Consider the following 72,089-nt stretch of genomic DNA (forward strand, 5'->3'; position numbering starts at 1 on the left):
TGTGCTAAGGAACCTATGGAAAAGATGCTAGAATGGGTTAGCAAAATCACAAGGATACAAGGTCAAAATACAAAAATCGATTGTATTTCTAAAGACTATCAACAAATGACCATTTACAATAAAATTCAAAAACATGAAGTACTTAGCGGTACGTTTAATAATACGTGCAAGATCTTTAACACTGAAAATTACAAAATATTCCTGAGAAAAACTAAAGACCTCTCAATAAGTGGAAAGTTATATCATGTTCATGGAAAAACTCAGTATGGGTAAGATCGCAGGTCTCTCCAAATCTTTTGTTACAACGGTCCTAATCGAAAGCCAAATTGACTTTTTTTTCTAGAAATTAACAAGGTGATCCCCAAATTTATATGAAAATGCAAAAGGTTTAGAAGAGCCAAAAGTAATTTTTAAAAAGAATAAAGGTAGAGGATTTATACTATCATTCTCAGACTTAATCAAGACATTGTTACTGATGCAAAGATAAGCCATACAGATCAACGGAACAGAACAGAGTCCAAAGTAGGTTTATGCCTACAGGATCCAATTTATTCTGCAAAGATACCACGGTAATCCACTGAGGAAAGTACACTCTTTTCAACAAATAGTGCTGAGCAACTAGATGTCCATATGCAAAAAGTGAACTTCTAACTTTACCTTACACCATACGCAAACATTAACTTGAAATGGATCATTGACCTAAATATAAATTTATATAAACATAAAAGCTAAGACTATACAACTTCTAGGATAAAACATAGGAGAAAGTCTTGGTGATATAAGGGTATGAAAAGATTTTTTAGCTAGGGCACAAGAAACATAAAAGAAAAAATTAATAAACTGAACTTCACCAAAAATGTAAACTTTTATTCTTTGAAAGATACTGTTAAGAAAACAGAAATGCAAGCCACAAAATGGAAGAAAATATCTGAAATCTGTATCTCACAAAGACTTGTTTCCAGAATACATAAAGAAATCTTATAGCTCAGTAAGAAAGCCCAATTTTTAAAATGGACAAAAGATTTGAACATACACTTAACAAAAGACACATAAAACACCAATAAGCACATGAAAAGATGCTCAATTTCATTAGCCATCAGAGAAACGTGCATTTTAAAACCACAATGAAATACTACTATGCACCTATTAGAATGGCTGAAATTTAAAGGATCAACAATACCAAGCGTTGGTGAGCACGTGGAGCCACTAGAGAGCTCTTGCGCATTGCTAGCTGGAATGCAAAATGGTACGACCAATTGGAAAACAGTTTGGTAGTTTCTTAAAAGTTAAATATACACTTACCATACAACCCCGAAATTCCACTCTTAGGTATGTTACCACAAGCAGTGAAAATACGTGTCCACACAAAGACTTGCACACAAACGTTCATAGCAACTTTATTTATAATAATGAAAAACTGGAAACAATCTAAGTATCCATCCATAGATGAATGGATAAACAAATTATAATACATCCATATGAAATACTACTCAGAAATAAAGCATGATGAATCTCAAAACCTTTTTGCTAAGCAGGAGCCACATACATCAGAGTAATGTTATATGAAAATCTAGAAAACAGTAATCTATAGTCACAGCAGACCAGTAGTTGGGGGGACTTCATGGGAAGGGGCAATGGAACCTTTTGGGGTAGTGGAAATGTTTTATATCATGATTGTGTTGGGAGTTACACAGGTACATATATTGTCAAAATTCATCGAACTGTACACTGCTCGCTCAGGTATCTTTTATTGTATATAAATTATCCTCGATAAAGTTCAGTTTTTTAAAAAGTAGATACCCATGATAAGAATGAGTTCAAAATGTATGAATTGCTATTGAAAGAGCACTAAGCCCAGGTATTAAGTGAAAAGGAAGCCACAAATCAGTATGTATAGTATATACACAGGATGAGCTTTTTTCTTTATATTAAGTATTCATGTATGCTTGGTGTAAAAAGCGGTATAATATTTATCAACAAATGAGGTTAGTGTTTGAATTTTTACAGGTATTATTTTATAAGCGCCTCCCCCTCAAAAAATAGATAAAGATGCTCAACAAAATCAGGTGATTTATTAAAAAAACAAACTATGAGGTAACTTTACTCACTGAACTCAGCAGAAGGGAGCCTAGCACCTGAGGCCTCCCGGATGTGTGTGTTTCTTCCTGACACCATTTCTCAGTGACTGAAGAGGAAAGACAGACCCCTAGAGTCCAGGAGAACATCCTTACCTAACCAATACACCTGCAGCTGTGTTTCTAAACCCCCACAGAAGACACCTCTGGGACAAGCAAACCTCTGGGCCTAGCTGAGAAGCAAGTTTGGGGCCATTGTTGAAATAAGTGCCTTTCAGACAAACAGCCTCCAGGGCACTTGTGTGGCTGCTGCACAGTCCCACCTGCTGCCCAGATGTGGGAAGCAGGCAGGGAGGGATCTGCCACTTTGGCCTGCAAGGCACTCACTGGAAACGCAGCCTCCCAGGCCCAGCCCAAACACACTGAGTCAGAAAAGTCTGATGAGCCACCCAGATTCCTGCTCAGATTCGGGTGGGCCTAAACCCTGGCTTGTTCATAGCCCTGAGGAATGCCTCCTGCACACTCTGGAGACAGTGCCGTGAGTGCCAGTGACCCCGGCACCTCTATACTCCCAGGAAGTCACTTCAAGGAGGCTGACCCACAGGATGTCCCCTGAAGCATGTCCCACTCACCTTGGCCCAGGCCAGTTTCTCCTGAATGGCAGTGTTGCTGGGCTCCACATGGCGAGCAAACTTGAGGTTGTTGATAGTATATTCATGGCCACAGTACACTCTCTGAGGAAAAAGCCACACCTGTGAGCCCTGAAGAGACTCATTAATCCCACCTCAAACCCTTCAGAGATGGGCCTGAAGGGCCCTAGGCTGGGCCAGTGACACCCAGGGAGACATCCCTTAGGACAAGATGTTTCTTGTATGTAAGTGAAACAATAAAAAGTACATTAAGAGAAAATCCAGTTTTGGAGAAAATGCCCCCGCCCTCCCACTCCTCCCCCCACACAGGGGTGGCCACAGTGGGGGGCCAGGACAGGAAGTGAGGGAACAGGTGGGAGAGCAGGCCGTGTCCTCACACCCCCAACTGGGGAGCTCAATGGGGTGCTGCCTACTGTGTCAGGAGGGAGCCGGCCCAGGACCTCAATCAGGGCTTTGTACATCTCGTCTGCTGTCCCTTCATAGAACTTCCCACAGCCAGCCACAAACAAGGTGTCACCTGAAAGACAAGAGGACAGCCACAGAGCAGTGGGGCCACCAGTAAGACACACCCTCTTGAGAAGCCAATGGTCCTCTCCTAGGTGATGCTGACCACCTGTCCATGGGCTGCACAGACAGCCAGGGCTATGCTCTGTCCCTGGTGACTGGGGTGCAGCCTAAAACCTGACCTCCACCCAGACACTCGAGAGGCCCTCCATCCAAACAGAGCCCAAAGACCCGCAGCTCTCGGTTCTCACCTGCCCCAAACTGTTTTACTCAAGTCTCATTCAGTTCACCACCAGCCCCCAAAGAGCTGCTCAAACCCAAACTTTAGGGTTACACTGACTCCTCCCTTCACGGCCCAGTCCTGTCAACTGGAGCTCTGAGACTCCCAAACCCAGCACTTCTCATCTATCCAGCAGCCACTTCCTGCGTCTTCCCTTATCCTCAGCAGCCGGCACTATCCTGTAACACCCCCCATAATCTTGCCAGCTCCACCTGGGTCCTCTGGGAGCCGCTCACATGGGCCCACAGCCCATGAGGGCCCACGGGACATGGACCTACTGCCTGCAGACTCACTCCTCCTGCATCCACCCTTTAGACGGCACCCCGTCCACATGACGCCATCAGGTCCCTGGGCTGCTGCTTCCCTCCCAGGGTCTAATCCCTGAGAAAGGGGTCCGAGCCACATGGAGCCCGCGGGCATTTATTCTCCCCGCCTGTGGTGACGTTTCTCCTCCATCGGCATGGGCCAGGCCTCTTCCCAGGCAGCCCCTGGCCCACTTGGCAGAAGCCAAGGCTGCCCCTTAGAACAAGACTATGGGGTGGCCTGTGAGCAGAGCCTCAACACACAGGTCAACTGCCCTGAACCTCAAGTCTGGGACCGGCAAGAGGCCAAGGAGACCAGGGGAGGACAGGCCATACAGGCACAAGGTTCCCTTGCAGGGACGAGCAACACCTATTATTCCCACGCCCAGGAACTTCATGGGCCCCCTGCTGCTGGTGCTGGGGGATCCAAGTCCTCATGGGCAGCAGGACACTAAGAGACCTGGGAGCTCCCTCCCTGGCAGCCAGGACCACCATGCTCCTGCACTTCAGCCTCTGCTGTCTCCTTCTCACCCTCCATAATCAGCTGCCAAGAGTGCCTGGGGGCATCCCACCTCCACAGCAGGCCACCCTTCCACCTCCAGGCCCTGTGAAGCCAGCCATGGTTTTAGCATCCACTGTGGCCTCCTTCCCTGGCCACCTGAGTACCTTCTGTAGCTTTGGTACACACTTTCATAAGCTAGGGTCCCAAATCTGAGCTCTCAGACCCTGATCTTTCAAATACAGATGACCCGTCAGCTGACACCTGCTCCCATACCCAGGCCTGACCACCAGACTACCTTCTCCTCCTGGTCCATTAGTGCCTCGTCCTACACACCACATCCCAGGGCCAAAGCCACACCCCACATCCGATTACATCCTTGGGGTATGGGAGCTTGGCCCTGGTCACTCAGACCCCGACTTGAAGCCTGAAGCCACCAGTCACCTCACCTCTGGACACTGCGGTTTCTTCGGCTACGCACACAGGCCACCTGGGGCCCTGCTGGACCATCCTGTCTCCTGCACCATTAGCCTTCACTGTGGATGCCTCAGACACCTTAGCTTCCCCACTAACGACACTGTATGATTTTCACATATTTATTATAAAAGTCACCAATAAGACAATGCACTCCTCTCCCAGCCACTGTGGCACAGACAACAGTAACTCATGCAGGACACGGTTCAGGTCTGTGTTTGCAACAGTCGGCCCTCCACAACTTCCAAAGTGGGACTTGGCTTTTAATGGCACAGTCCCCAGGGAGCCTGCCTTGTTCATGGGGTCATCCCCAAGGGCCTGCCTGCTCCCTTAGGTCCTGAAAACTCTGACAGGCAGGCACTGCCCTCCCACCTGACAGAGGGGCAGACCAAAGTCTGAGGCTTTATAGGGCACAGTAAAAACAGGAGTGCAAGGTACTGAGAGTTTACCAAGCCAGGGACTGGTTTCCCACACCTCTCACCTCAGGTCCACGCCTCTTGGTAAGGGAGATTCTGTTCTCACCACTGAGGCAGGTGAAACCACTTCAGGGCAGTGTACACGTGGCACATGGACCAGTTCACCTACTCCACACCATAGTCAGACATGGCCTTAAATTTCGAGAACACTCAGAGCTTAAAAACTGTTTACACTCATTAAAAAAGTTATGGCAGCAGTAAGGCCTCTGCAGAGCCAACAGGCCTGCTCTGCGTTGGGGCTATAGCACTCGTCCACGGACACTGGTGCATGCCACCCTGAACTCCTGGTTGTCACATGGATGTTCCGCTTCACAGGTTCCCTAATCAGCATCCTTTATTTTCTTTCAAAAAGGGAAAAACACCTCCAATTCCTGGAAAGATCTGCTTGCCCTGAGTGCTGCTCACACAGCCCGGTGCTGGGCAGTGCTTCGCAACCCTCATTCAAGGTCATGGGCACCACAGACTGCAGCCATTACCTGAACTCATCTACCACCCTCTGAGCTCATTAGGGCTGCCATGAAGTCCACTATCAGGGTTGCTTTGTGTAGGACACCTGCCTGTGGGCTGTCTACTGACTGCCAAATCCAGCTCGGCTCACGTCCTGTGGAGAGTTTGGGCAGCATGAGTGCATGGCGGCAGTTAGGCCTGCAACAGGTGGGTCTGGGATTCACTGCCTTTCCTGTTTGTCAGCTGCTAGAGGTGATGGGGGCTGGGGCTGCATCCCCACCAGGCGGAGTCTCTCAAGGAAAGGCTTGTCCCCAGGACACCTGACAGTGGTCACTGGGTTCAGAGGGAAGTACATGGTCAGCCCTGCCAGGAGGTGCCACTCCCTACAGTGTCCCCCCAGCCCACCAATGTGTTTGAAGCTGAGCCCCAAGCTCTGCCCCGAGGGCTGAGGTCCTCCTCACAAAGCCCTGTGCGGTCTCAGACAGGAAATGCTCTGCTGCTACACCTGGAAGTTTTCAAAGACACCCCCACACCAAGAGAGTCTTTGCAAAGAATGCCCAATCCCCAGCACATACACCTGAACCCTCACCTGTGAACACAGCAGGGGGCTCAGAACTGCCAGGCTTGCTCACAAAATAGCAGATGTGTCCAGAAGTGTGGCATGGTGTCGACAGGCACTTAACATTAAGAGACCCCACCTGAAACAAAGCACATGATGGCATGTGCTCCTAGGGCTCACAAGCACATGACCCGCTGGTCCCACAGGTCTCATCTAAGACCCCGCACCCACCCCACAGCAGGATGTAGATCTTGCTGGTGACCATGGGACTCAGTCTTTAAGTGTGCCCCAGGGATGGGGACCATCCTGGAACCTGGCATTTGCTGTCATGCAAAACTAAAGAGGCTTATTTTGTTTTCTCTCTCAAAATTGGACTAAATCTGAACCGAGTGTCTTGCTAGAAAAGATGGTTTTCCTCCTTAGGTGCTTGGCCTTTTATTGTTTTCCTCTGTCTCCCCTCCCCCCCCACCTCTTTACTGCAAAAGTGTTCAAATCTACAAAAAATTAAAATAAAGTGAACGAACATCAGTATGACCTTTACCCAAGTCGCCAAATACTGACAGTTCCCACATCTGCGACATGTGCTCTTTCCACACACACGCGTTTCAAGTCCCACACATTCTGAGAAATTGCCCCTAAATATTCCAACCACAATTCCTAAGAAAAGGACATTCTCCCTTTAGTCGCCGTTTTCACATTGATTTGCTTGTGATGCTCCCAACAGAGGGGACTGTGCAGGTCCAGATAGCCCCACGAGGCCCTCCACCCATCTGCAGGTCAGGCCATCACCAGAGCCCAAGCCCTCACGTGCCCCTCTGGGTCCCTGGAGTAACAAAGTGGACAGCCAGAAGGGGGAGGCAGTATTCCCACTGTGCCATCTCCCCACACTATGTTCTAGGGCCTGGTGTCCTTGTTGGTTCACTCCTCACCTGAAGTGTGGACAGGTGTGTGACCTTGTGAGTCAGGGCCCCAATCCGGTCATCACCCCCATACACCTTCAACCCCGGCTCCAGCTTAACCAGCTTCTCATTCCCGCCAGCATGGTCCCTGGAAGTCAAAAAGGAGACCTGGGACTACTTGCTGACACAAAGGGGGTTTGCTTGCTTATCAATCCTGACCAAATGGAATTTTTATTTGCCCAGTTACATTTCTCAGCAGTAGAAATGTATCTTCTAACACAGGAAACTGGCTTCTTGTCTGTCACTTAGCTTCACTGAAAAGAACATTCTCAGGCACCCCATTCCCATGCCAGGCATTTCTGTGCCCCTGCCCTGTTGCTGCGGAAGCTGCTAGAGCTGATGAAACAAATTACGAACACCTGGATAATCCCTACCTCAAAGTTCCCGCGCTTTGGGCACACCAGGGTCACCTGAGTCAGATCTGACTCTCCCACAGCCTGACACAGTTGACCCACAGGTGGCCTGCAGGGTAGGAGATCTAAAAGCCCCCAGGTGATTCTGACCCACCCTGAGAAGATCGTGAAGCTGTCTTCTAAATGGCAATGCCCAGCCATCTGAGGGTGATCTGTCTGCCCAGGGGCCGGCCTGAAATGACCTCTCAGATGATTCTAATGTGCTATTAGAGCTGAGGAACCTCCTGGGCCTTCATCCAGGGGCTCCCAGTGCTCCCCTAGGGTCAGCCTGAGCAGCCCTTCAGACAGGGGGTCAGGAGAAACGCTCCATTCCTGGGCTTTGTGGAGCTGGTTATACCAGGGCGAGCCCAGTGGGGCCCTGAATGCAGGGCTGGGAGTGTGCCGACGTCTGAAGATCTGCGGTTTCAGAACAAGGTGAGGACTTTTCAGTCCCTAAGGAATGCCTGCTCCTCACTACACATTCACCCATGGACTCTTCTGATGGGCCCAGAAACTGCAGGGCCTGAGATAACAGGCTCCTCTGCCCTCTCCCCTCAGAGGGCCGTTACACACAGGCCAGGGCCAGCCCCACAGCAAGCTCACTGCCACCACCGATAAGTGGGAGGGAGGCACAGGCTGTGCCCTCGAATTCTGTTTGGGGCCTGGTTTAGGGTTTATGTTCTATCGTAAACATAAGATGCTGAGAAAACCCTCCAGAAAAACAAAGTCTGATGTGGGAGTTACTTGGTGTGAAAAAGAGAAGCAAACTGTGCAAGGCTCGGGCAGGGGAGGCTTTGTGTAGCCACACGAAGGCCCAGGAGTCTGGCGAGGCACAGCGGGAGCAGATTACCCAAAAGTAAGAGCAGCAGAGCTAAGTAGCCCAGAGCCAAGGGCAAGGCTGCAGACTCATCCCTAGAGAAATTAGCACCTGATGCCCCAGTGGTTAAACAACCCCAAAGACTCAGCAACTTAGTTACATCAATCCAGACATTTTCGCCATTTAACAAACTTTGGCTAAACCACATCCAAGCAATATTCTGGGTCAAAGGCCTCATTTGATTACCAGGAGAAAGCTGCGCAGGAGGCAGAGCTCCTGCAGGCTGGATGATAGCGATGCTACAGGGACATGTTCATTCGCAGGCACTAGCTACCCTCGAGCAGTTATTTGCAAAATTCAGAGCCAAGTGAATGTTTTCTCTTCAGCTTTGAAGAGCTTCATAAGTTTCAAAAATCAAAAAAAAAAAAAAAGGGCCTTGGACAGACAACTCTAGTCCTAAACTCAAACATGGGTGCTTTTTCATCCTTTAGCCTTCGAATAAATATCAAAAATATACAACCTCTTCAAATATGGCTAATGATTCTTAAAAACACTAATGTCTAATCTAGTTTCTTCCTTGTCACCAAGGCCAATATCTCATCACACAAGCCCAAGCACTATCAGAGACCTGCTGGAGGTCCTCCTGCAGTAGAAGGATCCACAGTGCAAGCATCTCCCCAGAGAGTCACCTAGTTACCAGACCCTGTCACAGGGTGGAGGGGCCAGGGCCTGAAAGATATAGGGAATCGGGTGGCAGTATAAAGGCTGAAGCCGGAAGTCTTCTCAGAATCCCACTGGAGGTCAATCTTCAGGTGCATAGTGGACACAGCTGTGGGGGCAGAAGTGACTCAGGCTGCCAGCTGTGGGAGGGCCCAGAGAGCCTGCAGAACCCTGCCCCACCCCGCCCTTGGGGTGTGCCTAGAATGGAGTAGTCAGGCTCAATCAACTCTGCTGGCCTGGAAGGAGCTTGGCCTCCAGGGTGGAGCACTTACCAATGGTGGTGGGTGGTGAGCAGTGTGGTCAGCTTCACACCGTGCTTCTTCACCATTTCTATAACCTGCAACCAAGCGTGAAGCAGGACAAAGGCCATCATCACACTCCCAGAGTTGGCTCAACAGCCTGCAGGGTGGGTGGGGTTGCCCAGCAGAACTCAGGATGTGCCAGGAGGGGCTGGGCCCATCCTGACTCTGATGACTCAGGGTAACTTCAGTAGAGCAGGGTGATTGTAGCCTTTTTCTCTCTTGATCCACTTGGCAGCTCAGTCCTCAACACACCCCCGCACCCTCAACCGCTTCAAGCCCCTCTGGCCGAAGGCACAAAGCCTCAAGGAAGAGAAGACAGTGCCAAGGATAGTCCTTGCTCCTCTGCCAAGGGACAGGTCCTTTTCTCTCTACGCAAAAGCCTCTGGTCACCCCACGCCTTTCACTGGCCCTTTGCCCCGATAACAGTGGTTAGACACTAGTTTAATTGTTTGTAAAAAAAAAATTAAATGGATTGATTTCCATTTAGCTTTAGCCAAGTTACAAGAACACCACAGTGATCAAACCCATCAGGGGATGAAGAATTGGTTCTGAGACCATGCCTCCCACCTTCTGGGGCTGCACTGGGTCCACGATGGCAGCCTCCTTGGTGTCATCATCAATAATCAGGTACATGTAGTTGTCAGTCAGAGCAGGCAGTAACTCAACCTTCATGGCGCCCTGTTCCACTGTCAAGCTCTTCCTCAAATCTGTGTGATGGAGGAGGATTCCCAGCAGGGCTGGACCTGAAGACAAGTGTAGCTTTGGTCAGTGTCCACATGAGGCCACATCAGGCATACACTTCAAAAGGAGTCCTTGATGACCCAGCAGTAGGGGCATCCTGGGGATGTGACATCCCAGGACAAGATGAGGTGAGCATTCAAGAGTGAGGCTTGCTATGCAGGGTTTTCTAAGTTTCTTTGATAGAGAAAGAATATCCTCCCTTAACCATATCAGTAAGGAAAATCTAGAAGACGATTCATGTTCATAGTCATGGAAACTGGCTCTTTCGGATTTATGATCCTTTCTTTTTCAAGAGTTCTAAAAAGACAGAAGTACGGTTTGTGGCTGTGAACATTGGCATATGACTATCGTCAGTTCTGGGTTGTTCACACCAACTCAAAAACCATGAAGGGAGGAACCCAGAGTGAAAGTACCAAGCTGGGCCATTTCTCATCCACAGCACAGTGCTGCCTCTCTGGCTAACACAGCCTGAGTCACCTGTAGTTACAGCCCTTCTCGGGCCTCCAGCCATAAAAGAAAACAATATTCACTTTCAAATGGCAGAAACTAGAAACTTGGATAATGCACAAAAAACTACCAGAAATGGACGTTGGCCACCATTGTTCTAGACTCAGATATGCAGAATACAGAATCACCATCCAATTGAGCCAAAGGACTCTGCCAGGGTAGCCAGGAGTGACCAACAGGCAAAAGCATCCTTTAACCAGCAGACAGGTGCCAGAATATTTTTAACAATGAAACTCTTATTATTCAATCTAAAAATGCCCAGAGGCTCCAATAATATTTTAAGTCTTAGTGTGAAAGGATCTAAAACCACATAACAAAAGGCAATAGATGACAGCCATGAAGTTCTGGGGCAGGTGCTGGGATAGGGGCCTCTCCCCAAAAGGGATCCAGGAATCCGGCAGCACCTACTGACTGACAAGCCACATGCACAGGGACTGTCATGCAGAATTCAACCTTATCTGCCATGGCCAGGGAAATTACCTGAACTCTAGCTTTAATGGTCACATAGAGATATCCAACCCCCTCTTTTGACAACCAGTTGGGCATTTTCCAGGCCCTTCTCCTCATGCACAGCAAAATGCACACTTTTGTATGATCAAGTTTGTGATGTTCCACCTCCCCTGAGCCCCAGTGCTATCTGAGCCTGAGAAGGACTACACTATGCAGAGCATAGTGTATATATTGGGGGTGGGGTGGGGGTGGAAGGAAAGCAGAAGGACTGAAACAACAACACGAGTCTTGGAGCATCCTCCTCAAAAGGGGACCCCATTTATATGTTTTCCACAGAACATCACTAGCACTGCCCAGGTGAAGGAAGTATTCACAGTTGGTGCCATCAGAGCCTTGGAAACCTGAGGAATGTGCCATTATCTCCAAGGAAAGAATTCATTTGGTGTGTTCACCACTAGAAACCTTTTTCCTTTTCCAAAAATTATATCACCTAGCCCACCACTGCCTGAGAAATGCTCTCAGTTCACTGGTTTGCAACTGTGACCTTTCGTGTAATCAGAGTGTGCAGGTCTGTGCTGACCTGCAGCCTATGGTCTGGATGAAGTCCTGAGACATGTTTTGTTTGGCTTCTTTTGAATAGGGTCCTCAGCAATGGTGATACATCAACCACTCTGACACCTTGACTGCTTTCAGTGGGATTTGAAAATGGCCAAGGATGGCTTCACTGCTTGTTCCATATGCCTACCAAGTGCCCTGTGCTTATTTAGCTGTTAACTAGCTCCCAGAGACTCAGGTTAATCTATTCTCCCTATTGCTCCAGCAGCCAGATAAGATATCAAGAAATAAATAAAAGATTTTTTTAAAAAGGTCAAAATAGTCCAACAAAGCCAAGATTCTCAGTGAGAATCGACTTTGACAGCAGGAAGAGCAGGCTGTTGGAGGCCAGTGTGTGCCCAACACCTCTCATCTTAGAGGCACGTTTGGAAACAGAGCCAGGGAGGGCCAAGGTCCCACAGCTCACAGAATCCAGCATTGTAGGAACCCAAGTATTGCTCTAGGGTTCTGCCCTTTGCCATTACTTAAGAATTGCGTGCCTCGGGTTTTTCTTGTCAGCCAGAGCTCACATGAAAAGATATGATTTACTTTGTGGAGAATATATATAGCATTCCATGGAGCTCTAGACACAGTCACATCACCCCAAGGCATTAGAAATACGGGGTTTGTGTGGGGTGGAAGGATGATTGTATGTGGGAACCCCTGCACCACCAGGGTCAAGAAGGGTGAAGGCTGACAGGCTGACCGCAGGGAGGCAGATCCAAGAGCCCAGGAATACAAATCTCCTTACCTAGCACAAATCCGTCAGCAACTCGAGCTGACCAGTTACCCCACTCTCTGTCTTCAGCCCTCTCAAATTCTGACCCAACTGCTGTGCAGCCTTTCTCGACCCCAATCGGCCTGCTCGCTGCTGTCAGCGAGGGTTAAAATCCTGTGTTGATAAAAAACAGCGTCAGCCGTGGCGGCCGGGTGACTCGCTGCCGACCCATCTGCGCGGGCCCGCGGGCTACGCCTGCGCCCAACGCCCGGCTGCGGGCCGCCGGCGCCTCTGGAACGCCTTGGGGAGTGCGCGGCTGGCCTAACCGCCGTTACCCGACTGCGACGCCGGCCAGGACTCTCGAACCTGGCGGCTCCCTCGCTCCCGGCTGGTCCCGGACCCCCGGCCTCTGTCACTGTCAGCCCTGCCCCGGCCCTGGCCGGCCCCGGCCGACCTACCCAGGCCGCGACGGGTGCAGGCGGCTCCCAGGGAAGCGAGACTCTGGCGGCGGAGCAGCAGGTAGCCCAGCACCATGACAGGAGACGAGCGGGCCACGGCGCGAGGGGCAGTGTCAGCTTGCTACAGCCAATCAGTGCCCCCTTCGCGTCCCCTTCCCACCTCCCGACCAATCTACTCGCAACCAAACCCCAGCCCACTGCCCGCCCCGCTTCCCGACCAATCAAAGCTAGGTTTCCATATCCGCCCAATCAACGCTCACGTCTAGACTCGTGCCCGCCCCCCGCTGGCTGGAAGCAAGGAGGTGATAGTAGCCAAGGAGCAACGTTAGAGCCTCTGCCTCTCTCCGGGAACTAAACCCGCGCTCCAAGGCCCGGCACCCCCGAAGCAGCCACTAGACGGCGGCTCCCCAGAGGACAAGCGCCGCGACTCCGGATCACCCAGCGACGCGCAAAGAGGAACGGGCCTTCGCAGACGAAACAGCGCTCCGAGGTAGTTCGTCCTATCGGGATAGCCGTAAACTTCAGGGGACAGGCCCCAGCAGAGTCCACGTGACTCCAGGGGCACAGGTCAGGAGCCATGGCGGCATCTAGGCCTCTGTCTCGCTTCTGGGAGTGGGGGAAGAACATCGTGTGCGTGGGCAGGAACTACGCGGACCACGTTAGGGAAATGCAGAGCGCTGTGCTCAGCGAGCCTGTACTCTTCCTGAAGCCGTCCACCGCTTACGTCCCCGAGGGTTCGCCCATCCTCATGCCTGTGTACAGCCACAACCTGCACCACGAGCTCGAGCTGGGCGTGGTGATGGGCAAGCGCAGCCGCGCAGTCCCGGAGGCCGCGGCCATGGACTACGTGGCCGGTTATGCCCTGTGCCTGGACATGACCGCTAGGGACGTGCAGAACGAGTGCAAGAAGAAAGGTCTGCCCTGGACTCTGGCCAAGAGCTTCACAACTTCCTGCCCCGTTAGCGCGTTTGTGCCCAAAGAGAAGATCCCTGACCCTCACAACCTAAAGCTCTGGCTCAAGGTCAACGGCGAACTCAGGCAGGAGGGTGAAACATCCTCCATGATCTTTACCATCCCTTACATCATCAGCTACGTTACGAAGATAATTACCTTGGAAGAAGGAGATATTATCTTGACTGGGACACCAAAAGGAGTTGGACCCGTTAAAGAAAACGATGAGATCCTGGCCGGCATCCACGGGATTCTCAGTATGAGATTTAAGGTGGAAAGGCCAGAATATTGAGTCTACAAAGCGTCCGTAATGGCTTAAGTTTCAGGAGAGAAGGGAGCCGGACAGAAGCAAGCAAAAGGACAGTCCTTTAATAAGTAACCAAAAGATGATTTGATTGGATTGCTATGCCTCAAATCAGGGAAAATGGAACCTCCAAGGAAACATGAGCTACAAGAGCTAGGTCAGAATGGAAAGGAAAAAGAGTGCCTTTCTTCTAGGAAACAACCAGAATAAAGTATTTGTGATGGCTCCAGTGAGGAGAATTTATCAAACAAAATGCTAAGAAGACTTCTTTCCTAAAACTGGACTGGTTAAGACTTTTCAGTGGGTCATTCTGGGATTTACTGTTCAAGAATTAAAATCTGCAGAGGAAGTTGAAAAGCATGTTTCAAGTGTTTCCCACTTTTTTTGATCATGATAATCATCTGGAGGTATTTGTAAAAATTAAAATTTCCAAATTGCTGGCCCATACTAGGCCCACTATATTAATTAGCAGAATTAATCTTCAGCACGCCAAGTGATTCTAAACTGAAATGTGGAAAAACACTACTTCATAGAATCAGTTAATTTAAAATTTTATTTAATAAATTAACAATGATTAATGACCTCACTCGTTTGTACCCTGGCTTATAGAATCTGAGTTTAAGAGATAATTTTGAAACTACTGAAAACTGAAAATCCAAATAAAGATGCTGGGTATTGTGTGGCCTAAAAGAATGCTTTTTTCACCACTACCTCCCCACCCCCGAATAGTGGCTAGGGGAAATATTTCCTTATTAAGGGACTTCAGACCTTGGTCATTGACCTTTGGTCTGGTGAGCACTGTCCTTTATTAATGATTAATTGCACCTCTACCTCCTCACCAGTGATAAGGAGGCTTTAGGCAAGTTGAGTGGCCTGGGAGTTCTACTTTTGCTCTTACCCGCTCCCTTCTCTAAGAAAGAACTAGGCAAGATGCACAGCACAACTATCAGACTGCCCTGCAGAGTCCTTTAGACTTAGGTAGGGGCTCCCACTGTCAGTGTAAACAGAAGACATCTGCTGAAGACATCTGCTGACCCTTGAAGAAAACTAAAGACATCTAATTTAATAAAAATTGCTAACATTTATTGAGCCCTTACTTAGTACTGCTAGTCCCTGTACCAAGAGCTTTCCTTGTATCATTTAACCCTCAACTAAGCTATGAGGTTGGTATTACTGCCATCTCTGTTATAGATATGAAGATGTAGATTTAGAGGCTAGCCAGCCTAGCTCTACAATCACTCAGCTGAGTGACAGAACCAAGATGTAACCCAGACACCCAAAAACCAGAACCTGAAATCTTGACCATAATGCAGGCTGCATCTTTTAAGCAGATATATAAAAAAAGATTTAGTCCCATAATTAGTACTAAATCGTTTATTAACTCTTATGCTATCTTAACTTCTTTTATCTTTTAATTAAGTTTCTTTCTTTTAGTTGCTTAAGCAATACATGTTTATTAAGAAGGGTTAGAAAATATGGATAAGCAAAAAAAAAAAAAAAAAAAAATTTATCCACCCAGAAACAGTCAAAGGTAAGCATTTGGTGTACATTCTTCCAAGTCAGGATATAACTGTAATTCTTAATATTCACTCATATCGTACAATTTTCTAAGTTTTGTCGTGACTCTTTCCATGTTATTTCTGCACATTTCTGCAGTACTATTTTCAGTGACTGCATGAGACTCTGAAGTCAGTCCTTCATTTTTGGCCATTGAGATTGTTTCTAATTATTTGCTTGTAGAATCAGCACATTTGTGGTTATTTCCTTTGGCTAGGTTCCCATAGTACAAGAGTTGAATCAAGGGTGTGCTCATATTGAAAGTATATTAGTCTAGTTAGCAGATAACAAGGTTCAACTGAGACATGTATACTAAGCTAACAGACCTGAAAGCAAGCTAAAGGTACAAGGCAGGAGTAATGTTCATGTGTAGCTCCCTTGGGTGGCACAAACCAACACCCAGAGAGTATACGGTGCCCCTGAGGGTCAATGTTCACCACCATAGTGGCACAAGATTTGTTACAAATAGCTGACAACAGCATTGCAAGTGTAGCATACTAAGTCCTTGGCTGCAAGAATCAAAAACTGAGACTCACCAATTCCCACAAATCCTATATGTGTGTGTGTGTGTGTGTGTGTGTGTGTACACACACACACACACACATACATACATATATATATATACATATACATATATATATGTATATGCCTAACCACTTATTTTGGAAAATTGGAAATGAATGGCAGAAACACTCCACCCTTTCAGCATGCATCTCCTAAGCATAAGGACACTCCTATATAGCCACAATACCATTACCACACTTAAGAAAATAATTCCATAATTTATTAGTCCATACAGAATATATGGCTTCACATCTGTTTTGGACTTTTTAAAAATGTTCATTGGGATTTTATAAAAATTAGTATTCTACATCCACTTAATACACTATGAACATCTTTCTAGATCAGTAAATACAGATTCTCATAATCACTTTTATTTGCTGTGTCTTAGATCATATACCCTCTAGAGTCAGAGCCTAAGGTGAGGATTCTTGTTCAGGTGATTTACTGATGGAGTGCTCTCAGGAGAAAAGAAGTAAAAAGGAAGCAGAAAGGGCAGGGAGCAAACTAAGAATGAATGTGGTCTCAGACCTGGAGTTGAGCTTCATTCCAAGTGAAGATATTGCTGAAATCTGTTCCCCCACCACTCACGTAACTACCCCAGGTAATTCTCTGACCATCATAGGATCTGAGAGATAGGAATATATATGTAAGTAAAGGGGATCTGAATGGGGCCCAACATTCCCATACAGGTTGCATAAGTTTCAAATGTTTTGCTATTAGAAACAATGATATGAGAAACATCTTCCACATACATCATTTGGCATTTGTTTATTTCCTTAGAGAAGGTCTTAGATGTGAAATTGATTAGTTTGCACTTTAAATTTTTGATACTTTTTTTGCCAAATTGCTGAGGAAAAGGAATATACTAATTTGTACTTGACAAGAACGCCTTTTAATACACACTCTTGCCAACACTGGGTATCAGGCTATGGTCATTTTAAATTTGCATTTCTTTGATTAATAGTGAAGCTGACATCTTTTCTTATGTTTACACCCAGTAATTTTTAAACGAGACTACTGGGCACATCTGTGGTACAAATAAATGTTGGTGTAGTATCTTTGGTTTCAGGTAAGTTTTATATTTCTTTTCAATATAATTCATTTAAGTATACTAAAATCTCCATAATATTTTAAAGAGAGTAATTATAATGATGTACTAGAAAAAATTCAAACTATAAAAGCAGAATAGAATTCATATAACAAAAACATTAATAGTCAAATATGAGTACCAATGAAATTGCTATACCTCAACAATGACTGATAATTATTGATCATATATACTAAGTGCAGGAGTCTAAACACTTTACATGTGTCAATTTAGTCTTCACATTTGCCAAGAGAAGTTGGTATTGTTCTCCTCATTTGTAGAAAAATAACTGCAAACGCAGTTGCCAAAAGAAGTTGGTATCATTATCCCCATTTATAAAAGGGTAACAGCAAGGGAAAAGCTGGAGACCATCCTGGGAGCAGCAGATGGGTCTGGGTCTGCAGCCACAGAGCCTGTCCATGCAGCTACCTCTAATTCTACCTCCTCTAGCTGGTCCTTCATGTCACATCCATGAAATAGGCAACTAACAGTGCTTGGATAAATTAGATACTATAAGTGCTTATTACAATGTCTGTCACAGAAAAAGTACTTAATAAGGTTAGCTTTAATATTATTGCAGCAATTTAATGTCTAGAAACTTATATCAAGGAAATAAGTGGACAGAAATTTAGCTACAGTTTATAATAGCAAAAAATGGGAGACATCTTAACGGTCTAACAGTAATGGATTGATTACATTCACTCTCCTATACTCACATAATGAAATTACATATAGCCATTAAGCTTATGTAGATTAATGACGTGAAAAGTTTTATTATAAATTATTATGTGTAAAAGCAGATTACAGTATAACCTGTATCTGTAAACCGTGTTTTAACATAGAAATATGGATACATGAAAGTCAAGAAAGATGTGTAAAGAAGTGTGGGATGCTTGTGCACACATGTTCATAGCAGCTATGATGGCTAATTACAATAGCCAAAAGATGGAAACAACCCAAGTGTCCATTAACAGATGAATAGATAACCAAATATGGCCCATCCATACAACAGAATACTAACTACTAAGCCATAAAAAGAAGTGAAATTCTGATACATGCTATTACATGGATGAACCTTGAAAATATGCTCAGAGAAATAAGGCAGACAGAAAATAAACAAACACCTGTATTGCATGATTCTATTTATATGAAATACCTAGAATAGTCAAACTCATAGAGATGAAGTAGATCAGAGGTTACCAGGGACTGGGGGAGGGGAAATTGGGATTTATTATCTAATGGGTACAGAGTTTTAACTTGTGATGATGAAAAAGTTCTGGAAATGGATAGTGGTGATGGTTGCACAAATTGCGAATGTACTTAACACCACTTAATTGCACACTTACAGATAGTTAAAGTGATAAACTTTATACAATGTATATTTTACCACAATGGAAAAAAAAAGATACACACACAAAAAAGTATATTGCTTACAGGTTAAAAAAATCAGGATGGGAGATTATGGGCTTTTCTTTTTTTGTTGTTACCTATTATTTCTAATTTTTCTACAATTAGCATGTAAAACTTTATAATAAAAATATTTACAAAGCAAAAACCCCAGGGTTCCTCAAGATAAGTAAACAGATGGACATATATATATTGTGTTTCTGCCATGTGCAGAGTATTGAATGAAAAAACTCATCAAAGCAGAATTAGGAAAGGAACATCAAATTGAAATGAACCACTAATAGAAGATTAGGAAAATTCACATAGCCCCCAAACTATTCATATAAATCAATGTAAACTCTGTAGATCAAAACATGCTATGACCAGGAAAAGCATCTCCTGTAGAATAGTAGGGAAATGAAGACTCTGGACAGGGGATTGTGTATTTTGTGTCGAGTGCCTGTATCCTGGGTAATCGACAACCAAATTTAGATATCAACCAATTTGTAATCTTTGTAAATGTAACTTTAGCTTTATGCAGCACCTCTAACTCACTGTGGCCTGACACCTAGTCCTATAGATTCCTGTATCATTAGATAAAATAAACAATTGGTGGTTCCTCTAGCGATAGGCAAGGGGTCTCCTTAGTTAAATGTCCATGGACTGAGAAGGTCACCAAAGGAACACTGAGGAGGTGAACCAGAGACCTCTATCACCTCTCTAGTGTTTGACAGGCTGTGGTTGGAGAACACTGGGTACTGCCTATGTGCCTACTTCAAGTATGCCAGTATTAAGCACCTGTACTATGCAGTTGAAGCCAGAGCAGCTAAGGCTCATACAGCAGGAGCCCAGACAGCAGGTTCTGGCACTCTTGGCCCAGGTATTGGCAATCTGAGACTTGCTGCTCAAGGTCAGGGCACCAGGAGGCCTGGCACAGCAACTCCTGACACACCACTTGGCCAGGCATCCTTCCTCATCTCCCATGCTCTTGGGCACCAACTCCTGCTTAACTAACAGAGGATGTGAATGTGGCTGCTGGTACCCTCATTTCTCCCTCCTTCCCAACCTGACCCTTCTCCGCTCCCAATGGGAAGGATGTCATCCTTGCCCCTCCACCACTCTCCCTCTTCCTTCCCTGTCCACTCTGCCAATTCACCTTGCTTAACGCACCCATTCACCTCCCCAAAGGAGACAGGAAGATCTTCATCAGGTACAGTTGATGTTTGCACAGCTAAGACAAATCCTTCTTTACCTTGCTTATTGATTACAATTTGGACACACTAAAGATCAACTCACATCCCTCCTCCATGGCTGCCTATTATAAAGGCCAGAGAAAACATTACTGACGAGATAAGTCTATGTCCCAACACCAGCTTTATAAGAGTTTCATATACTTACTTCTTCTTTTTTCCCCCGACTCCTGTGGTGGGTGAAGTATAGCCTTCTGCAGTGTCAGATCCCAAATATATTGACCAAAACTCCCAGACCATGGATCAATGCTGACTATATTGGTGGGTCTGTACCCTGAAGCAAGTAACTCAGAATGGTGTAGAGCTGAGAAGAGTGCTTTGGGGCTGCTGCAAAGATGGCTGAAATAGAAGGGAGGCCATTTTCCTCCTAAGCAGGACTTCCACCCTTTCAAGCTCCTGAGCTTGGCACTGCTCATATAACTTTTGAAGTTGGTCTCCTTCCAGTTGATTCAGACTCATAAATGCCAACCCTGAGTCAGCAAGTCTTCACAAGCATTGGGTAGCTCCAATGTATTATCAGAGAAGAAAAGGGATTTACAAAGCTCTACGGTGTTCAAAGCAGTTGTACAACACTACCCACAGACTTCTGCTGTTCCCACTGGGCACCGAGAGAGCCTCTTGTCTAGGCCCTATCAGCTCCAGGAAAGCAGACTGAGCCATTGCCAAGCTCTAGGTAAGTCGTTTTAAGAGGTTCTGATCTTTCTCCAGGGAAATAAGATAAAGAGGAAAGAGGCTTAAGGAAATAAGTCAATCAATAGGAAATATTAAACTTGTTTATTAATTCATGCAAACATTTCAACTTGGGCAGAGAGGGTAAGGCCAGTAGAAAAGGTCTTCTAAGAAAGGAGCTTGGGTGAAAGAGATATTTAAGACTTAACCCCTGGCCCTGCAAAAAAAAAAAAAAAAAAAAAAAAAAGACACCCCCAAACCAACTCCAGGAAGAAACATAATAATTTATAGAAACATTTTTACCACATTCTAACAAAATGCAATTTTATCCATATTTTAAAACTCATTTTCCACTTTAAGGAGAGTTTAAAAACTTATATTCTTTTCCAGAGTTTAAAATTATATCTGGTTTAAATACTTCCTTGTCCAGACAAGTTCCTACTTGCCTCAACAGGATCTGCAAGCTTACATGAGAGAACACTAATTCTCAATCCACCCCTTGCTCTGTGTGATAAAAAAAACTGTAGGGAGAAAAAAAGAGAGAGAATTAGTTTTAAAAATCACCGTGGATGTTAAGTTGAAAACCAATAGCCATAACAGAGAATACAATAGAAAACTGCAATGAATTTTTCTGACATATATTAACATAAACTTCAGTTAAAGTTGTAAGATGGAAAGAGTTCAAGTCTCAGGCAGAGCTTCAGGTAGAGAAATTACAGACCTGGCTTCTGACAGTGATTTTGTAAAAATCTGTGTCATTTTTTCATGATATTTCCCTCTGGTAAGAAAGTTGTGATTTCAAATCTAACATGGAGGGGAAAAGTGCTTATAGTGTGTTCAAACTACCAGTTGTGCTAGACATTAACTTGTAGTAGTAGTAACATAATCTGTTAGACTATAGGAATATGATCGTGAAGTTTATTAATAACAATATCTTATTTTTTACAATTAACAAAGCACTTTCACCAACATTTTATTTAATATAGAGTGGAAGGACATATTAGCTAGCCATCTTAATCTCAAAGACTAATAGAAAATATTGTACTAATGTCAGAAAACACTGTAGAAGACTTTGAAATGGGCAATAAAAATAAGTGGGCATCTTTCAGTGGAATGCTCCTCCATGGTCTGGTGTTGGTTAGAGCACCCTCCAAGATGTCTGAGTTTACAATGGTCTGCACTTTTCATTGCATAGGGCTGAGCTATTTCATAACTGCAGGTTGCAGAAAACTGATAGAGATACAGATGATGTTGTTCATAGAAATCCAAATGAATTCTGTCTAGGTTAAGATACAGTTGATTCTGCCCCATAGAAGAGCCCAGTGTTGCATCTATAAGCAAACTCATTTCAGCATTCCTAATTGTCTGCCTAGGTGTCCATTCTTCCAATTCTCCTTTGACCCCATTTTTTAAAAACACCTTACTGGTTCCTTTATTAATGAATTAATTAAATTCAGTCTTTGACATGTGTTCATTTTATTTTTGTATGAGAGTCATGGTTTTACCCTTTTGGGGAAACATTCTTTAATACTAGTATCAGACTTACAAGGACTTGTACTAACATCACCATGTGTTTTAAAACATTAAAATGAATATTTTAATGGTTCACTTTGCAGTCCCTCCAACTGAACCATTTTAAGTAGCCAGTGTTTTTAATTGAAATATGATGACTATGTAAAATGTCCAATCTATATAGGATACTTTGTTTTTATCATATTAGCAGAACAATGTAAGTCCTTATTTTTAAAATTACATGTTCTGGTTTATAACAATTGAAATTGTATTTGATTCTCATGATCTTTATTACATTTTGTGATACAATCATTTTATATCTGCTTAAGATTTTTGTTAAATCTTATTTAAATATCTTTTTAACTTATTCTTTGGAAAGGTAAATGTCCTTTTACTTGAGAGCAATTTGTTATTATACTTGAATCAAATATGGAAAACTGTAAGTAGGCTGCCATGAATTTATGTTTATCAAACTCATTAGCAAGTGGCACCACCTGTCTGGAGGGAAAACAAAGTTGATCTAGGATCTGAGTATATTGATTTGGGAATGGACAGTATGTAGGTGCTAATGGTAAGAGAGATGCAGTAATTTCTCCTCTTAGGCCTAGTAATAAAGAAGCCTAGAACCAAGGTCCTAGAAATATTGGTGAGGCCATTGATGACTCCATGTCTGAAACCTATTCAGATATGCTTGAGGCCATAAGGGAAGGAAGACACTGGAAAATAAGAAAACCTGCTTCTGAGGCTGAGATAGAGTGATGCAATGTTCTCAAAGACTCTTTTAGGGTATCCATGAGATTACAACTATTTTCCTAATAATAATAAGATGCTATTTGCTTTTTCACTCTCATTCTTTCACCATAATGCACTGTAGTTTTTCTTGAGGCTACGTGACATGAGATGACATCACTCCTCTGACTACTAAATGTAATGCATGCTCATGAATGTTTTAAATTTTCTCAATGTTAAGTTCTAGTACAGTAAATACCAACAGATATAACTCACTTAAACAAGAGCTTGAAAACTGTTAAGACTATAAAGGAGAAAACATTTGAGAATGATAGGAGGAGTAAAATAATGTAAGCAGTAGCCCTTTCTCACTTGGGACCTGGGGCAAGTTGCAATATTTCTTGGTCCCATTTTCCTCATTTGCAAAACAAGGGGAGTATGTCTCACTCCCTTCTCTACACTAAGATTCTAGGTTCCTCCAACACTGTAGTATTTGTTGCTAGTGCTGCAGGAGTCTGCTCTGATCAGAGTTGTAGGATCATAGAATTTTAGAGGCTTAGAGAAGTTAGTTAATCTCCTTAGGGTCACGTAGGCTGAAGAATAGTAGAATGGGATGCAAACTTGAGTCTTTCTCACCCCAGCACTTAAGCATTTAACTATGCTATTGTATCCTGCTCACTGAAGTGAAGAGACTGCCATGTGGGTTGTGGTAGTAGGGAAGACCCAGCTTTGACTCTAAAGCCCAGTGCCTTGTCTTGGAGTTAACATTACTCGATATTTTCTTTGTTGATTTATTTCTTTAGTGTCATTTGTAACTCTTTTATGCTATATGAAAAAACCTGATTATTTCCATTGTTTCTACAGTGGTGAATCTTTCTGGATAGCTGGGAATTGAGCATTATTAAAAATAACAAATTCCTTAACTTATTAGATCATACTCTAGGATTTTCTTTTGTTTGAATATATAGAATAACATAGTTCTGTAAAATACACTAACTTTTAAATAAATTTTGCTTCTTTCCAAAAGAAATCTCCACTTTAATGCTGTTTTCTGTTCATCCGTCATTGCAAGAAATTCCTTTACCTGGTTTTAAAAAAAAAATCAAATAAGTAATTCCAAAGTATATATAGATAACTCATATTGATAACAATGTGAGATTTCAATTTGCTCATTAGAAGTGGGATTTTATTCACAGTAATTACATCTCAATTCTCTTGACAGAGGAGGAAGGCTCGAAACGGAATTTCTGAAGCCAATAAGGTGGCCTAGCACAGAAAACTACCTTTGATGAACTAGAAACCACTTGGAACTGAGGTTTAATGGTAAACTTCAGGAGCTTGTTTTAACAATAAAGAACAAGTACCCAAGCCAATTTCTATGTACCTCTGCTGTCCTAGAGCAGCAGATGGAGGATAACACTCCTGGCTGACTTTATACAGCTGGGTAGGTGAAATACAGCCAAACCCTCTTTCTGAAAGAGCTACCTCATAACTGATCAACACCTCCAATGTGTTGTTTTATCCATTGTTACTTGACTATATAAAATGTCTTGTTTATTCTCCACTATAGCCCAGTGGAGAATAAACAAGACATTTTATATAGTCTATCATTATTTCTAAGTTAATATTAGCTATGATTTTAAAATATAATATGTAATTATATGTTCATTAAAGCAATGTATGTTTAAATCAAGATTGCTTTTTCCTAGACCTCTTTATTAATGAATTAATTTGTATCAAATATTCACCAAAATAACCTATATTGGGGGGGGGAGTGGAATAGTTCTAGGCACTTTTTCCTTTTTTGCTATTTACCGTGCAGCCCAAAGTCTCCTCAGCAACACTTCCTGTGAGACTACAGGAATGGAGGGTACCTGTGTGATCAGTAAGATCAATTAGCATATCGAAGCTCAGAAAAACAGATTTAAATCCTGAAGAATCTTTGTTGCAAGTTGTACAAGTGCTGGAAGCTTCATTTATAATATAACCACAGCCTGAACTGTAAAGGAAAAAAAATGATAAAATGTGAAGGCCCTAAGTGATAACTCTAAGCCCTAGCAGAATTATCACTTAAAAGTCTAAACTGGAGTAATTTCAGAATGCTCAGCACTGTGCAGGATACAAGACAGACATACAAAATTACGAGAAACAATACAACATGCATTCTTCCCAATCTCATTTTCAGTATTTGTGATTCATCTGAAACTTGGATAAGTTAGTTCTCTCACTGTCCTACCTTCTCTCATGTTCAAGTTCCTGCCCAGGCTCATTTCCTTGTTGGGGCCTTCCTTTCCTGCACCTCAGCCCTCACTCCTTCCCTTCTCTGAACAGCTGCAGAACTTATACTTCAGCACTGACTACATATCCTATCATATCCTATTCCTTGTTATTGCAGGTATGTCCATCTTATCTCCCTAACTTGGAGTTCTGAGGGCAGGAACTGTGTCTTCTGCTTAGATAGCCTGGGTTCCTCAAATGCTCAATTGATGGTACTGTACTAGGTCTTCTGTACACCTACAGAAAAACCCTAGGGTTGGGCAAATTCACACCCTAAATGCTGTTTGTACTGCTAATGACACATTTACCTCTTTTTGAGTGGTAATTACATGCTATTCCATATTTTTGAAGCAGGCCTTACTTTAGCCAATTTGAAAAGGAAGACTAATACAAATTTCTCAAGTAGAGAGAGCAATCTGAAGATAGTGGTTTCTTATCTAGCCACAGATAATTTTTAAAGTAAATTCTAGATGCTTTTTCTCACATATTGATATTAAAGATGTAGGAAAAAATGAAGGAGACTGTAAAAATTGTTTAAATTTTTGAAAAATATTTTTCAATAAACACCTGCCTTATACAGCAGCCTCCATATTAGTTTTTTCAACTTTAATACAAAATCATAAAATGTTTAACAATCCATGGGCAACATCTTGACTGTGGTGGTAGGCATACAAACCTATACATGTGAAAAACTATATAAAACTTACTACACACACACACACACAAATGACTGCATGTCAATCTGGGAAATTTTGAATAAAATAAATGGATTGAATTAAAGTCCATATCCAGGCTATGATGTGATACTACAGTTTTTCAAAATATTACCATTTGGAGAAATTGCACAAAGTGAACATGGGCTCTCTCTTTATTATTTCTTAAAACTCCATGTTAACCTAAAACTATCTCAATAATAATTTAAATTACAAAAACCCATAGGGAGACCTTCACAACAACTTTTCAGATGTTTCTTACCAAGAATCTTTTGGATAAGATTATTAAACCTACTAGGGTTTACTTTTCTATGCAAGTAGATTATTTTGACCTATGAGAAGTTGGAAATCATATTCATCATGCAGTTGAAAATAATTTTCAAAAAATGCTGTCACTAGCATTGCTATAGAATGTGGCAACCAAAATAATTTTCTAGCACATTATAAAACAACAGTTTGTCATACCAGTTAAAAGTTTCTGGCCCTGTCATATCTTTAGAGTTTAGGACTGAAGAAACACAGTAAATTTTTACTCAAAAGGCAATTATACTCTTTGAATCTAAATAGTTTGCCATAGAAACTTCAGTCTAAGTTATTTATACATTTCTCTCAAATATATAAACAGTTATGTCAAAGAATAGCTTAAACCTTTATAAAGCTTAAAATTTATTAACAATTTTTTTTTTATTTCTTACAAGAATGAATTTGCTAAAAGTAACTTGGCTGCTTACCATCTATTTCGAACTACTTTTATAGTTTCATCATCAATGTTCAGTGTAGAAATATAAGCATAAAGAATACCATAGAAAGGATCAGCTTTTCCTTCATTCTTCAAAGCTTTTATCTTTAATTGTTCAACTGTATAGACATCAACTATTGTATTTACTAAAAAAAAAAAAAAGTTATTATAGAGCACGCTCTTTTTCTCCCTCTCTCTCTCTCTCTCAACACATATTCTAAGAATTCCAAAGGATTATTACCAAATAGAAAAGTTACTAAGTTCAAATAACATGTAGAAGCTTTAGTTAAGTAACAGAAAAATTATTATATTTGCTATATTACAAATGGTTATAGAAATAGACAAAAAGGCAAAAAAATAAGCTAAACAAATAAAAGAATAAGAAATTAGTCCTCGTTAAAATGAAGAATTTGTTGTCATCAGAAGATGCCATTAGAAGAGTGAAAAGGCAAGCCACAGAGTAGGAGATGCTAGCAATCTATAAGGAGACAAAGTACTCATATCCAGAATATCTAAAGAAATCTTAAAAAGCAATAAGAAAAAAACAGTCAACTCAATTTTTTAGCTGTCATCAGACTGGCAAAACTTTTAAACTACTTTTAAAGGAGGAAATATAGCAGTTACAGAATAAGAACATGTTATCTTTTACTCAGTAAAACAAAACTTTACAGACCCAAATTTTGGCCTTTTAAAAATTCAAATAATATTTAAAAGTCACTTACAATTTATAGATTCTTTCAAGTAACTGTCAATTTCATCATCCACAAGATTTGTTTCTTTATTTTCTCTTATAAAATTCAATAGGATATTAGCTTCAGGTGTATCTTAAAGTGAAAATGCATAATAATAAAAAAAAGCACAAACTGACTACTTTTTAAATAACTGTGAACAATCCAAAATTTTTTTAATGGTAAAAACCGAAGATGATCAAATACAATATTAGGCAGCCATTAATAATGTGAAGTACCATTCTATTAACATGGAGATGTGTACACGAGATGCTTTAAATATAATGAACAGCTTACAAAACTATGTGAAACAATTTCCTTTCAAGTAAAAAATTATCTGGAAGAATGTATATTAAAGAAATTATTCTCTCTTATAAAACGATGAGATTATAGGTGATCTTTGTTTTCCTTTTTATCCTTTGATGTATTTTCTGAATTTTATATGTATTTCTTTTCTAAACAGAAAAAAAAATTCTTTTAAAGGTATTTGAAAGACTTTCTCCTTAACTTGAGATGTGAGTACTCTCAGTAATAATAGTCAGCTGGGGAGCCAGAAGGTAAGAATATGATTTTGGTAAAGGGCTCTTATGTGACTCTGATACCCCAATATCTGACATCTGATTGTCTTTTAGCCCTTGCTCAACCACTCCAACATTCTACCAATCATCCTGATGATGCTTGGACCCTGACTCCCTCAGGCAGAGTTATTTCTTCCTCCCTGCTCCCAAAAACACTACATGTCTTATCATTCTTCTTTTTCAGACTTAGACTGCAATTCCTTGTGAGCAGGGGTTTTTCCTTTTTATCTTTATATTTCCAGTATCTAATACAAATAGTGACTGTTTTTCTACTCATCTGACCATCCACCCACTTGTGTCCTGCCTTGTTCCAGAAAGGATTTAAGTTATCTCAGTACTTGGTAAACAAAAGGCATTCAATAAATATTTGTAAATGGATGAATGAATGAATGTTTTTGAAACACTGAGAACTGCTGCACACAAGATGGGAGCAGATGATGGATTGGGACCACAGAAATCAAACAAATGGGCTTCTTGGGACAGAAACTGGTAGGAAGAATGTGGTGTTGGCACTGCTGTAAAGATCCCGCCTGACAAGAGGGTCATCTGGGACTGTCAGAAATTCTGCCTTCCTTATCTGATGAACATTCTCAGGGCAGCGATAGCCATACGGAAGCCTGAACTTCTTAGCTAGAATGAAAACTTAAGCCATTAGGGGTTCTTAATTTCTACATGGCAGGTATAAGAAATTAGAAATAAGGCTGATTTAAACAAGCACTTTGAAATTCATGCACCCTTATAAGTACTCTCCATCAAATTTGTCTCCTTGAAAAATAAGGCCTTTATTCTAATAATGTTGGCATTGCTCACACCACTTTAACATTTCACCTTTGAGTCCATTGACTATCTGTCTCATTAACTTAGTCTTGAGTTTTTGATACAATTATTTCTGTCAAGATTGATAACCTTTCCCACAGACAAACTTAACTGTCTTTTCAATATTTTCCCAGGCCAAATTCATTAGTAATTATACTTTTTAATATTCTGATAATGGTTTGGTCAAAGATATAAAACTGCTTTACAGTTCTCGGTCACTACGGATGCTTTGTTATTGACCAGTAGAGTAAAGCTTATGTTCTAGATGACACACTACTATACTTGTATCTTCTTGAGCCTGTGAAGGATGATTTCATTTCTGGGAATTCTGTACTCTTCTGCAGTGTTGGGCTGACCTCTCTGCACCACAAAGCGCTCTGAGGATATTTAATGTCACCAATCCTCCATCTCTCCAGATCCTGCTCCCATGATTTCATGCTGGAATGAGCTATAACTCCTTTTAATAACTACTCCAGTGGGCCTTCTGGGCATTTAATTACTCTATGTTCTCAGTGCTCTAGCACTAAGTTATTTAAGTAATTAAGTTATTTAAGCACTAAGTTATTTAATAAACTGAATTTATTTTAAATAATCAATAGTTTAGGTTACCCAATCAACAGCATTGATCTCTCAAAAATAAGTCTGTCTTTTCACATTTCTTCAGAAAAGATATAGCTCATTGTAAATTTTAAAGTCATATAAAACAATCTTTCACTTTTAATTCAAATGAAATCTAAGCTTCATTTTCATTCTTAAATACAGTACACTAATATAGGAATGTGTGATACAGTCATTCCCAAAGGGATAAAGAATTTCAGATAGCTTTTTACCTGGATTAGTTGTAATGATGGTTTTTGAGATTACAGTTGCTGTCATGCAGTTCCGAAATTTGTCAAAACTTATTCTTACATCTGAGGCAAATATAACTGTTTAGGGAAAAAGCCATTTTAAAATTATTACATGGAGTATAAAAATGACAAATATTGAACACAATCATTGAAGTATAATACCTGTTTCTCGTGGCATCCAGCTCTGTGCAAGTAGAATGGATTCATTATCCCAACTGCATAGTTTTTAAAAAGAAATGATAAAAATTGAATACATTAGACAAAACTGGCAGTGACCACATTATTTACCAAAGAAAGAATGCCTGAAGGCTGGAATTAACTATCCTCCATGTGGTCAAAGGCACAAGTTAAGAATGTCAGCTTCTCCTGCATTTCGCAAGACTATACTATTTCACAGAGCATTTAATATATATTGTGTGATCAATCATTCCTTCAATACCATTTATCTCTAACAACTTCAGCTCCATCAATTATTTCTTTTCTCGCTACTCAGGTCATGTTAGGCTAGTTAGAACTGAGTTGACTACAAATCTAAAGACTTTAAAGTCATTCTTTCACACCATTAATAGAGGGCCCCCACGATGGATAAACTGCTCAGGAGACTTAATAGCTTAAAGGCTTGTTTCAAATTAAGTGCTTTGTTTGGTACTCAGGCATGTGAAGTCTAAAAGATGCCATGTTGTACCCTGCAGTGCTTCAGAATGTAACCCTGCCCTGCATCCAATACACAGGGAGTTCCACAGAACCCTGCCTGTGACAGTACCTGCTTTTATATCATTTTTCTATGGCCTGGATCCAGGGTCTTATCCAAGGAATCACAGAAAGTCTGGCATGTTCCTTATCAATGGGACCTAATAAGTCACCATTTGCTATAAAACAGAGTACAATAATATACCAGTCACAGTGAGTCCATCTAAGCAATCCCATGCCACCTAAAGATCTTGTTTTAAGGTAATCTTACAGCACAGACTGTAACAACTCAACATACAAGAGCAAGGTTTATTTTTTAAATATCATTTCTCTCCTATCATTATGCCTCTCCTGATGTGAAATCCATCATCTTTTTGAAAAAATAAAAATGTTCTATCTTGGTGATAATAGCAGAGATTTTATAGTTTGGAACAGATATGGGAGATTACCATATCATTACGAAAGAAGACTCCATCTCATCAAAGAGTTTAACTTCACACCTCTGGCCATTTCTTCGGTCTGAAGTTGTAAAGTATTTTGGTTCCCCAACCTTAGAAATTAAAAGAAATCATTATTCTTCACCTATAGTTGTAGAGGTACCTAAATATTTGTTGATAAAAATACTCAAATGTTTACCTTTTAAAATGCAAATTAGAAATATCACAATAGCAACAATCACTAATATATGGGATGACTTAAAAGCATATTCTATCTCTAAACTAGGTGTATTAAGCTGAAGTTGTTAAGTTACATGCTTCAATTAAAGAGAGGTACAGATATATGTGTTTTAAGTTAAGACTATGGAATTTTTTAAACATATCAGAACAAATGCACCATGAGAAGCCCCTCAGTGGCATCTACGTGGACTCGCTGAAGGCAGAAAGCATATTTTCAATATCTGTGTATCCCCATTACTTAGCGCAGGACCTGGCATGGAATCCATATGACCGGATGAACTCAGTCTTTATGAGCTTCAGTGTCCTCATCTTGCTAGTGCAGGTATGGCTATCTATATCTCCATTGTGCCTTCATAGGGATATAGTGGTGAGGACCAAATGAGGGATGTATGGGAAAGTGCTTTGACATACCATCTGATTCAGTCCATGCTATGGGGTAAGAGTATTGTGGAGATGGAAGTGAACTCAGGGGCCCTTCTGTCCCCCCAGGGGTTCTCGGATGGAACAGCAGAGACAGCTTCATAGCAATGGCCCAGCATGGACAATTAGCTGGCTACCCCCTAAGCCACTGTCACTACTGCACTATTGGCAGGGCTGAGGTCCACGGAAAGGAGATGAGGAAAGACTCATAGCTGCTAGCAGAAGAGTAAGATCTAGAAAGAAAGTTGGAGAAAAGAACAGCCAGACTATGCGAGAGGCTTGCCATATCATTAGCACACAAGAAAACTGTATGAAAAGGAGTTTTAAAGTAAAGAGACCTAAGCAGAGGTAAAAAGGAAGAGAGAACAGGTTAAATAAAAATGTGAAGAAAGGAAATGTAAGAGGGATGGAAGGAAAATGGGAGAAGGAAGGTAGTGAAAACAAAGAAATAATGTAATCCTATGAAAGAAGATAACAGACTCATAGGGGTGGAGGTAGGGGCATAAAAAAAGCTGTTGCAGATTTTTGCTTATATTCAGACTGAGTTTTAGAAAATTCTTTCTAAATTGTATTATAATGACATTATATAGGATTGCAGGGAAATTGAGAGATCCTATCCTGCCTTTAAGTAAGATTGAATCTAAATTGCCCAGAAAGTGATTTCTCCTATTTTTCAAGATTGTCATATTGAGTGTTTATTTTTCCATCCTGAATTATATTGAGTGTTCACTGTATGGCAGGCACTTGTGCTAGGCTGAGGCTAGGGTGATTAACAAAGCAGACATGGCCTCTGCCATCATGGGCCTGTCATTAGGTATAGTTGACTCTCTATCGGTCAATTATTTAATACAGAAAAGCAATTAGTAATTACTTACAACATTAACTACAAGTCTCTAAGTCAATTTCTGTGTGTGTGTGTGTGTGTGTGTGTGTGTGTGTGTGTGTGTGTGTGTGTTGACTATCATCATTCCATACACTGAGGAACTGGTCTTGCCCCTTTAATTTTCTTTGTGTACTTTATTTTGTAAAACTTTACTTTTGAGGTCCACCTCTCAGTTTCTGCCAAGTAACTTTAGTCTAATGGAGTTCAAAACTTGGGGCAATAGTCAAGTAAGAGGGAGATGCTGATGGAATAGATGGTAAAACACCCTCGGAGCCCCACAGAATATTGTTCTTCCCTGCTTTTCACCATGTGATGCCATGCAGTAGACCACCAGGCCCCTACTGCAGTACAGTGGGCATTCACACTCCCTCCCCCGACTCAGGAAAGCTCTAAGAACATGCAGAGAATTGATTCCCTGATTTATACAACTTACGGCCCTTTAAGGAACTTCACGGAAATCTTCAAGTCAATAAGTTTAGCTTTTCCATTTGCGTCTTTGTTTAAACCAAAGTATGAAAAGCTCTCATATAGTTAGCAAATCATTTATGAGTATGCAGTGTATTTAACATTCAAATACAATTTTATTTTGCTACTCATTCACAGACAAAATACTGCTTTCCCTTTAATGAGAAGTGGTACCATTTTCTTAATTCAACTAACTACAGATCAAGGTACAGAGGAAAATTTACTCCAGCTGGTTATTACTTTCCAAATACAAATTAAGTGATAGAACTCCCCCACCAAATTGAACTTGGCTTTGTTGAGGTTTTAACTTACCGACCTCACAGCTGCAAGCACATTAATAATTCTCCCATTAAGGCTGTGTCCATTTGCAACAATGTCACCCAGTGAATAATAATCACAAGACTCTTTAACAGGTAAGTGTATCAAAGAAAGTAACTTGGTGTCCACTTCACAACTGGAACAAACTTTCACTGTTGAGTGGTTCTCACTGAGCAATAGTTTACAGGCACTAAATTGTAAAACACACACAAGAAGTTAATATTAAATGATTTTGTAATAGAAAAATATTTCTAGGTTCACAGCTAAATTATTTTTTGTTTGTAATTTAGATTAAGAAAATTTATAGCTTTTACTCTTAGAAACATTGAAAAATGTAAAAAATTTTTGTCTAAAATGTATTTTCATTAAGAAAATGTTTTGAGGACCAATTTGTGCCTAAGTGCTAAGCATACTAGTTGTCTGACCTTGCCCAAGACACTGAACTTCGGTTTCTCTCTCTGTGAAAATAGGGTATAAAAGCACATGAAACCACAGCAGGGGAGGGGAAGGGGGGCTTGTTATCTGTATCTTTATGACACTGACCGCCCTGCCTATGGGCTTTAAATCAAGGACTATGCTTCACTTACTCTTGCAGTGCTCTGTATGGAGTAGATGCACAATATTAACACACTGAACTTAAATCAAGGAGCTCTTCCCCCTGTAGTTAATCAACTCCCTAGCCCACTCCATGGAGCCTCTTTCCAGCGCTCTAATCCAGGCCTTCCTCTCTCTCCTCCCCCAATACTGCTTTAGGTGTTTACCTCATCACTTTTCACCAAACTATTGCACTCTCCCCACCTACAGTCTATCCTCCTTAGGTAGCCAAAGTGGTCTTCCTAAACCACATATATGAATATATTTCCCAGTTCAAAGACCTTCCGGACTAACCATCACCGAAGAATGAAGTTGGTACAATGAGCAAAACTGTCTATGAAGCATCTCTGCTTCTCTCTCAGGCTTCTCCTGCTGCTCCCCTGCCCTTGCCCTGTATCAGCCATATCAGACTACTAGCTATGAAATTTTTAGACAAAAAATATAGTCAAACATCAACAATTTCATATGGTTCAACCTACTATCAACCATTCTGGAAAAGGCCATGTTTGTTCCCTCTGCCAAGAATGCTCTTCCCTCCCTCCCTCCCTTCATTCATTCATTCCTTCCATAAATATTTACTGAGAGCCTACTATGTTCCAGACCATAGTCTAGGTATGGGGGATAGTGGTGAAGAAGAGAGAAGACCTTTGATCTCATGGGGTTCCCATGTGTGAGAGGAGACAAACAAGATAACTGATCAAATAGTCTCAGATAGTAATTAGGGTTTTGATGATAATAGCACAGAACAAAGACCTGGTAATGGACTGAAAGAGCTACTACAGACAGAGTAGATGGGGAAGGTCTGAAGAGGTGACATTCAAGTTGGCACTTCAATGAGGAGAAGGAGTAAATATTCAAAGCTGGTGGGAGAAGACTGTTCTATGCAGAGGGAAATGAATGTGCAAAAGCTGTTAGTGTAGAATGAGCCCCGGAAGTTCATAAAGTGAAAAAGAGTTCAGTATGGCTAGAGAGAAATGAGATCTGAGAGTCTGGTATAAGGTCAGAAAAATCAGTGGGAAAGGGTCAAGATGAGTGCATGTGTATGTGTACTAGAGCCCATTGTGCCCTACCAGAGCCCTTGACCAGCTTCGCCCTTCTCTCCAGAACTGCTCTCAGCCAGAAATGCCTTTGAAGTTATATCCCTCTTCCACCCAGGAGTGGGAGGTGGATTGTATTCAATGACTTGTAAACACAATGTACAAAAGCCCAGCCCCCTCCCTTCAGGGGGTACTCTAATGTGCCACTCATGCTCCAGAGCTCCCTCCTGAGTCAGGCTGAGACTGGGCTCCAGCTGAACCTGCCTCTTTGCTCAGCTTCCCCTCTGCCCTATCTTTACAGACTGCTCCTGAGAGCTCTCCTTCAACAACTCACTCACACAAAAATCCTCCTTCAGACTCTGCTTCCAGGGAACTGGAATTATCTTATGACAGTAAGACATGTAAGTAGAATTACATCTTGATATGAATATATATATTCACTTTAAGATTTTTCTTCTTACTGTTCACTCTAATGTGACTAGAGTCAAATTTTTGTAAATCTGAGAATGAGAATCAAAGTACTAAAAACAAAGCCATTTTTCATGTGATCCTATATCAAAGTAAATTATTTCATAATCAAAAATAAATATTGTGATGAAGAATTAAAGTCCTAATTTTCAAATTGAAATATACACCTTTCGTAAGCTCTCTGCTAACCTGATACACAAAAACCCATTAGCAATGATCACTCTAGTACAAAGCTTGCTGATCTTTGTGTGAGATACTTACCTAGGAGTTGCAGGGCTGAATTTTTCTTCTCTTTCTAATTCCTTTCTTTGGATCAAGGGATTTTCAATTATCACTAACAAACAGAGGGAAAAATATAATGCTATTAAAAAAAGTAACAGGATAAACAAAAAACAAGTGTACATAATAATGAACATTACAATGTTATTTCTAATTTCTGAGTTGGTGTTATATATCTTTCTCAATCATTTTCTTGTGTCACCATAAGAAACGGAATCCCAGTTAACATCTCCATCAACTTGATCCCAGATGCCATTTCTTATGCTTTGCATTTAAATCCCAAAATATGATCCACATCAATATTACTTTGTTGATAAGTTACACTTAACAATTGATTTGATTACAACATGCCCTTCTATAAAACAGTTACTGATCTTCACCCAATTCACAGTTGTCCTTGGAAAACAATATTGGTGGGATAGGAAGAACAATGCAAAATCCAGGTCCTGATTTGAGCTCCACAATTAATAAGCTATGACTTAACATTTTTGGGTTTCTATTTCCTTATGGTCTACCATATGATTAGACTTTTTGTGCTCTGTTTTGCTAATTGCTCACACAACTATTCCTGTTTTACAGATAAAGAAATTGAAGCTCACAGAGGTTAAATAACTATCTTGAAGTTTTATATTTAGAAAGTAATAGAGCTAGAATTAGAATTGTTCTGATTCAAAATCTGTACTTTTCACTCTACCACACTAAAATCTTATTTAGATTTATAATCATCAAATTTATGCTTTTAAAATCCCTTATCTTATTCATCCTCACAACCACTATCAACATGTATTTTAATACCAAAATATATTTTTAGCTTTGTCTACCTAATGTTTTGGCATTTATCCAAGAATGTTTCTAACCGCACTGGGCCCTATGATATCTGCAAAGTTTTCTGCCTTCAAGTCCATATGTTTGATTACCTTATTATTCAGTTAGAGAGATACTATATATAAACCTGGAAATTAATAATACAAGGCAATACATGATTAGGTGCTAAATAACTGGCTGCTTGATACTGCAGTATTGGAGAGTAGTAGTTTAATTATCTGCATTATTTTTTCCCTTCTTTTTTCTACCATGAAAGAGAACTGGTTATATATGCTTTCTTGTTGCTTATATGAGGCTAGAGCTGTCATCTATTGAATGACTAAATTCTATACTTTATACCAGGCACATTATCTCATTTGACATTCACAAGAATATATAGGGTATTAATTCGTAATGGAGGCCCAACAAGATTGAGAAATTTTCGCAAAGCCACAATGTGAATAAATATTGGAACTAAGATTTGTTTTCAAAGTCCTTGTTCTTTTTTGTTATGCTACACTGTATCAAAGGGATATTGGGGTGGAGAGAAGATGCAAAAAATTTTGTATTTTAGACTAAAAGTAAAGTTTCTTAAAATCTTAAGATGAATCATGGGGGATTTCTAAAATAGGTCTTAAACAACATCTAGTTCTTATTCAGGGCCATCTCACCTAAAATTGCGCTCTCTTTCCCCTTAAATAAGAAAGGGTGATCAGCCCATGCCGACACATAACTGTGGTGTCGTGCCTCTGGCATCTTTTTAATTTGGAGGTATGCTTGGATCCAGTTATGGCTGTCAAAGGCTTTAACACAGCCAACCAGCCTGGAGCTGAGCTTTACTGAATAACAGAGCCACACATCAGAATCACAGGGTACAGGAAATGAATGGTCCAGGACATAAATGGAAACTTGCATGAGACTGCGCATCATCAAAATCAATACTAACCAACATAAATGACTACAAGGTGATATTCAGTCAATGGTCACAGGATATCACACATACGTCACACATACACAGCAAGTAGACACAAGTAACTAATTCAACAAACCTTTCCTATCCTCCTCAAAAATCTGATACAGTATATAACTATTATTATCTTGCCAAACTCCCAAAACAATACTAATTATACAATATTACATAAGACCCTCCTGTCCACCACACATAACTAAACAAGCTCAAGAGTGGAACAGCATTAAAAGCCTAGTGACTAAAGCCATTTAACAGAAAACATCCCATCCCTGAAACAAGCATGCAACTTTAGTGAATCATTTTTCCTTAGACAGCTACTCTGCTAGATGTGCAATTTCCTTATAACATGGAACAACTGCATACCCATAAATATTAAGACTAACCCTCTCATCACTCACACCTTGCCCAGTTAATGTAGCTTAATAAATAGAAATACTGAAATACCTAGATGAGTATGCTTACTCCATAAACACATAGGTTTGGTCCCAGCCTTTCTATTAATTCTTGGTAAAACTACGCATGCAAGTTATCTGCACCCCAGTGAGAATGCCCTCTAAATCAGCAGTCCCCAACCTTTTTGGCACCAGAGACTGGTGGTCCTGAGAATCTAATGCCTGATGATCCGAGGTGGAGCTGAAGCAGTGATGCTAGTGCTGGGGAGCAGCTGCAAACACAGATGGAGCTTTGCTTGCCCACCACTCACCTCCTGCTGTGTGGCTCAGTTCCCAACAGGCCATGGACCAGTACTGGTCTATGGCCCTGGGGTTGGGGACCCGGCTCTAAATCACAAATGATTAAAAGGAACAGGCATCAAGCACACTTAAATGTAGCTCATAACACCTAACTTAACCACGTCCCAACGAGAAACAGCAGTGATAAAAATTAAGCCATAAACGAAAGTTTGACTAAGTTATACTAATCAAAATAAGGGTTGGTAAATTTTGTGCCAGCCACTGCAGTCATACAATTAACCCAAATTAACAGACATCTGCTTAAAGCATGTCAAAGAATCCCCAAACAATAAAGTTAAATATCAGTTAGGCTGTCAGAAGCCACAGCTCAGACAAAAATAAGCAAGAAAAGTAACTTTAAAATATCTGACTACATAATAGCTAAAACAAACTGGGATTAAATAGCTTAGCCCTAAACTTGTATAGTTTAAGTAACAATATTATTTGCAAAGTATACTAGCAATAGCTTAAAACCCAAAGGACTTTGTAGTGCTTTATATTCCTCTAGAGGAGTCTGTTCTATAATTAATAAACCCAGATAGACCTTACCAACCCTTGCAAATACAGCCAAATACCACCATCCTCAGCAAACCCTACAAAGGAACTATATATAATAAGCATAAATAGTCAACATAAAAAATATTAGGTCAAGGTGTAGCTTATGAGTTGGAAAGGAATGGGCTAATTTTCTAGTTCAAGAACACCAACATATTAATAAAAGTTCCTGTGAAACCTAAAACCAAAGGAAGATTTAGTAGTAAATTAAGAATAGAGAGCTTAATTGAATTAGGCCATGAAGCACACACCGCCCATCACCCTCCTTAAATATCAGAACATAACCCAAACCCTATTTACAAATGTTTACACATATAAGAGGAGATAAGTTGTAACAAGGTAAGCAGACTGGAAAGTGCACTTGGACAAATCAAAGTGTAGCTTAGGTTAAGCACCTAGTTTACACCTAGGACATTTTATGCCAAATGACTGCTTTGACCTAATATTAGCCTGAACCACATTAAACCCAACTTCTATGAATAATTAAAACAAAATCCAAATTTACTTAAAATTAAAAGTATAGGAGATAGAAATTTTACCCGGAGAAACTACCGTAATGTAATAATGAAAGACAAATTAAAAGTAATAAGTAGCAGAGCTTACCCCTTGTACCTTTTGCATAATAATTTAACTAGAATAACTTAGCAAAGAGAACTTAAGCTAAGCAACCTGAAATCAGATGAGCTATCTATCTAAGAAACAGCTTTACAGAGCAAACTCGTCTATACGGCAAAATAGTGAGAAGATTTATAGATAGAGGTGAAAAGCCTACCAAGCCTGGTAATAGCTTGTTGCCTAGAAAAGAATTGTAGTTCAACTTTAAACCTTACCTAAAAATATAACAATTCAAATGTAGGTTTAACTTATAATCTAAAAAGGTACAGCCTTTCAGATACAGGATACAACTTTACTAGAAAGAACAAATAATACCACAGTTGGCCTAAAAGCAGCCACCAATTAAGAAAGTGTTTAAGTTCAACAACCCAAGTGTCTTAATCCAAATAATAAATACTAACCCCTAATCTAATACTAGACTACTCTATTATTAAGTAGAAGAAATACTGTTCATATGAGTAACAAGAACAATTTCTCCCCGCACAAGCTTATATCAGAACGAATAATCCACTGATAGTTAACAATAAAATAAATACAACAATAGAACACTTATTGGACAAACTGTTAACCTAACACAGACATGCATCCAGGGAAAGATTAAAAAAAGTAAAAAGAACTTGGTAAACACAAGCCCTGCCTGTTTACCAAAAATATCATCTCTAGCATCTCAAATATTAGAGGCACTGCTGGCCCATAAAATTTGGACTCTCTTCATTCTACTTTTGAGTGCCCAAAGTTACACAAGGCATTCAATTATCATCAGGCTTGATCTTGTTAATGTGACAGAAACTTTCTTCCATATCAGTTCTATACCAAATCTCATCAAAAATTCAAGTATTATCTTTTCTCAAAATCTATTTAGCAGCCTTATGTTAAATTACAGAAACAATAGAGATTTATATAAACTGAAATATGAAATAAACCAAAGATCATAAAGCTATCTAGTAAAAATGTGACTATCACGCTTGTATGTTTGAAGGAATAATGCTGAATGCCTTGTATTATGCTTTTAATGCATGACTTTTTTCTGATAAGATCCTTGAGAATTATAAATTGTGTCTTAAAGTAGTCCCCCTTTGTCCATGGTTTTTATTTGCATGGTCTCAGCTACCTGAAGTCAACCAAAGTCTGAAAATAATAAATGAAAAATTCCAAAGGTAAACAATTCATAAGTTTGAAATTGTGTGCTGTTCTGAGCAGCACAATGAAATCTTGAGCCATCCTATCCTGTCCCTCCTGGGATGTGAATCATCCATTCCTTTATCTAGCATACCCAGGCTATATATATTTCCCCACTATTAGTCACTTAGTGGTGTCCTGATTATTAGATCAGCTATCAGATATTTTGAGAGAGAGACCACATTCACCTGTTATTGCAGTATATTTATTACAGTTTATAAATGTCTTGTTATTAGTTATTATTATTTCTTACTAAGCCTAATTTATAAATTAAAACTTTATCATAGGTTACATGTATATAGGAAAAACCAGTGTATGCATATATGGTTTGATCTGCAGTTTCATGCATCCATCCACTGGTGGGCCTTGGAACTTATCTGCTGTGGATAAGGGGAACTACTGCATTTCATTTTGACTCACTCAGTGTAGTTACCACAAACATATCACAGGAAAAATACTATAATAGAAACAGTTTAAGAATAAATGCCAACTTACCACACATGCCAACCTTAAAGCTATTAGAAAGTGATCTGATGTAAACTTCGTTGCCCCAGGATGTTGCATTTACAAAATGGGTTGGTGAATCACGAATGGTGAAACTGAAAGTGTACCTTTCTGATCCAATATCTGAGGGAAAACCAATGTTTTAATTTTTCAAGTGAAATGTTTAATTGTAGTTTTGAACAATATTATTAAGATAATAAAAATAAACACATAGTATAAAATATTATATCAGATATAAATTCTGTAATAAGTTATGCTCCTATGAATTCAAAAGTTGCCAAAGTAGATAATCATCTCACTATTGACTCCTCTTTTCCCTTTCCTCAGTTATCTGTGCATTTCCAAGGAAATGACACATAGGCTTGAACCATCCATATATTAGCTTAAATTCTCCATTTCTTTCTTATTGTTACTGTTTTATTTAACCTAAGTCAAATTCAGATCTAAATTAAAAACAAATGTGTGCTACTAAATGGCACCACTAGAGGTCAGCAAGTACATTTTTTCCAAAATAGAATTTCTATTGTTTTTGCTAATTAAAAAAGTAATACACCCTTACATACTTATACAAATTATAGACATCTACTGAACTGTAATTAGTGTTTACCTCTGGGGCGGGGACTGGGATGGGAAGAGTTGGAGATTAAATGAAGAATTTTACTCTTCAACTCTATGACCTATACTGTTTGAATTTTAAATGAAAATATATTAATTATATTTTTCTTATTTGCATATTTGTTTAAGTCAGTAAGCACATTTTCTCCAAAAAAATACTGTCTACTTAATCATAAAAAGTCATCAAACACTACAGAAGTGGTCTCCTACATCACAGTCTTATGGTGAAAATTATATTTCATCATTTAATTTTGGCAAATATTTAAATACTGACTTTTTCCTAATTCATGTGTTTTAAGTTATCCCTTTTAGAGCTTAGAAAACAGACATATAGACTTTCTCAAACTAGTCAAATGGCACTTCTGATCTAATTAATTATGATAAAGTGAAGACACAAACAAGTATGGATAGGAGATAATATCTTTGCTATTTATTTCAAAAATAATAACAGAATATTATATAAAATAAAATAAAAATAAAGGTACTTATCACTATAACATAAGTCATATAACAGTCACAATTACTCAGGTGATTCAAACGAAATGTTTTCTGCCAAAATTATTAGCTGACTAGAGCTCTGATTCTCTCAAGCTATATAGAAGCATTTACACTGTAACATTTAATAAACACCACTGCTACTTTAAAAGCTCATAGTAGTGAGTTGCTAGTTTTGGCATGCTATATTGTAACTACAAAAATTTGAAGGCGAGTTGGTTTTAAAAATCCAGTTTTAGTCTTGGATTGTTTCCATAGTCCTAAAACTTTTGCACAGTTCAACCAACTCAATAAGAACCATTAAAGCCAAAGTTAACTGTATTTTTCACAAATGAAAATGAATTTTTTCACTGAATTGCCTGGTTGTTTGAGTTAATATGTAGATATTGTTGTCATACTTCTCTCCCTCAACAGTACTCTACCATGACATATCCCTGCTGGAAAACTTCCCTCTTTATCACTTTGTCTTGTTTGAGATTTGCCTGTGTACCTATGTCTCTCAGGCTGAAAGTGATAGTTAACATAGAGATCTTATTATGGGTCATATACCCTTACAGGTATGAGCTCACTTCATTCTCATACCAGTTTTATTTATTTATTTCACAGCTGCGCATAAGATCGATTTCAGATCACTCAGTGACTAAGTGAGCTCAATCAATCTAGTTCCAAGTCCATAACCTCAACACTATGACACCTGAAGATGATATGAGACTACAGTTGCCCTCTGCTACCTTCATACTGGTCTTTACACAGTGGAAATACTCAATAAATATACACCAATACACATTAGTGAGCAGACTAATTTAACAAGCTATTTCGGCATTGTATACACAAGTCTTTAAAATTGTTTGAGAAATACCAAATAAAATCAATAAAAAATATTTTAATGTTCTTACACATACAACCTTAAATTGAGTACTTTTACCATACAATAGAGAACATGGCCATGAGAAATTTAATCACTTAAATATACTTTGTTGTAGTCATAAGCAACAATTGATAAAAAATGAAGCAAAGAGTTAAACAGAACTCAGCTTTTTCTGTCTGGAAAGCCTTTGACATCTGTTTTTCCAATAACTATACCGATTATTTTCTGAAAAACAAAAAGGTTATTGAAGATGACTATTAAACACAGATGTAGATGGTAAATTTAATTTCATGTGCTTGTTATATTTTACTGGCTCTAATGTACATTCTAGACTCAGAACCATTTATATGTATTTATCCAGACAAATATCTAAAAGAACTTCATAAATGTTCAATTCTACAAGGAATAGTACAAAGTAACAAGACAGTTAACTGCTATTACAAATAAAATCATTTAAGACTTAGTGTGTTTTTATTTTATTTTCAGTCACTAGGTGGAGCACATTAACTGCTCTATGCTATAGATCCTTACTGAATTCATTTAAAGCACATGTATAATGCAATTTAATTTGCTATGGTCTTCAAAGCTTTCTTTTATGTAGGGTTTTCTAACAATCCACATAAAATTGCTTAACTTCTTAATCCAAACATGCTGGACAGTAATATAAATTAGACTGCAACAAAACTTATTGCTGCTAATAAATCTAAGCTCTAAAGTCCTAGATCTCAAATCTTAAACTTATTAACATCTCCTTAAAATTTTTAATGTTCTCTTTAGTGACTACCAAAGAAAGATTAAATATTTTAAAAGTGCTTTAAGAAATAATTACCTTTTTCTGAAAGGATAAACCTAATTTATATTATTAATTCTAGCAACTGATTTTAACCTTGTAACAATTTGTTACGTTTAAAATACATTCACGTTTTTAAGACTACCATATCCTAGCTGAGCTATTAGCTAGTCTTATTACATGTAGACGCACTGCTATTATTTATTAAATTCCATATGCATGCTGATCTCACAAAACTTTGTTGGAAAAACACAACTAATGGAAATATTGAGTAAAACTTTCTAATTCAAGAGGCAATTATAACAGTTCACCTTTCAAGAAAAAACTACAATAGCAATAATTATTTTAACAGTAATAAACTTTTATTTGCAAATTATTAATTACATATAAATTTATCCCATTTTTAAAAATCTTATTTGCAAATGCCAAATGTAAACAGCAGACTGCTCAGGAGCAGGGAAGGTAAGAGAGTGTGACAACTGCTTTACAAAAGTTCTTCACCTTGGGGATGATTCCACTTACATTTCTTTTAAATAAATAAGTTTTAGTATATTTAAAATTATTGCATTCTCCCATAATCCTTTCCTCCAAAATGAATTTTCATATAATCATTTCAGAAATATATGTTGTGTACCTTTATATCATAAAAGCATCATAATGACAAGTATTTAAGTCTATGACTTGGATAATTTGAGAATAGATATTGCTGAACAAAAATGTATTAATTTTACAATGCTAAATTTGAGTGGTTATTAAATATTTAATTAAAATAATATAAATAAATTTTGGATCATTTTGAACAACTTCTAGTCATATCTGCAATCTCCTACTCTACAAACTAAAGTGAGACTACTATTCATTTAGCTGGCATAAATATAAAGAAGTTTAGGGGTACTTAATATCTAACAATTTTACTAATGCAATGAGTACCTGTATATTTGTCAATTATTCAAGCATGTGTCAAAAGAATCAACAATGTTGACATATTACCACATAAAATTTCATTATAGAACAACCAAACCACTATATTATTGAAACTTACCAGATTAGCCATATTTGGATGCAGATCTGAAAGTGTAGTGAAGGTCTTCGATGCAAAGAAGTTTGCCATACTTTTATCTGAATTTTAGAAGATATAATTTAGATGCATAAATTAAATAACTGAAATAAACCATGGAAAATTCCAAGATTAAAAAAAGAATTTTTTTAGGAAAGCACTGGATATTTTATTCAATTTTTGGTAAAATGTTTTATTACAACAGTAAAATGTAAGTTAATACAGAGTCGACCTGTATAAAACATGTTTCAAAATGTCCTTTTATAGTTTTGAATACTGTTAGGTATCACTTTTTAACTCCATTTTCCCAAAACGGAAAATTTTAACAATTATTGAGCACTCTACAAATTTAGAGTTTCAGATGAAAGATGACTCAATGGAACATTTATGGATTTAAATACTTATTAGCATAAAGCCTACTTTTAAAAATAACAGCAAAACTCTATTGTAAATGCTTCAAGTCATGCATTTGGTTAACACTGTGTGGGGATAGGTGGTGACTTTAACCTCACCTCTGGATGGTAAGCTCCATGAAGGCAGAGGTGGTGTCTAAGATATTTTTATGTGTGTATTTCAACACTACCTTGTACAGAAAAAGCACTCAATAAATATCAAGTGAATGAAATGGTGTCTTGTCCTTCAGTATTACCACTATAAAATATTTTAGTGTAGTTAACAGTTGTCAGCTACACCAAACTAGCAGATTTACTTGATTTTATTTGATAATACACGGCCTTTTAACTGTAAACATCTCACCTACAGGCTTCGCTTTCAGGACATGCCTATAACAGGTTTCAGGAAGCCTGTGAAGTTAGTTAAATATGATTTTTAATTCCAGCATCACTAGTTTGTAATCAAGTGTTTTGACATTATTGAGTTTTAATTTCCTCATCCATAAAATGTGGATATATCTACCCTAAAAGGTTATGAGAATTTGAAATGTACATAAAGTCACTAAAAGTTCACAGACTCTCAACAGATTAGAACACTATTTTTCATTCTTATCCAATGCAATGATTTCTGCATTAGAGGCCCTCTGGTGCCAGAAAAAATGTACTGGGAATTAAGCAGTTAGTTTCCCACTCGTTCTTTGGCCTGATCTGGATCACTATGCAATTTCAGTCTCTGAAATACTTGCCAAACCTTGACAGATTCATTCATTCATCCATTCATTCAACAAGCATTTACTGAGAGTCCAAAGTGCCAGACACTTGAGGTTGGAGAGGATGAACTATTCAGTAGCTGGATTATGTATAAAAACACTACCTACTTACATACTAAATGAGTTCTTCAAATTTTTACCTCTTAATGTCTCTTAGTGGTTTGGTCACTAACTTATGTGATATCCCATGAACTCTTTGAAGTTTCTTCAATTTCTACTATTATTCAAAATATATGGTGATATATTTTAGTGTCTGTCTACAAAGAAATGACAACTTGCTTCCCTACCTGGACATTTTGAGAAATATAAAGTTAACATGATACTAAAAAAAAAAAAGTTAACATGAAATAAAGACTATGTTATACAGAGATTACATCATTCATCAGCAACTACCGTCCCTTCTACTTTCCAAATATATTTTAAATGTCTTCTTTTCTCCATCTCCAATGCCACCTTCTCGGCCCAAGACTCAGTCATTCTTCACCTAAAGTATTGCGATCACCTACCTGGTTTACACTTAGTTTATTCATTTAACACATGTAGGTTGAGTGTCTGATATGTATGAGGCCCTGAATCAGGATAGGGTAGAGCTGGGGCTGGTCCCCACCCAGGGGGAAGCAGAGGGATGGAGGGGGCAATTGCCACATACTTTGCTGACTTTTTTTCCCAGGGCCAGGAAGGGGTGTATATGTGTCTTCCATGTGTACTTTCAATTCCTGTCAGCGCAACAATTGTTCATGGAGGCCTGTGTGCCAGGTACTAGTGCCCCAGAGCTACCTCAGACTCTTGCCATCAGAAAATTATATTACCATCTACTTGTCTTCACTGACACATCTCCTGACTGCCCAGGTCCAAAGCAACCTTCACCAAATCCTGTCAATTCTTCCTATTTGTTGAATCTGATCACTTCCCATCTCCCTGTCCTGCTTCCAGTCTCTGCTTCCACTTTTGCCTCCTCCATCTCTTCTCCACATGAGAGAATTCTTTTAAAATTTAGATCATCTCTTCCTTGCTTTAAAATCTTCCAATCACACAACAAATTAAAACTCTTTGCTATAGTCTTGCAACTTCCAGCTAATATGGCCTCTGCCTGTCTCTTCATTTCATATCACTTCATTTCATATTACATCTCCCCCCTGGATAACCACTCTCCAGTCATACTAGCTGCTCTCCTTTCCTCAAATGGGACCTGTGGCCTTGGCACCCTCCCCAATCCCACCCTCAGATTCTCAAGATAGGCTCCTCAGCATTCTTTGGGTCTCTAAGAGAAGCCTTTCCTCAAGAATCAATCCCCCAGCCTCTATTTCCCCTCTTAGCATTCCTAATTCATAATTGTTGCTTGTGTACTGTCTTTCTCCATGATAACAAAACTATGCCTTATCTTGTCCCCTATTGCATCCTACAGTGCCTAGTTCAGTGCCTCATGCATAGTACCTGCCAGTTATTTGTTAAGAAGAGTCCTGAAATCAATTTGATTTGCAATTTGAGAATAATATTTCTACAATTAGATTTTCAGGTAGAATTTTAGTTAACAGCTCATTTTACATTTATATCAACTATTTAAATTATGAGAACAAGTTAAGTTTGTATCTTGCTATTCTAGACAAGTGGAGCTTCCAAGGAGTGCAGTGGTGATGTTCCTGTAACTGTCTTATTCTATAGACTGGTAAGGGTTTAGATTACTACAAAGGTCTTCTTTATACAGTCATTTTTGTACATGGAACACTCTCGATCCTCTCATCACAAACCACAGACGTTGTGACAAACTTTGGTAAAATTGATCATTTCTCTCATGGAGGAAACTATCTTGTTTAACTATCTCTATTAATCCAATTCAAAAAGGTCATTTTTACTCCTGCTGTGTCAATGGGAACTCCGCAAGTCTTGCATTATGAAATTCTAGCTGACTTCCAAAACACCCTGGGGTGTCCATTAGAAAATTGGCCGGCTGGCCATCGTGCTGAAGAACTCCCCATCATGGAGACAGGACACTTGCTAGTAACCTTTCAAGGTAGTTTCAAATTTTCTAACTAAATACTGCTTTAAAAGGAAGAGAAAACTGCATGACCTGCATTCAAATACCATTTTCTAAAGTTTATCATTTCATGCCCTCCTCAGATGTTTGCACCTTACAGATGACAAGTCCACACTCAGCAATTCTAAGACAGGGCTCTAAAGCGGCGGTCCCTTAAAACCGTGGGTGACATACGACTGACTCTCTCCGTTCATTAGAGAACGTATTTTTATGATTCCAACTCTGTCTTCCTGGAAAAGGCCAAACTGTGGAGCCCTAACAAGATTCGGGATTCCTAGGGGTGGAGTGAGGGAAGGATGGGTAATGGAAGGAGGGGTGTCTAGGGTAGTGAAACTCCTTTGTGGGGCCCTGTCACCGTGGACACTTGTCCTGACGCATTTGTCGGACCCACAGACTGTCTAACCCTAAAAGTCAACCCTAACGTAAGCGATAATAGTATCTGGGTGTGGAATGTGTGCGCCTAATTTACGGTGACGACACAGACGCGTCTGTCGGCGCACATTCACAGACGCGTTCCACACGGTTCCTTCCACAGGACACGCGTATTTGATGGAACGCTGTCCCCTCGGATTCCGACTGTGGGAGAACTTCGACTGTGGGAGACTTCCGTTCGTCAGTCCGTCCGCTTCACAGCCGCCGTGTCCCACACACCCCAATCCGCCGGCTTCCGACGGCGCGAGGCCACGGGTGAGCAGTGGGTCCGCCGAAGACTGAACCAGGCCTCGCCTTCGAGACCACCTCACCCAACCCGCAGCAGCTGGGAGGCCGCCCAGTCCGCGGACGACACAGCCCGGAGCCCCGCCCTCAGGAGCCAATGAGAGCCTGTTGCCTACCGCCCCCAACCCGCCGCGGCCACAGGGCCGGGCCTTCGCCTCAGCCGTCCGCGCCCGCCACTCCCGCGAGCGCGCCCCGAGCCTAACCGCGGCCTGCCACGCAAAGGCCCGGCCCCGCGACTGCAGCTTCTCCACAGCACCTTCAGCCCATAGAGCAGCGGAGAAACCACCACAGCCGAAAGACCGCCGCGCGACCGTTAGCGCCAGCCCCGCCCCGCGTGCCCGCCTCCGACTCCGCCCACGTATAGACTCCGCGCCGGCCCCGCCCCCCACGACTCCGCCCTCGCCCCGCCCCTGCGTGCCTTCTCTGGCGGGGCTCTGCCCAGTTCCCTTTGGCCGCCTCCGGGCTGCCGCGGTTGTCTGCAGTCCGGGTGGTGAGAGGGGAGACTCGAGGAGACTGGTGCTTCTTTTTTCTTTACTTTCCTGGAGTTCCAGACTGGAGGGCAGTCCGAGGCGCTGAGAACCAGGGGCCCAGTAAGATGCTAGGGTTTTTTTCTATTGAAACATGTCAAATGCAGAGGACGTTGCTATAGAAAAGTGCAGCAGCTGAGTACACACACGCAAGCGAGTGCAGGTGAGACTTGGGAATCTGAACCAGACGGTGGCTGTGTCACCTCAGTAACCTAGTTGTGATCTTGCAAGATGTTCTGGTGGGTCAAGTGTAGCAGGGGTCTCTATCATTTCTTATGCTGCATGTGCCTCTGTAATTATATCAATTAAAATAGGAAAGTACACAGAAGAGAGACAAGTGCACAATTACTGGTAAGGCTTTAGAAGGAGATTGGGTGCTGGTGTAAATCCTGATCACCAGCTGAAGAAATGTGAAGGAAGGCCAGGCTGCTAGATCAATAAGACATTTTCTTGATTATACTATTTATATCATTTCAGTTATAAATATAGACTGCATATATAATTAGATGTCCTAACCAGACATTTGTTAGCTCTTCATGTTTTTAATTACTATCATTTGGAAATCTTAGTCTAATGACTTACAAACTAATTTCTCTTAGAGCATTAATCAGGGGCAAATAAGATACAACTAAACCATTAAATTTGTCACCAACTACTGTCCACCTGTAGCATTATTTAAATTATTGAGCTTCTCATACAACTAATAAAGAACATAAACAATCTGATCGAAAAATGAGCAGAGAACATGAAGAGCCGTTTCTCAACAGACATATGAAAAAATGCTCAACATCATTAACCATCAGGGAAATGCAAATTAAAACCACAATGAGATACCACCTCACACCTGTCAAAATGGCTATCACCAAAAAGTCAACAAATAACATGTGTTGGAGAGGATGTAGAGAAAAGGGAATCCTTGTGCATTGGTTGTGGGATTGCAAATTGATGTAGCCACTGTGGAAAACAGCATGAAGATTCCTCAGGAAAACTGAAAATAGAGCTGCCATGCAACCCAGCAATTCCACTTCTGGGTATTTATCTGAAGACAAAAACACTAATCTGAAAAGACACATACACTCTTATGTTCTTTGCAGCATTGTTTACAATATCCAAGACATGGAAGCTACCTACGTGTCCATCAAGAGATGAATGGATAACGATGATGTTAAATACACACACACATATATACACAATGGAATATTAGCAATAAAAAAAGAATGAAATCTTGTCATTTGCAACAACATGGATGGACCTACAGGGTATTACGCTAAGTGAAATAAGTCAGATAAAGACGAATACTATATACTTTCACTCACGTGTGGAATCTAAACATAAAATGAAACAAATGAACAAACAAAACAAAAACAAACACAGAAATAGAGATCAAACTGATGGTTACCAGAAGGAAGAGGATGGGGAGATGGGTGCCAAAGACGAAGCGGGATATAGTCAATAATATTGTGATAAGTTTGCACATTGACGGATGATTACTAGACTTGTGTTGATTACATTGTAAGGTATATACATGTCAAACCATTATATTGTACACCTGAAATTAATGTTATTGTATACCAACTGCATTTTTAAAATTTTAATAAATAAAAATAAATTTTGAACTCTTTTTAAAAGGAAAAACAACTTTGGTATTTTTTATACAACCGTATCTTACAAAAGAAAAATATAATAACAGGCAAGTTTTATATTATTATCAAAATATAGTTTTTAACTTTCCTCATTAGGTATTTTTTTATTTCCAAAATCATAATGGAAAACAAAATAAAGTACCTGCATTCTCATCATTTCAAATTTAATAGAGAAAGCTTTAAGATTTTTTCCATATTCTTTTCCAGTCTTTGTCTTTAAAAGAGTATATCTTAATGTTTCCAAAAGAATGAACTGGTACTCTAAATCGGTTTTAAAGAAAAAAAGCAGGTATAAAAATAGTTTGCATGCATTTTTCATTTCAGCCTTAGTGAGAGAATATAATCTTAAATTTTTGTTTGTATTTTTTCACATTTTAGTAAATTAATTTTTGCTGAAAGATATCTAAGAATAAGTAATCATAGTCAGCCTCATCAGGATACAACAGGCTTTTCATAAGACTTGCTGCTTTGAAACACAAGCCAAAAAGAGTGGGATTATTGATAACAATAATGAAATTGCGACCCCCTCACTGTGTAAAAAATTTATTTCTTCCATTATTTATAACAATTTTGTGGACTTGGTTTGTTCTTAACAGTAGAATTGACTTGTCAATACATTTTAGATGGATGAGAACAGGAGCAAGGACAAGAAATGCCTAGGCTTTCCAGTTGATGTAGAAGTCAAGGGTGAGTGAACAAAGGTCAAAGCCGAAATAGCTTGTGTGTCTGGATAAAGAAATGGTATGAGGCTATACCCGCCACCTCCCAGAAACACGCCAGCTGTCAAACCATCTAGGAGCATGTCACAAGGGGTGACAGGGAAAATATATAGTAATCAACTTCACACATACTAATCAGTAGGAAAAATTGACAGTTATTTTAATGAATTACAAGATCACTTTTTCTTAATTTAACAACAAAATAACTTTTCTAAAGTTCATCCTGTGATTATAATATCCCTCCCAGGAGCTGAAATACTGATAGATCAATTACTAGTTTCACTCTCCACTCCTCCATCTGTTGAAGGACTAGCCAACATTTAAATAGATTGTAGGTGTGCTAACATTTACAAGTATTTGTGTGAGTTTTGCAAAAGTTTGGAGAAAAAGAGTGAGGTAATCTGTGGGTGGGTTTAGAAGAACTAGATGTGAAGATCAGGTTTAGGGACTAATTGAAGCAATTTAAGAGCTACTGGAGCAAATGAGAGAAAACAGAAGAGACAGAGTAAAAATGATATTTGGGGGATGCTGGATTCAGGAAAGGTTGAAGAAGCACTGGAAAAGAGAGACTGCATGAAAAACAAAGCAGTAGGAACTCTGGAGCAGCCTAAGGACTGAGAGACCAGGAATGTTCGGGAAAATTCTGGGAGAGAATCCATGCAAACTGCTGAGTCAAGATTTGGGGAGTCGTGGGAAGATTAGATGCCTTCTCAAGTCTGGGCAGCCCAAACAAAAAAAGAGCTTGAGTGTGACTGAGAGGAGAAACATAAAGTTTGGTATTTGACTGGAAATAGTAAGAATCAAGGTTGAACTATGAAGTGAAAATGAAAGACCTATTAAAAGCATGATGTACAAGCTGATCTGTGGTAAAGTGAGTAATGAGGCCAGGAATAATTTAGTATCTATAGTCAGTGCACAGGGACTGCTACGTATGGCAGTGTGTCCTTTTTATGGTCTACATACCTGATGAGCACTCTGCAGAAGAGAATGTGTTGAAGAAAGGAGAGACCGGGAGAAGGTCATAAGTATATGAGCATAGGCTTTGGTCTTTAGAAGAGAATCTGACTGCCCCCATAGCCAGCCCCACTGCAAAGTTACTCATGTGACAACATTGGGAAGGGCCCATCTCTTTGGAGAGCTATCATGGGCCACATTTCATCACAATATTAGACATATATAATTTTTTTAAACCTCTACCAGCTACATTACGATTTAGCATATCACTGACTTCTCACATTGCCAACCATCTGTGGGCATTTCTATCTACTTGAGAGACCAGGTGTATCTAAAACTACATTCAGAAGCTCACCCCACGTCAGCCCCTCTTCTTTCAGTTCTGACATAAGCATGCATCTGGTAACCTAAGTTCAGGACCTCAAAGATGGCCTTGAATCCTCTCCTCTGTTCTACTTTTATCTAATCAAGGGTCAGATTCTATTTTTCTTTAGACTATCTCTCACACCTACCTTTGTCTCCCCATTTCTATTTTGACCACCTTCATTTAGGCCCTGGTGGCATTATACTGGATAACTGTAGGAGCATGCTGCAGGGGCTCTTACCCTTTCTACTCCAGCCCGTCCTACACCCTCCTACCAGATTAAGCTTCTCACAGTCCATCACAGCATTCCCCTTCAATACTGTCTGTCTAATTTTTTCTATAAGGGGTTATATATAAGGGGAGTTGTGGGCCATATGGTCTCTGTTGAAAAGACTCAAAACAATCTCATAGTGCAGAAAGCACCCACAGACAATACCTGAACAAATGGGCATGGCTGTGTCTCAATAAAACTTAATTTACAAAACAGTGGGCCAGACCTGGCCTGTGGGCCATAGTTTGCAGACCTCTGAATTAAAGTAACAATTTTTTAGTTTGGCATTCATCGCTTTCTAGAATTTGTACTCAGTTTAAAACTCTAGCCCTCTTTCCCACCATTTCTCTAAAATATGCCATTCCCCCAAGACTTTTATATAAGTAACAAATCTATGTGTAGAAATGAATTTCCTGCTCTGCAAATATACACATATTTTTAAAGATATGTTACAACGACTGATCCGATGACAACAATGTCTTCATTTTCACGTCCTTCTCCACCTCATTGTCTGTGAGGCTGATGCTCATCACTTCACTATTCCTTCTAGAAAACATTTTTAAGAGCTTGAAACCTGAAGCCACTATACCATTTTGAATGATGGCTAGTACTCAGTTTGGTTAACTTAGAGTCCAAAATCACTCCTTGATAAAAAGTCTCTGCTTGGGAAAAGCAGAGACTTCCATGTGTAGCACTATGCTTTCCCTCCCCCTGGGTCTGAATCCCAGGCTTTGTTCTTTGTTAGGTTTATTTACATGTTTAGGAGTTTACTCAGCTCACCATAGTCTATCTATATTATGCACATATTTGGTAAATGCTAAAGGAAGCAAGAGAAAACCTCAATTACAAAAGATGTTTTGATTTTCAAAATGATCACTCTGAGAAAAGGACAATAGATATTTCTCAACATGCTTAACTTCAGCATACGTTAATCAGAGTTCTCTAATCTTAGCATTTTTATTGCACAGTTGTCTAAAATGAGAAAATAAATGGGGGTTAGGGAGAGCCTGCGTGATTCTTAGAAACTGAAAGTCGTGCTGTTAGGTCGGCGTCTCAGCCTTGCCACTAATTAGCTATGTCGGTGAAATGAAGCTCTCTGAGCTTCATTTTTTCTATCTGTCAAATGAAAGGTTTGAATAGATCCAGTGGGACAAAGATGAATACAAACCCTGTGGGAAAATGCAGTAGATTTATTTGTATATATGTCGATCTCTTCTAGACTGAAGTGATTTTGAAAGCTTGCATGTCTCAGAATTCTCCCATTGCTAATGTTCTTTCAATAATCATGAATATCTGCCTCTAATATGTGGCAAAGCAGCAAAAAAGGAGAGAGAGTATTCTATTCACTTAGATTGCATAGAATACAATCTAGAGGCTGTTGTGTGCCATGATAGGGAGATCAGTAGACTTTTATTCTAGACTTGTAACTAGTTCTAGACTTTAACTTAATTTGCTGGGTGATCTTAAAAGAGTCACTCGACTTCTCTAGACCTTAAAATGACATGCAAAATGTAAATAAACATGAATGCCTCCCTTTTTTAACTCATAAGGGTCATAGTGTTGCCATCCTTATGAAATAATATTTGGGGAAATATGGAAGGCACATACCATTGATAACCATTACTAAAAGGAGCATAATACTGTAACTGATATTCTTGCTTTATAGTATTTTTGGCTAGGCAGGCTGTGAAAATAGATTGAAATAGCTTTAGTATTCTCCTTTTTCAACTCAGTTTTCCTTAAATGAACCAGAGATACTATTACACAAAAGAAGCAAACAATTGTCACAAGTTTCCTGGGAGTATCAATTTATCTTCTGCCTTCCTTCTTAGGGCTCAGATAGAAACAGTCACACAGGGGCCTGCAGCCTTAGTCATGTTCTATGGGTGTCACCAAATTCCATGCAGGAGCTACCCTCATGTCTTCAGGTGGGAAATTCTTACCCTTGTATTGGTTTTCTAACACTTTTCATATCACTTTTTGTTGTTGTTTTAATTAATTGTTAAAAACCAGAGTCAACTGAGAAGTTTTATTTGGCAATTTTTCTTCTTTTAAGACTATTGACACATTTATGAAAACTCTGATGACTCTGTTGAGTCAAGAGATTAGTAAGAGGTGACAAATATTCTTTTCATTTATTTAGCATTTATGTTCACCTACCTCAAAAATAATGTGAGGTTCTGCACTGGGTTGAAGAGTGTCCTCTCCAAATTCATGTCCTTCCGGAACCTCAGAATGTGATCTTTTTTGGATATAGAGTCTTTGCAGATGTAATTAGTTAAGAGGAGGTCATGCTGGATTAGGGTGGGCCCTAAATCTAATGGCTAGTGTTCCTTATAAGAGAGGAGACACAGAGACACACAGGAAGAAGGTCATGTGACCATGTAGCAGAGATTGAAGTGATATGTCTACAAGCCAGACATCGCCAAGGATTGCAGCCACCAGAAGATAGGAGAGAGGCATGGGATAGATTCTCTCTCAAGGCTTACAGAAGGAACCAATCCTGCCAACGCCTGGATTTCAGACTTCTAGCCTCCAAAACTGTGAAAGAATAAATTTCTGTTGTTTTAAACCATCCAGTTTGTACTAATTTATTATGGTAGTCCTAAGAAACTAATACAGGTGGTTCACAAGTTAATCATAATGCACAATAGAATGATTAGGAAAGCAACAAAAGAACCACCATATACAAACAGCAGACAGAATAAATATGTCCAGGCATCCCAGATGAGCAGATTTAGGTTGTCTTTTGGGCAGCTGAATCACAAATGAAAACACATTGGATTATATAGTTTTGATTCTCCAACAAAGAGAACATACAAATTAATCTAAAGAGACAGACCTATTTATTCTCCTGTGGAATAAAAAAAAAAAAAGGAACACATCACATAGTTCTTTGTACAGGGTCATTAAAGAATACAATACCCTTTTCAAAAAAGTTTTACCAAATACTGTTAGAGCTCCCCCAAACCTATAACACATCTAATCATGAGAAAGACATGAGACAAATCCCAATAGAAAGGCATTCTACAAAATGCCTGACCCATCCTCCTCAAAACTGTCAAGATCATCAAAAACAGAGAGATAGTCACAGCCAAAAGGAGCCTGAGGAGATGGAACAACTAAATGTAATGGTGGGTCCTGGATGGGCTTCTGGGACAGAAAAAGGACATTAAGGGAAAAGTAAGAAAATTTGAATAAACTATGGACATTTGTTGATAATAATGTATCAGTATAAGTTTTTTAATTGTAACAAATGTACCATCTAATGTAAGCTGTTAATAATGGGGAAACTGGGTATAGAATGTAAGGAACTCTTTGAACAAGCTTTTGATTTTTCTGTAAACCTAAAACTGTTCTACAAAATAAAATCTATTTTAAAAATTCTGTTACACAATTCTCAAATCAATTTTCTGTAAAAGACTGACAGAGATTCTTATATCCTACATTTCTACATTAAAAATTTTATTGAGTTTAGGAGGCATCTAAAAATGGTATAGATGATAGGGGCTTTGTTTATCCCTCTTGTGACCACATCAAAGTTGAAATGGAAACACAGAGCAAACAGCAAGCAAAGTCACCTGGGATCTAGGTGAACAGAAGCATTATAACTAGGGAGAGAAATAATTAATCAACCTGCAACGATAGAAGGTAGGAGGTGGCGAAGACGCAAAGCTGCCGGATCAGAGCTGCTAAGTGGGACAGAGGCTGCCACAGCAGCAGCCAGCAGCTGCAGATGCCTCTTAAAGGGGCCACATCCACTAGTGGACTTTCAGAATAACAGACTTGCTTGTTCTGAACACCAGCGTGGGGTTCGCTGCTCCGGGGGTGGGGCACCAAGGACTTACAGAGAGAAATTGAGTTGTTGGAGCAAGGGCCAGAGGCAAGGTTTTCTCCTGGGCAGAAGTGCTAGTGATATCCATTGTTCCTCTATTGAGCCCTCCCCTCTCCTAGGGTGCTGATGCAGTGCCGCCATAGCTGAGACATCATCCAACTGGAAAGCGAAGGTCCCTCTGCCCAAAGGATTCCCTGAAATTCTGCCTCCCCCAACTCGTGGCCCCACCCAAGCCACATCCAGTTGTATCCTCAGTGAGTCGGGTGCTCCTTACTGAGCCAACCCCAAGACTCACACTAGTGGCAGTTGGCCTTGGTTTCTGGCATGGCCTCTTGAACTATATAAGCATAGCATCTGTGGATTGCTTGTTGAATTTAACAGGTGGCTCTGGAAGGGTACAGGCTGGGTCTAAACTTGGCCTGCAGCTGAACCCCTCTCAGGACTGTTCCACTGGACACCTACTACACAAAGCCATGTTAATAAGACCAAAAGACTTAGGAGCTTTGCTTAGTACATAGAAACAGACACAGAAAGGCAGCCAAAATGGGAAGACAAAGAAGCAGAAACCATATGAGACAACAGAACAGAGATCCAGATATAGTGGAGTCAAGTAATCTAACAGATGCAGAGTTCAAAACCCTGGTTATAAAGATGCTCAATGAACTTAGGGGGAGTGTAGATGAACTCCATGAGAACTTTAACAAAGAGATTTAAAAAAAACCATAAAAATGGAAATGGAAATTATAAAAGGGAACCAGTCAGAAATAAAGAATGCAATATCTGAGATGAAGAGTATATTAGAGGGAATCGACAGAGTGGATAAAGAAGAGGATCAAACTATCAATATAGAGAATGGGGAAGCCAAGGACACCCAATCAAAATGGCAAGAAAAAAGAAACCAAGACTACAACAATAATTTAAGAAGCCTATGGAAAAAAATTAAATGTAAAAACATCTGGGTCATAGGGGTACCTGAAGGGGAACAAGAAGTTGAAGAGCTATTTGAAGAAACGATGATAGGAAACTTCCCTAATCTAGTGATGGAAATAGATATACAACCCCAGGAAGCTCAGAGAGTCCCGAAAAAGATGAACACAAAGAGGCCCACAAGACACATCATAATTAAAATGCCTAAGATTATATACAAAGAGAAAATCTTAAAAGCAGCAAGAGAAAAGCAGTTAGTTACCTACATAAGACTGGCAGCTGATTTCTCAAAAGAAACTTTGCAGGACGGAAGGACTTGGCAGAAAATATTCAAAGTGATGAAAACCCAGTATCTACAACCAAGAATACTTTACCCAGCAAAGCTAGCATTTAGAGTTGAAGGACAGATAAAGAGAGAGCTTCCCAGACAAAAATAATCTAAAGGAATTTATCAGCACCAAGCCAGTATTACAGGAAATGTTGGAGGAGCTTCTTTAAGAAGAAAAAACATGTATCGAAACATGAATAAAGAATGGTAATAACTACATTCCTATCAATAAGTAACTCACATGAAAAAGAATTAAATGCTCCAACCAAAAGGTAGGATGACTGAATAGATAAGAAAATAAGACCCCTACATATGTTGCCTATAAGAGACTTACTTCAGATTAAAAGACATATACTGACTAAAAGAAAGGGGATAGAAAAAGATTATCTTGGTGGACCTAGAGGGTATTGCGCTGAATGAAGTAAATCAGAGAAAGACAAATATCACATGATTTCACATACATGTGGAATCTAAAGAACAATAACAATAGCAACAACAAAAATGGAAACAAACTCATAGATACAGAGAATATTTCGAGGGCTACTAGATGGGAGTGGGGTTGGGGGAAACGGTAAAAGGGGCAAAGAGATTAAGAAGTACAAATGGATAGTTACAAAATATACATGGGGATATAAAGTGTAGCATAAGGAAAATAGTTAATAATGTTGTAATAAATAGATAGAAGGGAAGAGGGGTACTAGATTTAGTGGGGTGATCACCATGTGAATTATAAAGATCTCTAATCACTATGCTGTACAACTGAAATTAATATACTATTGTTGTGCCAGCTATAATTGAAAAAAACTCATTGAATTATACAATGTAAATACAAGCAACTAATTGTCAATTTCAATAAAGCTAGAAAAAAATTAAAATTTATTGAATATAATGTACATAAAGAAAAGTACACAGATTATAAGTGTAAAACTTAATAAATTTTCACAAAGGAGACCATTCACCACCACCCAGAGCAAGAAAAAGAAGGTAGCAAGCACCCTAGAATCCCCCTCTTACCCATTCCTCCCAACTCCATCCCCACCAGGTAACCATCCTGGCTTCTAAAGCCATGAATTAGTTATGCTTAGTTTTGAATTTCATATAAATGAATCATAGACTATCTCACACTACATTTTAGTAGCTGCCATTGTTCACATCTCTAGGGATTTTTAACATTTTCTGAATCTTATAAATTATGGGAAAATGTATCATTTTTTATACTCCACCATGTCAGACATCCTAAGCAAAGTTTCCAAATCCATTAAAGCAATGAATTCAGTGCAGCGTGTTGTAACTAAGCCAACCTCCATCATTATTGGCCAATCTCTTCACTATTAGGAGAACTAGTCACTTTAAGAAGATGGAAGACCAATCATGTATATCATCTTGTATTTACAAATAGTTTTTTCTTACTTTGAGTAGGCTAATGGAATATGAGAGTGTAGAAAGTATTAATTTTTTTATAAATAAAAAATTCACTGTGAATAAAGCCTCATCAATAAGCTAAGTGTTGTGAATTCTTTATAGAAATATGCTCCTTAGCGAATGCTTAAAATTCGAGATTGAACTGCTTAAATGAGGTGGGAGGCATGGAAATGCAACTAAGTAGTGAATGTTCCAACATGGTGCCACAATCAGAGTGAAAGTCCTGATAGAATTGTGACTACCTTCAAAGTGGTTGAGGCTACAAGTCTTCATGGGAAGGAAAATAGAGCTTTATGAGTTGTTAAAATAGGCATAACTCTAAAATTAGCAATGGGAGTTATGAGAAGGGCTGGGAAGTGAGATAGGGAACGGAGAAGAAACATTTAGTCCAAAGACAATGGAATAATTGATATTGAAAAGTGAGCTTCAACAATGAAATGCCACTTTACGCCCACAGGATGGCTATAATTAAAAAAGACAGAAAATAACAAGTGTTGACAGAGATTTAGGAAAATCAGAACCCTCATACACTGCTGGTAGGGATGTAAAATGGTACAGCCACTCTGAATAAGACTTTGGCAGTTCCTCAAACAATTAAATACAGAGTTACTGTATGACCCAGCAATTACACTCCTAGGTATTTCTCCAAGAGAACTGAAAACATATGTCCACACGAAAAGTTGTATATGAATGTTAATAATTCATAATAACCAAAATGTGGAAACAAGCTAAATGTTCCTAAACTGATGGATAGATATACTTAGAAATGATGAAAGTGTTCTATCCATACAATGAAATATTATTTGGCTGTAAAAAGGAATGAAGCACTGACACATGGAGGAATCTTGAAACCATCATGCTAAGTGAAAGAAGCCAGTCTTCGAAGGCCACATATTGAATAATTGCATTAATATGAAATGACCAGAATAAGCAAATCCAAGAAAGTAGATTACTGGTTGCCTAGAGTGAGGGGAAAGAGGAAATGGAGAATGACTGCTTTATGGGTATGGGACTTCTTTTGGGTTGATTGTTGCACAAGTTTGTGAATATGCTAAAAACCATTCAAGAGGCTGAATTGTCTATGTGAATTATGTCTCATGAAGCTGTTACATATTTTTAAATGAGCCTTATCTTTCTTCATTATTCCTGTTGAAACTATGAGCTGTGCTAGCTGTGAACTTCTTGACGCTGGAAAAACAAATACTTCAAGTCTGCAAAGAACTTCCAGAAATTTCCATACCATCCTAAAAGTTCTGGTTTATGGAGGAGGAGGAGGAGAAAGAAAGGTACCCATGTATAAAACATTTTTAATGTGTTTAAATTCAAGTTTTCCCATCACGAATTCCCTTTAAAAACATACAGCAGCCAAAGGCTTCTTTGCCAAATATATCATTTAATTCTTACCATAGCTATAATGGGGAGGCAATGAATGACAGACTGCATAAAAGGAACAAAGTTCTGTTCCAGTTGGCTGATCTAAAGCAGTCGGCTTATTTTTTTAAAGATCCTTGGAATTGCACAACTCTTTATGTTTTGTCCCTAAATTAAATGTTATTTTGATATTTACATCTTGAGAAGAAATTATCTGTAACATGGCCTCAATTACTGTTTTGAAGAAAATCACTAATGTTTTTTCTTGATGTTTTAATGTTTATGCATGTTGACATTAGCTTCAAAATGTTAGGTAGTAGATTCCAGGACTCTTCACTTTTTTTTCAGTATCCCTAAAAATAAAGGTTGGTCATATTTTATTATTAATGATAACTTATAATTTCAGACAGTATTTCTATATATTCTCCCAATTAGCTTAAGAATAGACAGCGGTAGAAAGCTGTTCACTCTCACCTTTGGCATTAGAGCTAAGAATAAATTAAGTCAATATAGTCACTTCTATACCATAAAATTTTTTTCCTCTTGATCAGTCATTTTGTGACCCCCAGGTCACGGCTATTGCAAAATTTTATTGTGGCTTGACAAATTCTCCATGTCAACTCCATATTACAAGATCTTTCATTTCTTCAATTAAACAACTGGAAATGAATACCACCTGTGCTCTCATATTTATTATGTCAATAAAGTCCATTATAATTACAGCACACTGTTGAAAAATGGCATGCCAGGAAACTGATGGACTGTTTTGGGGTGACTATTTCACACAATACCAACCACTGATCAAGTTATTTCAAAACTTTAAGTCATGGATTAATAAAAAAAAAACTTTACATGTCATATCTTTTCATTTATATTTCACCAGTCTCTCAAATAAGCAAGGTATATTTATTATATCAGTCTCTTTATATTTGTAAGTGGGAAAACTTGAAAACGCTGTGAAAAAAATGATGTTCTTAGAACTATAACTATAGAGAAAAGATGTTAAAGTTTACAATTGTGGTTCCACACAAATTCACTTTTAAATAATTTTATTCATTTATGTCATTTTATGATAGGCAGTATTGATATAGAGTACATCTTGCATTTATAAGCTTTAATACAATTTTTAATTTATTAACACTTTGGGAAAGACAGTAATATGTTATAATGTGTAAGAAATTAGGAATGAGGTAGATTCAAATTCTAGTTCTAGGATTCATCTTAGGTCATTTACATCTGAAAATCCTTTACCTTGTGAATGCTTCCAGAGTTCTGGCATGAATATACGTTTGCTATTGTAGCATTTAAGAATGAGTCAACTTATTAAGATGGAAAAGTTTCCCACCTGAGTCAAATTCATCTTTGTTTCAGCGCTCTTTGTTGTAATTTTAAAATGTGCAAGTATAAAAGATTGAATTCTATTTTGGATGTTGAAAAAGTTCTGGAAATACATAATGGTGATGTTTATAAACTGCTAAAATGGTAAATTTTATGTTAATTACATATTTTTATGTTATGTATATTTTACCACACACATAAAAGAAATTGAATTGTACCAGCCCTGTGAATTACACCAACTTGAAGTTAAACATTTTAGAGAAATCAAAATTGTAGTATTTTTGACTTTCCTATTCTCTCATGATAACAGAAATGCTTGTTTAATAAAATTGATAGAGAATTTTTATGCTGTTCATTGCATTTATCTTTTATCCAGTGTACCTCTGAGTATACTTCTTAAAGGCCTAAAAGTAGACTATAGCTAAAAACAGATTCTTTATGACACTATGACTTGGAGGCATGAAGAGGAGTCTAGTTAGACTCTTAGCTGCCCAGGCCTTAGGAGCATCTTGATCATTTCCCCAAATATGATTCATTGTGTTAAAATGGCCCAGAAAACAAAACATCGAAATCCTTCAGAAATAATAATTTATTTCTGAATTAATATTTTCATTAAGATATTATCGTGAAGGTTTCCCTGTGTTTGAGAAAAATTTGCAGGTTAATTAGGGCTTTTGCCATTGCAAGTGACAGAAAATATAATTCAACTGGCTTTAAAGAAAATGATGGTGCTGGTTGGTGGATTTTACGGGCTCCAGGAACTAAAAAGTCTGCGGGTGGCTAAAGTAAAACTCAATCCAGGGCCTCGAATGATGTCCTTAAGTTTTAGCTTACATATAATAACAGAGACTTTAAAAAAGATAGAAGTTTGTTTCTTTCTAATGTAGAAGTCTAAAGGTAGGCACTCTAGGGCAACTTGGCAAAGCTATTAGGGACCCAGGCTTTTTCTAACTTACTGCTCTGCCACCACTTGTGTGTGATGCCATCCTCGTGGTTCAAGCTGTCCCATCTGTGTTCCAGTAGCAAGAAGGGTGTGCCTCTATTCTTTGCATAAGACCGCCTAGAAAACGGCCTGAAGAGTAAGCATGGTTTTCTCCGTTGATATGAAATGTCCAGAATAGACAAATCCAGAGACAGAAATTAGATTAGTGGTTGCTGGAGGCTGGAGGGCTGGAGGATACTTAAAGTGGCTGCTAATAAGTACAGGCTTCCCTTTTTTTGCATGATAAAAATGTCCTGGAATTAGATAGAGGTGATGGTTGTACAATTTTGTGAATATACTAGGAACCGCTGAATTATACATTTTAAAAGGGTGAATTTTAGAGAATATGAATTATATCTCAATAATAATTTTAAAAGATCATAACCAGGACCTTGTAAAAAAATGTTTCAACAGTGAAAGCTAAAAAATGGAAAAGATAATAGAGCGGTATTTTCAAATTATTGAAGGAAAATAACTTAAAACTTAGAATCTAAGATCCAGTCAAACTGTTTACGAATATAAGTGCATGATAAAAATATTCTTAAGACACACAAGGCCTCAGAAGCTTTGAGACATAAGACCCACACAAACTTGTTTGAGATTAAGTATTTAAATAAGAGGGGGGAAAAAACACAGGAGAAGCTGCAAGAGATATGTAAAGTGCTAAAATTTCTTAAAAAATATTAACATTGTCCTTAAGAAATCTCTAAGACTAGATAAAAAGAAAGAGAAAATATATCCATAGTAAGACAGGATTAAAGGTTACCAACATAATGGGGTAGGAGAAAGCCAAGGGATGAGAATATGCTAAATTCTTAGCTCATTTATTCCTGTGTGCACAATGCTTTGGCTTTGACATAATAAAGGGAAATTCTTTCACAATGAAGCTGTCTCAGATAGAATCTATGTGCTCTACAGTGATTTCAGTGCTGACTAGGGAATACATTTTTTTCGTTGTTGTTCAGGCTAAGAATGTAACTGCCAATGCCGCCTTTACAAAACAGGAGATTGCCAGAAACAATAATATTTAGGTGTTTCCCTTACAATGCATTTATGTTGGAAGGTCTGGATGTCTAAGAAAAGATAATTAGAACATAATGTAATTTTAAGAATGCAATAGACCCATATCAAGACAGATCATAATTAAAATGCTAAAGTGCCAAAAGTTAGATACAAAGAGAGAATCTTAAAAGCAGCAAGGGAAGAGCAGTTGGTTACCTACAAGTGCGCACCCATAAAATTGACAGCTGAATTCTCAAAAGAACTATGCCGGAGGGAAGGACTTGGCAGAAAATATTCAAAGTGATGAAAACCCAGGATCTACAACCAAGAATACTTTACCCAGCAAAGCTAGCATTTAGAGTTGAAGGACAGATAAAGAGCTTCCTGGACAAAAATAATCTAAAGGAATTTATCAGCACCAAGCTAGTATTACAGGAAATGTTGGAGGGGCTTCTTTAAGAAGAAAAAACATGTATCAAAAACATGAATAAAGAATTGTAATAACTACATTTCTATCAACAAGTACCTCAAATGAAAAAGAATTAAGTGCTCCAACCAAAAGATAGAGTGACTAAATGGATAAGAAAACAAGACCCCTACATATGCTGCCTACAAGAAACTCACTTCAGATTACAAGACACACACAGACTGAAAGGAAGGGGATAGAAAAAGATATTGCCTTGATGGACCTAGAGAGTATTGCACTGAGTGAAATAAGTCAGTGAAAGACAAATATCACATGATTTCACGTACATGTGGAATCTAAAAAACAAAATAACAACAACAACAACAACAAAAACAAACTCATAGATACAGAGAATATTTTGAGGGCTACTAAATGGGAGGGATGTTGGGGAGAACGATGAAAAGGGGCAAAGGGATTAAGAAGTACAAATAAACAGTTACAAAATAGTCATGAAGATATAAAGTGTAGCATGAGGAAAATAGTTAATTATGTTGTAATAAATATGTAAGGGGAAATAGGGGTACTAGATTTAGTGGAGTGATCACTATGCGAGTTATGTGGATCTCTGATCACTATGCTATACAACTGAAACTGGTATATTATTTTATGTCAACTATAATTGAAAAAAAAACTCATTGAATGGTACAATGTAAATATAAGCAACTAATTGTCTATTTCAATAAAGACAAAAAAAAAAAAAGAATGCAATAGAGTCTAACTTAGAAATGGTCAGCATAATCCAGTCCTGTAAGTGAAGCTTGGCCACCATTTAATGGGGCTAGAAAAAGAATGAGTAAGTCCTGTATATACAGAGGATATGGCAAGGATACTTTCAGAGCTAGGAGCTCTGGGGAAGGCCACTGAAGAGGGAGTGCCAGAGTCCTGGGGCCTTTCACTTGACCTTGGGTAGCACCTCTGACAGATCCTGGCAATACAGATGCTCCTTGACTGACCATGGGTTATGTCTAAATAAATCCATCGTATGTTGAAAATATTGTAAATTGAAAAAGCATTTAATACACTTAACCTACCAAACATCATAGCTTAATGTAGCCTACCTTAAACATGCTCAGCACATTTACATTAACCTACAGTTGGGCAAAATCCTTTAATACGAAGCCTATTTTTTTATAAAGTGGCGAATATCTCATGTAATTTATTGAAAACGTACTGAAAATGAAAAACAGAATGGATGTAGGGTACTTACTGTTACTGTGCACAGTTGAAAGCACACTGGGCCTGAAGAATTAGAAAAGTAATCATTAGCAACTAATGAGAACCGACTACTGTGTTAGATACTGGATGACATGCTTTTAGGAACTAGCTCATTTACTCTTCATAAGAACTCTATGAAGTAAGTTCTACTTTTGCTTCCTTTTTATAGTTGAGCAAACTAAGACAGAGAGGTTAAGTAACTTACCCAAGGGCACACAGCCATCCTATCCTCCAAATCAGCCAGAATGACCAATCTATATGCAAACCTGATCAATATAGGCTTAACATTTTTATTGTCTCCCTGCCCCCCCCCATGCAAATAAAACCAAGGCTGAATTCTTAAAATAAAAATCATTTTTGTTTGAGAGGTTATTGAGTTTCAAATGGAGAGAAGTGACCTTCAATTGTCAGAGTCCTAGATTAGTAAATTTTGAGTCATTTTCTTTATTAGATATGCACTTGGATTCTTTAAAATGCTTTCTAACACCTCAATAATTCACACACCTACGAATCCTAAACCACAAAGTCAGCAGAGAAGTTAACAATAACGTACAAAAGTGTCGAAGTGAAAATTTAGATTAAATATGGCCAACTATATCTAACGTCTGTTTCCTTGCATTAACACTTGCATTCCGACTATTTTAAACGTCATCATCACTCATTCAACATTCTCTTCCCAGCAAGTGCAGCCACTGGGTGAAGGAAAGAATAATTATTACCTCTACAGCTTTCTATTTTTATTGCCACTACACTGACTAAATAAAATTAAATTACAGGCCATCTCATTTCACTTTATATATTCTTCTCATTTGAAGTATCAACAAGTTTATATTATTTCACCAGTGGTAACAGCGCATGGCATAAATACAATTTTATATTTTCTACCTTGCAGTGTGATTCTGATCAACCTTTAAGGTTAAGATTTTACTCGGTCAACTTTCTTAAAGAATTATAATAGATTTTTTAAGAGGCAAAATAAAGAAGGGAATAAAATTCTTGCCTACCCTGCATCTAGTATGGATGAAAGCAATATGGGCTCTCATAGGAAAATGGCGTTAATCTTGAACAAATTACTTTGTGAATTATTAGATGCTACTGGGATCCCCTTGTTTGTCTTATCAGCAAATTTTGAATTGATTCTCTCCTGGAACATTAACCACAGTAAAATGTTCTGGACAAGGGTATTAGTAAAATCTCTTTATTAATTAAAAAAGGAAAAAAGTAATTATATTCTCTGCCAGGTCCCTTAAATCATTTTCTGTTTGTGAATTCCTGTAGCTGCTTGAGATTTGATCGGATCCTTACATGAACTAGTTGAAGAGAAACAAGCATGAGCTTGCAGTAAACATTTAAGAGTGTGGCTGCTGTGAGGGTTGGGCCATGCTGAGCTTGAAGACCTAAGCTACCTTGTATAGAGAATCTGCGGATAGCATCCTCTACCCTTCCCCCGCATGGTGATTGTTTTCAGCACCTTTCCAAGCATCCTCAAAAGAAGGCTGGCTAGCAATGAGCAGAAACAGGATTTTGTAGGTGTAAGACATGATTGACATTTGAGGTCCAATGCTTTATTATGGGAACCATCCTATGCACTGTGAGATGTTTAGAAGGATCCCTGTCTTCCCCCACTAGGTGCCAGTAGCAGCTACACCTCCAGCTATGACAATCAGCTGTCTCCAGACATGGTAAATGCCCCAAATAGTACATGGGCCATACTGGGCATCCTGTAGTTTACCTAGCAATGCTAAGTGGCTGCCATGGCCATTGGGGAAATATCGAGACTTGGGGAGAAATAGGACACTAAAATTAGTCCTTATATGGCACCAAAGCAACCATTGATTCAGAAACAAACCAAGGATCAGAGGTAATTTCTAGAAGATAGCTTAGTTCTGGTCTGACTCAGATCCCACATTAAGACTGAATGAAATTAAACGTTTGTGAAGGAAGTGAAAGTGACGTAAGATGTGATTTTTTTTCAGTAGTTTGGAAAGATAATCTAATTTTATCATTTTATAAACACTATGGCTAAAATATTTCTTTACATTTCTACACTTTTTACAAATTCATGCACAGAAGTGAATTGGCTTCACTGATTTTTATTCTTTGATTACTTTTAAAAATATTATAGTTATTGGAAACTAGCTTTGAGTACTTTTTTTCTTTTCAAAATAAAATGAAACATAATTTAAAGTGTTTATGGTAAAAAAAAAAAAAGTAAAGCAATCTAAAAAAGTATAAAGTGAAAAGTGAAGTCCCTTTCCCACTATCTCTGATCCCTTGGACTCATTTCCAGAAGTAATCACTACTGAGAATTTCTAACGAATTATTCTCTGTTCCACCAGAAATTTTTTACACTTAATCAAGCAAATAAATTCTCATGACCTTCCATGGTGGGCAGCCTCTGAGATGGCTCCCAGTGACCCCTGAGTCATGGTATTCACTCCCTGTTGTCATCCCTGCTCCTTGAGTGTGGTTGAGATTTGGGACTCGCTTCTGCCCCAGAGAATGCAGCAAAGTTGGAGAACTGTTGCTACAAAGATTACAAAAGATTTTTATGTCCATCTTGCTAACAGACTCCATTTTTTTCTCAGCTTTCACACTTTGATGAAGTAAGCTGCCTTGTTGGGAGGTCCCATGACAAGGGGCTGAGGCCCTCAGTGCAACAGCTTTCAAGAAACTGAATTCTACCAAAAACCGCACAAGCCTAGAAGTGGATTCTTTCCCAGTCGAGCCTTCAGATATGACCTCAGCCTTGGATGATACTTTGATTGCAGCCTCTTGACAGACTCTGAGCAGAGGACCTAGCACAGGAGTGCCCAGATTCCTGACCACAGAAACTGTGATGATAATGGGTATTGTTTTAAGCTACTGTTTTATGGTAGTTTGTTATGTAGCAAGAGATAACTAATACACCTTCCTTTTGTACAAATGGGATCATTCCCTGTATATTGTTTTGAGTGCTCCAAGAAATTAGATACAACAGTAGGTCAAAAAGGAGAACTATCAAAACAAAGACTAAGGAGTAAAGTTGATAGTTTCTCGATCACTAGGTATTACAGTCCAGCTGTGGTATTGCAGACCAGGTACACAGCCGTGCCTTTGTTTAACTGAAATTTTTTAATGAAACAATAACTCACCATAAAGCTGTGGGGAGAAATGAAATCAGTGTCAGGTTACACCTAACATTATAGAAAAAGTGCGAAAAGGCAATTAAAATCAGAGAAGGGCCCAAAGCTAGACCTTTTAGCACTGAGTCGGAAACCTGGAAATGATAAACATTTTTGTGAGCTTTGCTCCTTGTGAGTTACTTAGTAATATTATGGTCCCATTATACCAGTGGCTAACATTTGAGATCACTCATCTAAAGAAAATGAAACACCGTGAATATATAGGTATCATTAACTTTAGATATGGAATAATTTCCCCCTGTTTTATTGACATTTTTACTATAGGTTTTTTGACATAACACTCGCAAGATTTTTAAAAAGCACTTTTATAGTGCTTCTCAAATGCCCACGGTCCAAGTTTCCCTGGAAAAATGTCAGAACAGCAAGAGCTGAGACTTTTGACCTGAGGTTAAGCTTTCCTGAACTCTTACTTTTGCTAGTACTACAAAGCCTTAATTTACAGAGAGAAGAAAACCAAGACCTCCAGAATGTAACAGCTAAATCTATTCCTTTCTCAAATATTAACCTGTCTCACAAACCAGCTATGTTTCTAAAATATACTGGCTTGTCAATCAATCTCCTCAAATGTAGTTATTCTCCATTTTATATATAGCAACATGTCAGCCATATTGACCATAAAAGCATTTAGTATGTAGAAACCATTGATTTCTATGATCAAATTATAAAAGTGCTCCCAGGGAGATTCCTCAATAGGGCAAGTTGTACCTTTTTTTTAATTTATTAATTTTTTTTATGGTGACATTGGTTAACGAAATCCACTAAATTTCAGCTGTACCTTTTAACAGTAAGACATATATATATATATATATATTTACACTGTGTGTTTACCTCTCATAGTTAGATTTATTTCTGTCATCACATATTTGACCCCCTTTACCCGTCTATCTCCCCACTACCCTCTTGTAACCATTAGTCTATTGTCCATGTCCATGAGTCTCTGTTTGTTTGTCCTGTTCATTTGTTGCTTTTAGGTTTATATCTCACATATAAATGATATGTGATTTTCAACTTTTTCTGTCTGGCTTATTTCGCTTAGCATAATTATCTCGAGGTCCAACTATGTTGTCACAAATGGCTGTATTTCATCTCTTCTTATGGCTGAGTAATATTCCATTGTATATATGTACCACAGCTTCTTTAGCCAATCATCTATCATAGCACACTAAAGTTGCTTCCATGTCCTGGCCACCGTGAATAATGCTGCTATCAACATTGGTGTGCAAATATCTTTTTGCATATGAGTTTTCAAGTCTTTGGGGTAAATATCCACTAAAGTTGCACTTTTTGATGGATAATTTTTACTTACTGAGATCCACCAATGTTTTTAACACTCACAAACATAAGATGTCCTCCTAATAGTAGCCACCTTACTCAACTCTGCCCCCCACAGGAATGTTGGTTATGCCTAGAGAATATCTAGAAGAGCGGTCAATTAAAATATTCTATAAATGGTAAATATTTTAGGCTTAGTGGGCCATGTAGTTTCTGTTGAAACTACAGATGCTCCTCGACTTATGATGCAATTATGTCCCAATAAACCCATAGTAAGTTGAAATGCATTTAATACAACTAACTCACTGAACATCATTGCTTAGCTTAGCCTACCTTAAACGTGCTCAGAAGACTTCCATTAGCCTACAATCGGACAATTGTCTTGAGTTTTATCTCAGGGATAATTGCCTTCCTCTTCTTCTCACCAGAAGCAGGAGACAGAGATGGGCATCTTGTAGACATGATAGGCTGCGAAAACACAAAACACAATATTCAAAAACACTGGCAACACAGTACACCTTAATTAATTGCTTACTGTTGTTATTCATGTGGCTGGCTGGGAACTGTGGCCTGCTACTACTGCCCAGCATCATGAGAGAGTATCGGACAGCATACTGCTAGCTCAAGAAAAGATCAAAACTCAAAATTTAAAGTATGGTTTCTATTGAATGAGTATCGCTTTTGTACCATCGTAAAGTTGAAAATTCATAAGTTGAACTATCTCAAGTGGGGGACTGTCTGTATATAACTCTCTCATTGTAGTGTGAAAGCAGCACTTGACTGTAGGAACACCAATGAGTGTGTTTGTGTTACATTAAAATTTTATGGACACTTAAATTTCATATAATTTCCACATGTCATGAAATATTATTCTTATTTTGATTTTTTCAACCACTAAAAAATTTAAAAGCTATTGTATGGCTCTCTAGTCACACAAAGACAGGTGGCAGCCAGATTTAGTCCATAGGATGTACAGTTTGCCAACCTCCGATCTAGATGATACATTTTATTCTCCCTGCTCCCAAAACTCTGTCTTCTAGGTTTGGATATTTTCAATGCCTATGAGAATTGGATTGTACAATTACATATTTTTAGAAGATGCAAATATCTAAAAGATCATAGTTATCCATTTGTTTATATAGACTTTAAGAAGATCCCATTTGTCAGTCTTCGTTTTTTTACTGATAAATTTAGTGCATTTACAATAATTGTCATTGTTGACATACTTGGATCTATTCCTACTATCATTTCATTTTATCCCACTTCTTTTGTTGTTTCTTTTTGATCCTTTCTTACTTAAAAAATTGACAACTAAATTTCGTAACTAATAACTACATTCCTGTCTCTTGGCTCTCCTGGATTCAGTGGAGGAAGATGATCTGCATAATTCCCACCTGTGTCCCTGAGAGTGCCTGAGGAAGCATCTTCATTTATCCATGGTCCTGCTGCTGATGCTTTTGAGAGGAGGAGGGAACGATTGAGACTGGGAGTAATTAAATATAAACATTCAAATGACAGAAAATCTTCAGCTGTCTTACACCATCACTCTTCAAAATCATTAATGTCTCCTCTAGATAACAAAATAATTCCAGTTATCTTGGGAGCATCTGGCTGGTGTCTCTTTTCGAGGCTATGCATGTAACTGCACCGTTTTGAATATTAGACTCTTTTATCAGATTTTAGGATAATCGAACTTCCACTCCCTCAG

General features: G+C 39.1%; 3 protein-coding genes across 5 annotated transcripts in view; 1 reads left to right on the plus strand and 2 right to left on the minus strand.

The window, feature by feature from the left end:
• The window catches only part of HAGH (hydroxyacylglutathione hydrolase), an 18,870-nt gene extending 4,676 nt beyond the window's left edge, over positions 1-14,194 (minus strand). The window contains exons 1-8 of one of the 3 annotated variants that reach the window (XM_039884912.1): positions 12,925-13,079; positions 12,500-12,640; positions 10,024-10,199; positions 9,427-9,491; positions 7,196-7,313; positions 6,297-6,405; positions 3,139-3,242; positions 2,708-2,809 (exon numbers count right to left, since the gene is read on the minus strand). In XM_039884912.1, coding sequence (XP_039740846.1) covers positions 2,708-2,809; positions 3,139-3,242; positions 6,297-6,405; positions 7,196-7,313; positions 9,427-9,491; positions 10,024-10,128 — 603 coding nt within the window. In that variant the 5' untranslated portion in view covers positions 10,129-10,199; positions 12,500-12,640; positions 12,925-13,079. Of the gene's footprint in view, positions 1-2,707; positions 2,810-3,138; positions 3,243-6,296; positions 6,406-7,195; positions 7,314-9,426; positions 9,492-10,023; positions 10,200-12,499; positions 12,641-12,924; positions 13,080-14,034 lie in introns of those variants that run through there. The other 2 variants (XM_039884913.1, XM_039884911.1) reach the window with 2 other exon arrangements.
• Positions 13,201-14,869, plus strand: FAHD1 (fumarylacetoacetate hydrolase domain containing 1). The gene has a single exon (XM_039884918.1). The coding sequence runs from the start codon at positions 13,502-13,504 to the stop codon at positions 14,165-14,167; it is 666 nt and encodes a 221-aa protein (XP_039740852.1). The 5' UTR covers positions 13,201-13,501; the 3' UTR covers positions 14,168-14,869.
• A 6,112-nt stretch (positions 14,870-20,981) lies between these two features.
• Positions 20,982-48,879, minus strand: MEIOB (meiosis specific with OB-fold). The gene is made up of 14 exons (XM_039884925.1): positions 48,817-48,879; positions 44,632-44,708; positions 42,967-43,024; positions 40,813-40,944; positions 35,446-35,518; positions 33,080-33,275; positions 30,772-30,872; positions 29,795-29,847; positions 29,615-29,710; positions 27,385-27,486; positions 26,655-26,808; positions 24,749-24,932; positions 23,931-24,017; positions 20,982-21,213 (listed from the first exon to the last, which is right to left on the minus strand). Exons 2-14 carry the CDS (start codon positions 44,698-44,700, stop codon positions 21,103-21,105), a joined length of 1,416 nt encoding a protein of 471 aa, XP_039740859.1. The 5' UTR covers positions 44,701-44,708; positions 48,817-48,879; the 3' UTR covers positions 20,982-21,102.
• Positions 48,880-72,089: the final 23,210 nt, after the last annotated feature.

Source organism: Pteropus medius, unplaced genomic scaffold, assembly GCF_902729225.1.
Source record: "Pteropus medius unplaced genomic scaffold, Ma_sr-lr_union100, whole genome shotgun sequence".
NCBI lineage: Eukaryota > Metazoa > Chordata > Mammalia > Chiroptera > Pteropodidae > Pteropus > Pteropus medius.

Excerpts from the sequence above, each read along its gene's own strand:
- FAHD1 (XM_039884918.1), top strand. The coding sequence starts at position 13,502 with ATGGCGGCATCTAGGCCTCTGTCTCGCTTCTGGGAGTGGGGGAAGAAC.
- MEIOB (XM_039884925.1), bottom strand. The coding sequence starts at position 44,700 with ATGGCAAACTTCTTTGCATCGAAGACCTTCACTACACTTTCAGATCTG. Across the intron at positions 30,873-33,079 it reads TGCTTGCAGCTGTGAGGTCG|GTTGGGGAACCAAAATACTT; the intron begins GTAAGTTAAAAC and ends TTAATTTCTAAG. Across the intron at positions 29,848-30,771 it reads TCTTCTTTCGTAATGATATG|TTGGGATAATGAATCCATTC; the intron begins GTAATCTCCCAT and ends AAAACTATGCAG.